At 46.9% G+C, this 63,701-nt stretch overlaps 1 protein-coding gene across 3 annotated transcripts; it reads left to right on the forward strand.

Annotated features, from left to right (window-relative positions):
• Window positions 1-43,431: 43,431 nt before the first annotated feature.
• On the forward strand, window positions 43,432-59,479 carry SUB1 (SUB1 regulator of transcription). Of its 3 annotated transcripts, none has more exons than XM_089312688.1 (5): window positions 43,432-43,571; window positions 46,503-46,575; window positions 51,100-51,222; window positions 57,269-57,377; window positions 59,155-59,479. In XM_089312688.1, the coding sequence occupies exons 2-5, from the start codon at window positions 46,504-46,506 to the stop codon at window positions 59,232-59,234; spliced, it is 384 nt and encodes a 127-aa protein (XP_089168814.1). In that variant the 5' UTR covers window positions 43,432-43,571; window position 46,503; the 3' UTR covers window positions 59,235-59,479. The 3 variants fall into 3 exon arrangements, with proteins under 3 accessions (XP_089168814.1, XP_089168813.1, XP_002714157.3); XM_089312687.1 differs by lacking the exon at window positions 43,432-43,571 and adding an exon at window positions 44,009-44,055; XM_002714111.6 differs by lacking the exon at window positions 43,432-43,571 and adding an exon at window positions 44,009-44,051.
• The last annotated feature ends 4,222 nt before the right edge of the window (window positions 59,480-63,701 follow it).

Genomic DNA, 63,701 nt, shown 5'->3' on the forward strand with positions numbered 1-63,701 from the left:
AAGGGGAGCATTATCCTTGGGACCAAAGCTGTGAGTATTGAATTGGGAAGAACTCGGGAAGAAAACATTTCCAAGGCAAATAATGACTCAACTCAAGCTGCAAACAGCCCCCTTTGCACATCAGAGGGGACCTTTCTGGCGCCTGGCATCTTGCCAGGGAATTAGCTCAAAACAAATCCCTCACGGGGGATACTGGATGGGGGGTTTCAGAAACAGCACGGGAGGGAGGGCGGACAGCGCAACAGCTTACAGGAATTGCCTACTGCCGCGAAGCAGCGTGCAGAAGCTGGAGATGTTACATCAGGAGACCTTGGGGACGTTCTGCTCCGTCCCTTCCAGGGTGCAGGTGAGGAGTCCAGGACGCAGGGCACACAGTGGAGAGCCATGAGTAGAATTCAGGCCTCTTGTGTCTGGGTGCAGAACTCAAGCATCCATCAGCAAATGGGAGGGAGAGATAGAAGCAGCCGCAGTGGGCGGGAGCAGCAGGTGACAGAGTGACAAGATACGTCAGCGCAGGCACAATTTAAAGCAGTGCCATGGCAACCGGGATTTACTCGGTTCTACATCGAACAGAGAACTACAGCCTGCTATTGAAAATGGCCTCCCGCCACCTGGGTGCAATGTCCCAGCCCCCCCCCCACCTCCCCCACCCCCCCGCAGTGAGTGACTCTAAAATGCACCAAGCCCTGAATGAGCAAGACTGGTCCAGCTTCTTTGCCCGGGGTTGGGGGATTTCAGCATCACTCACAGGAGAAGTGAACTCAGCAGCCTTGGGATTCCCCAGCAGGGACAGCGTCTGTGCAGAACGGTGTGGTTTTGCTTCCTTTCAGAGCAAGGGGCAGTTTCAAAGCGTCTTCCCTGAGCACAAAGCTTCCCAAGAGGGAGCCCTGGGTGAGCAGCGGGGTAAGGATGAGGGTGCCACTTTTGTTCCCTTCTTGCATAGCGCAAGTTCTGCTGCTCTCCAAGCCGCCAAAGCCTTGAACCGTGGTGGTAGATCCGGCAGAGGCCTGGAAGGAGTTAAGCTCCATCTGCAGGACTGGTTATTGCCTAGGCCGCGTGGTCCTGAGATGCGGAAGCCGCCTTGATTTTCACGTTCATGCTTATGTAATCTTGCTTGAAACTGAACTGAAACGGAGACCATTTGTTGTCTCCCGTCACATACATGAGCTCTGTTTCTGTCCCCAGGTTTGCGACTGAGAACACTGCAGGCACGGCGTCCAGCTCCCCTGATGAATAGACACAGTCATCGGACCAGCTTCTGACCACTGCGTTCTGATAGGAAATGCAATTTTCTGGAATATACCCTGTTCTTGAGCCCTCCCCTCTTCCTTTGGGCTGGCTCACAATTGTAGTGCTTACAAGTTATCCTGGGCCACAAGGTTGAAGATGACACCCTATGAATGGCATACTTCTATGATTATTTATTAAGATTTATTTATTTATTTGAAAGGCAGAGTGACAGAAAAAGGGAAAGATGGAGAAAGGTTTTTCACCTACTGGTTCACTCACCAAATGGCTGCAACAGCTACGGCTGGGTCAGGCCAAAGCCAGGAGCCAGGAGCTCCAGCTGGGTCTCCCACATGGGAGACAGGGATTCAAACACTTGGGACATCTTCTACTGCCCTCCTAGACACATTTGCAGGAAACTGGATTGGAAGTGGAGCAGCCAAGTCTCAAACCAGTGCATCAGTATGGGTTGCTGGCATTGCAAGTGACAATTTAACACACTGACTCATTCACCAGCCACTTTTTTTTTATGATAATTTTAAAAATATTACTATTTATTTTTATCACAACTGAAAAAGAGAAGTAGGAGGTATCTAATGTTAAGAAGCCCAGTGTGAGTACTGCTTTTGAAGCAGCATGACCCTACTGACCCTCTATTTTTTATCATCTGAACTTCTGATAAAAAGTTCACTATAATATCTATTGTGTAATGAAGAAAAACAACACATTCAGGAAAAAATTGAGATTAACTTATTTTTCTTAAAAGACTCATATCAAGGAATGCCCAAAGTTCAGTTTATGCCACTAAGCGGTTTTACAAGATCAAACCATGTACAGCTCCTTTACCAAATGCATGAATCTCTTTTATTTTATTTTTAAAAGATTTATTTAAAAGGCAGAGCTACAGAGAGGCAGAGGCAGAAAGAAAGAGCGGTCTTCCATCTGCTTGTTCACTCCCAAATGGCTGCAGAGGTCAGAGCTGGGCCAATCTGAAGCCAGGAGCCAGGAGCTTCCTCTAGGTCTCCCACGTGGGTGCAGGAGCCCAAGGACTTGGGCCGTCTTCTACTGCTTTCCCAGGCCATAGCAGAGAGCTGGATCGGAAGTGGAGCTACTGGGACTTGAACTGGCACCCATATGGGATGCTGGCACTGCAGGTGGTGGCTTTACCTGCTACACCACAGCGCTGGCTCCACATGAATCTCTTTTTAAAAAAGCCATTTTACATATAGCTAAACAGTGTCTTCTTGCACAGCAAAGTGCAGAAAGTTTCTCCAGAGAAATAAAAGTTTTCCATTTGTAAAATCTTTCACAGTCTCTCCACCTAGCTTCTTATGATCCAATGCCGGGGGTTTTCAGGTTCCTTATTCACTAGGCATTTCCTGTGCACCTGCTGGTTAATATAGAAATTGTGTGCATCCACATCCGCATCTCTTGATCAAAGCCTACTTACAGTGGGGCAGACACTAACGGTGCTACTTTAGGTCCACCTTTTCTAAACCTTTTAGGACTCATGTGTTTTTATAAGACACCATTAGATGAAGTATTTTGTTATCAAAAACAAAAACAAAAACAAAAACAAAAACAAAAAAAAGCTTAAATTGCACTGGTTAAAGTCCAACAGCTGAACTTCCCTCAGTACTCTATCTGGTACTGCCTGAAAGTGAAGTCACCATTTTGTGTACGCAGATGGTTCCAATCAAAACTCCATCTTTTGAACCCTAATTACATCCATTGTGTTAGAGACTAAATCAGGGATTTGTTCTAAAAGAACAATGTGTGTTTTGCCATTTCCTTTAAATATAAGGACAGAGTATAAGGCTCTATTTCTCTATATTTTTTAATAACCCTTTTGATGGTAACAATTAACCCCAGTACTCTATAACTAATACCTCTACCAAAACCGCCAAAAATCATGTTAAAAGTATGAGTATTATTCAGTATGCTTCAGGCTGCAAGTAACAACAAGGCTTGCTAAAGTAGCTTACAAGCCCAGGAGTTTAGGGGCCAATGTGATGCAGCAAGTTAAGCCTCCATTTTCAATGCCAGTATCACATATTGGTGTGCTTGGCTTTGAGTCCTGGCTATACTCCTTCTGATCCAGCTTCCTGCAAATGCACCTGGGAAGGCAGCAGAAGATGGCCAAGTGCTTGGGCTCGTGCCACCACGTGGGAGACCAGGATGGCGTTCTTGGCTTCTGGCTCCTGGCCTTGGCTTTGTCCAGACCTCGAAATCACAAACATTTTGGGAGTAAATTAGTGGTCGGAAGATTATCTCTCTCTCCATGTCTCTGCCTCTCACACACTCTACCTTTCAAATAAATAAGTAGAAATTAAAAAACAACAACAACAACAACAACAAGAAAATAGGTTTAAGAAGTAATGTCATGGCCGGCGCCGCGGCTCACTGGGCTAATCCTCCACCTAGCGGCGCCGGCACACCAGGTTCTAGTCCGAGTCGGGGCGCCGGATTCTGTCCCGGTTGCCCCTCTTCCAGGCCAGCTCTCTGCTGTGGCCTGGGAAGGCAGTGGAGGATGGCCCAAGTGCTTCAAGTGCTTGGGCCCTGCACCCCATGGGAGACCAGGAGAAGCACCTGGCTCCTGCCATCGGATAGGCGCGGTGCGCCGGCTGCAGTGTGCTGGCCGTGGCGGGCATTGGAGGGTGAACCAACGGCAAAGGAAGACCTTTCTGTCTTTCTCTCACTGTCCACTCTGCCTGTCAAAAAAAAAAAAAAAAAAAGTAATGTCATTTCACAAGGAATCTAGAGGTAGAATGTTCTCAGGTTTGGCTTGTAGCTGGGTTGTTGTATTAATTTCCTATTCCTTCAATGATCAATACCACAAAGTTGGCTAACAACACTTTATTCTCTTACAGTTCTGGGAGCCAGCTGCCTGCCAGTGTCAGTGGGCTCTGGTCAGCCGGCCACATCATTAGGAACTTTTCCTTTTCCTGCTCTGCCAGTGTTTTGGTGACATCTCCCTTCACGGTTTTCTAGTCACTTTGGAGCTCCAAGCATGGCACTCTCACCAAGCCATGTCCAGAGCATGATGGGAAGGGCATTTCCATTCTGTCTCCCCAGGTTTGTTTTGCTGAAGGTTCCAACAGACGCCATGCCATGTCCCATTGGGCAAGGCTGCGTCACCTGACGGTGCTTGGGCTGGAACAAGACTGAGAATTTGGGTTTCTGGCATTTTTAACTTTCTTAGCAGGGGCGGGTGCTGCTGCCAAGAGACAACCACTCCCTCTGGAAGGTCCTGCAGGAGATCCCACGGGCACAAACAGATGCCACCAAAGAGCCCTGGGTTCTGGCAACCATAAAAAGTGCCTGTGAGTGGGCTTTCAAGGCCTTCATCCCACATCAAGTACCTGTCTTGATTACTGCCTGTGGCTGCTGATTCCAGCTTCCTGACACGGCAGACCTCTCCCAGGGGAGAGGTGGAGTGAATTCCTGGCTCCCATCCTCAGCCTGGTTCGCTTCTGGCCATTTTGGGCATTGGTGAACTGGTGAACGGGAGTGAACCAGGGGGTAGGAGCTCTCTCTATGTCTCTCTAGTAATAACAACAATAAGCACATGTGATAAAAATATTTGTGGGCAAGTGTAGTAGTGGTATAGTAGCAATGGGTTAATTCTTTTTTAAAGTTCTGATTGGAGATCTGTAATTTGAATTTGGCCCCAAACATGCCATGTTAAGCTACTTCCAGGAAACCTGTGTGTTACAGGCTGAATTGTGTCCCTCTCAAAATTCAATACTGAGCACCTTAGATTGTGGCCCGATTTGGAGACAGAGTCTTTGCAGAAGTAATCAGGTTGAAATGAGGTTAATAGCGTGGGCTGTGGTCCACTGGGAAACAGGTGAGTATTTGGGGAGAGCACTACGGGAATATGAAGTTGGCCATCTAAAAACCAAGGAGAGAGGCCTGGAACAGACCCTTCCCACACTGCTCTCCGAAGGAACCAATGTACCTGACACCTTGATGTAGGACCTCTCGCCTCCAGAACTATGATACCATACATTTCAGTTGCTTAGGATGCCATATTTGTGGCACTTTGTTACAGTAGCCCTAGAAATCTTACCCTGGGACTGGCACTGGCTTAGTTGGTAAAGCCACCACCTGTGATGCCACCATCCCATGTGGGGACTGGCTACCTCTCTTCTTATGCAGCTCCCTGCTAAAGACCTGGGAACAGAAGTGAAAGATGGCCCAAATTCTTGGGCCCCTGCACCCACATGGCAGACCCGGAGGAAGCTCCAGGCTCCCGGCTTCGGATCGGCCTAGCTCTAGCCGTTGTGGCCATTTGGGGAGTGAAGCAGGGGATGAAAGACCTCTCTCTCTCTCTGCCTCTGCCTCTATGTAACTCTGTCTTTCAAATAAATAAATAAATCTTTTAAAACATTTCTATTTAATTGCCTACTCTGGATGGCAGAAAGGATGTTTGGTGTGTATGTGTGTATGTATCTGTGTGTAATATACCAAACATAATGTCCAACAGCTTTTGTAATGTAATGTGTTTTTTTAAGGGCAATATGTGATAATCAAGCTGACTTTTTATTCACTCAGCTGACATTTGGATCACCCTGTTTGTGCCCAGCCACTCCACCGAGGGCTGCAGTTGCACATACAAACTTCAGAAGGCCCTTGTTGTCAAGGAGATCTGGCGCATTGTGAGAGAAGAGAAATAGCAGAGCATTAATGGTGGCCTGGGATGCTGGCGTGGTGCACAGCGACACTTTATGGAACCCAAGAGCCAGGAAGCTTCAGGAAGAAGAGAAGCAGGAAATGAGCCATCAGCCTCCAGGAATGATGATCGGATCATCTCTCAGTCCCAACTCACAATTTCTTTAAAAAAAAAAAAAGTTTTATTTATTTTTAAAGATCTATTTATTTTGAAAGTCAGAGTTAGAGAGAGAGGGAGAGACACAGAGAGAGAGAGAGAGAGAGATCTTCCATTCGCTGATTCACTCCCCAGATGGCTACAATGGCCAAGGCTGCCAGGCTGAAGACAAAGCCAGGAGCTTTGTCTAGGTTTCCCATGTCGGTGGCAGGGACTCCAACACTTGGGCCATCTTCTGCTGCTTTTCCCAGGCCATTAGCAAGGAGCTGAATCAGAAGTGGAGCAGCCGGGACTGGAACGGGTGCCTATAGGGATGCTGGTTGGCAGGCGGCAGCTTTACTGGCTACGCCACAATACCAGCCACACCAACTCATGGTTTGTACCCTCTGTGCCTTCTCACTCTTCCTCCTTCTCCGCCCACCCTGGAGTCAGTGGACCCTCCTACAGTGTGGAGAGGTCACACTGTCATATACATGCCATAGCCCAAGGAGGAGGGCTGTAAAGTGGGAGGTACCGCCCCGCACTTCTCAGAGATGATGAAAGGGAAGAGGAAGTGGGAGGTGGGCAGAGACGGCGGTTGTGCTATGAGTCACTTGTGTGAGTTGTCTGTACCCACTGTCAGACGGCTGGTTCCACTTCTCTGCCCCTGGAAGAGAGTGAACCAAATCCCTGCTGGGTTTGGAGGAGAGAGGGGCGTCTGCTGCTTTCCCCAGCGAGCACTCGGGCAGGCTGCCAGGGAGGCTCACGGCAGGCACAGGGCCAGCCTCTGTTGTGTTTGTATTAGGGAGGAAAAGTTAACAGACTGGGGGATGTACATGGGATTTTTCTCTTACCCCAACCGGGTCTCTACCTCTGTCCTGGTGCTCACTTCAGGAAGGGGGCTGGGATGCCATTGCCTGCAGCGATAGAAGCTCACTTTAAAAACTCATTTCCATGACTGCTGAAGGAGTAAATACTTTTTGTAGGAATTAATCTTTCTGGCATTGACATTTCAGGTCACAAAGACCCTGAATCTTAGGAAAGCTGAACTTTGTTTTCTTTCTTTCTTTCTTTCTTTCTTTCTTTCTTTCTTTCTTTCTTTCGGACAGGCAGAGTTAGTGAGGGAGAGAGAGAAAGGTCTTCCTTTTTCCATTGGTTCACCCTGATCTGAAGCCAGGAGCCAGGTGCTTCTCCTGGTCTCCCATGCGGGTGCAGGGCCCAAGGACCTGGGCCATCCTCCACTGCACCCCTGGGCCACAGCAGAGAGCTGGACTGGAAGAGGAGCAACCAGCACAGAATCTGGCGCCCCAACTGGGTCTAGAACCTGGGGTGCCAGTGCCGCAGGCGGAGGATTAGCCAAGTGAACTGCGGTGCTGGCCAGAAAAGCTGAACTTTGTTCTTGAGAAGTTTGGAGAGTAGAAATGAGAACACTGTCTTAGTCTGTTTCCTTGTTGCTAGAACATCACACACTGCATAGTTCTCAAAAAAAAAAAAAAAAGATTATTTAGTTATTTTATTTGAAAGGCAGAGAGAGAGAGAGAGAGAGAGAGAGAGAGAGAGAGAAAGCTATCTTCCATCCACTGGCTCACTCCCCAAATGGCTGCCACAGCCAGGTTGTAGCCAGGAGCCAGGAACTCCATCTCAGTCTGTTTAATGGGTGGCAGGGGCCCAGGCATTTGTATCATCTTCTGCAGCCTTCCCAGCCCATTAGCAGGAATCTGATCAGAAGTGGAATGTCCAGGACTCAAACCAGCACCATGATATGGGATGCTGAAGTTGCAAGTAACAGCTTAACCGGCTTATCCACAACACTGGCCCCGACAGACTGGGTAATTTAAAAAATTTTTATGTATTGATGAACTTGAAATGGTTCCCACTGCTGTTCCATTCCTCAAGTGTCCACAATGGCCAGAGCTGTCTAAGACAAAGCCAGGAGCCAGACAATCAATCCAGGGTTCACATGGGAGCATGTGGGAGGCAGGAACCCATCTACCTGAGTAATCACCCGTGCCTCCCAGAGCCTCCAATGGTGGGGAGTTGTTATCAGGAGTTGGAGCTGGAACTCGAACCCAGGCATTCCAATGTGGGGTGCAGGTATCTCGTCTGCTAGGCTACATGTCTACCCCTGGGTAATTTATAAAGAAAATAAATTGCTTTCTTACAGTTCTAGGGACTGAGAAGCCCAAGGTCAAGGGGCCATATTTGGTGACAGATCTTGCTGATGGGACTTTCTGTAGAATACCAAGATGACACGGGGCATCTCATGCAGACAGCAGTCTCCATCTGGAGGGCTTGTGAATCTCCTGTGTGATGGTGGTGGTGGCAGAGGCCCGTTGGATCTCGAGTCCTGTTGCTGTAGGGGCCTGCTTGGACTGTCCCCTGCATACTGACTCATGCAGGCTGCTCCGGCATGCCCCTTTCCACTAACAGTCTTTCCATGCACTTGCCAGGTTTCCTCCCCACCCCTCCCCTCCCCTCCTCCTGTCTAGCAGTCAGCATGCTAGCCAAGTTTAATGAAGAGAGTACAAACCAGGCTGGCATCTCAGCAAGGGACTGAAAGCCCAGTCTGTATTCAGACTGGAGTTTTTATGGATATGGATTTGGGCCTTTTGTTTCTCCTCTTCCTCCCTCTTATGGGATATTGTTGGGTAGAGGATTTTTTGGATGTGGATTTCTGAAATTCCTCCTAGAACTTCGTAATGGACCTAATAGCCCCCTTGATATAGGGTAGGGAAGATTTCCCCTAAGCTGTCCCCCAAACTCCCTTGGAGGGAAGGTTGAGACTGCCCTTTACAAGGCTATAAAGCAGAAGCAATACTTTAGATGTGTAACTGCATGTAAGATATACTATTTGAAAGAGAGAGAGAGAGAGAGAGAGAGAGAGAGAGATCTTCCATCTGCTGGTTCACTTCTCAAATGCCTCCAACAGCCAGGGTTGAGCCAGGCTGAAGCCAGGAGCCAGGAACTCTATCCAAGTCTCCCACGGGGGTGGCAGGGGCCATCATCTGCTGCCTCCCAGTGTGCTAGTGGGAAGCACTAGCACTTGGAAGAGCAGCGTAGATGGGGCTTGAACTGTTACTCTGGTATGGGATGTTAGCTTAGCCCGTTGTACCACAAACCTGCCCCTTCAAGCTGTTATGAGGGCACAGGAATCTCGCTGAAGGCAGCCGCTTTGTCTCTGCACCAATCAGGACCCCGAGCCCCAGGCTGCAGGCCTCAGTGACATTGTCCTTTCACCTGTCCCAGTCAGGGTGCACTGTGCTCTGTCTCTCTCCAGCTCTCTCGCTTTCTTCCATCCTCATACCCCTTCACAACATGGCCTATCTGCTGAAAATGGGCAATGAAAAAAACCAGCTAGTTAAGCATTTAAAATAGTGTTCTGCACATACATCCGTGGCACCTCAGGACATCTGTCTAGAGCTAAACCATTTGGAGCCTCAGCAATCAGAAGTCTCTGTGTATTTGCTAAAAATACAGATTGTAGTGCCCTATCCAGAATCTACTGGGTCAGAATCTTTCCACGCAAGTCTTTTGTGCACCAAAACTTAGAATTACCTCAGCATAGCCTCAAGCCAGTTGTCTACTGGGCTTTGTTATTTATTTTTAAATTTTCACTTTATTTGAAAAAGATATCAGGAGAGAGAGAGATGAGTATCTTTCTCCCTCTCATCTGTTGGTTCACCTCGAACATGCCCTCAATAGCTGGGACTGGGTCAAGCCAAAGGCAGGAGCTGGGAACTTGATCTGGGTCTCCCATGTGGGTGGTAGGGACCCAAGTACTTGAGCCATCATCTACTGACTCCTAGGGTGAACATTAGCAGGAAGCTGGAATCTGAATCAAAATCAGTGCCAGAACTCAAACCAAGGCATTCTGATATGGGATGTGGGTGTCCCAAGTGACGTCTTAACCATGGTGCCAAACCCTTGCCCGTCTGCATGTTTTAATATTAAGTTGTGTTTGTTCTCAAGCTGGTGCAGAGCCCTTCAATGTGCATTCAAGCCATGCAGAGGTCTTGTTAAGTTGGGTGATGGGACCTGAGATTCTGTATGTCTAACTAATGCTCAGGTGATGTTGCCACTGCTGGTTGTAGGGCCACGTCTTTTTTTTTTTTTTCAAGATTTATTTATTTATTTGAAAATCAGAGAGAGAAAGGTCTTCCATCCGCTGGTTCACTACCCAACTGGCTGCAATGGCTGGAGCTGTGCCAATCCAAAGCCAGGATCCAGGATCCTCTTCCTGTTCTCCCATAGGGGTGCAGGGGCCCAAGAACTTGGGCCATCTTTCACTGTTTTCCCAGGCCATAGCAGAGAGCTGGATAGGAAGCAGAGCAGCCAGGTCTTGAACCAGCGCCCATATGGGATGCCAGCACTGCAGGCGGCGGCTTAACCCACTATGCCACAGTGTAGCAAAGTGTTAGTCCTCATGAATATTCTCTGCATACTTATGAGGCTATCTTGAACCTTCTCAAATCCTTGATGCCAGTGGTTTGCTTGCAGGGGCATTTAAGAGGGCTGTACCCTTATGGGTATTGTGTTTGCTTGGCTGGGCTCTGTCTGGTGGCCACACAGACTCAACCTGCCTACCTGCTTTCCCCCTTCCTCCCTTCAACTCCCTCTAGTGCCATCCTCAGCCTGCTACCCCTCTGTGTAAGGGGCCACTCTACTGCCAAGCCCTGGTCTTGCTTACCCTGTGGGCTACTGTGACTGTAGATAAATAATCAGATCTCATTGGAGAATCTTTAAGTTTGCTAGTGTAGCGAAATTCTTCTTCCTCCTGGGGAAAAACATGGAGGTGATACTTGAACAATAATGGAAAATGGGCCGGCGCCCTGGCTCACTAGGCTAATCCTCCACCTGCGGCGCCGGCAACCCAGGTTCTAGTCCCAGTCAGAGCGCTGGATTCTGTCCCGGTTGCTCCTCTTCCAGTCCAGCTCTCTTCTGTGGCCTGGAAAGGCAGTGGAGGATGGCCCAGGTCCTTGGGCCCTGCACCCGCATGGGAGACCAGGAGGAAGCACCTGGCTCCTGGCCAGTTGTGGGGGTGAACCAACGGAAAAAAAAGGAAGACCTTTATCTCTCTCTCTCACTGTCACTAACTCTGCCTCCAAAAAAAAAAAAAAATGGAAAATGAGTCAGGAGTTCTTTCTTTCTCTTTGGGTCTGTCATCTGAGGGGAAAGACATTCTTGGCTCTATTTCTGAGTCTAGCTTCCTGGCGATGTGCACTCTGGGAAGTGGCAGCTGATGGCTCAAACAGCTGGGCCCTTGCCACCTATGGGGTAGATTTGAATGAGTTCTGTGCTCCTGGCGAGTGAACAAGCAGATGGGAACTCTGTCAGTCTGCTTCTCTGTCTTTCAAGGAAGGATGAAAGAGAGAAACGAAGGAAGGAAGAGAAGAGAGAAAAATGATGTGATTCTTATCTCCAGCCTGGAACGCTTCCAGTGCTCAATCTTGCCTGGTTTTAATCCCTGTTAGTGAATAATAAGAAAGCAAATCAAAGGAAATACCGACCTGTGGTGTTCTTCAGCCATGGAGAGTCATCAGCCCGTTTGCAAGGTCTTGTCAACCTAAATAACAAGCACAGAGAGTGGTTCTCTAAAACATTGAGCTCTATGGGGAATAGCACAGCATTGCAACACAGAATACAGGTGCCATGGCAACCACAGGCACATTCAAGGAGGCAAAGGAGACAAGGGTTTTTAAAGATAAAATAAGGAGTCCATGTAAGTTGTTTGCAGGTTAACAGAACGTTGATTATAGGGGCTTATTATAGGAGTTGACGTCAGTTCATTCAGTAGTGGAGACCATGTACCAGACAATGTTCTTCACATCTGGCAAGCCGTCCTTGTGACTCACCCAGCAAGGTGCACTTTGGAAAGTCCTTGGCAAGTTCTTGTTACAGGTGTATGTGCGTAAGAGCTCTCAGAGGTCTTTGTAATAGTTCTTATCGTAGGCATGTATGCTGAGGCCCCTCCCATCTTAGCCTCCGGGTTCTGTTTTGTTTGGATTTGACAAGAGAGACTCCATTTTGTTGTTGACAACTTTCATAGTCTAATAGTTGGTGTGAAGCCAGCAGTGGTCAGTGGACTATGATGGCAATGGATTCAACAAAGGCTCTTGATTGTTCAGTTGCTGACCTGTGGCCAGAGGGTAATCAGAGACACACTGGCACCTACACTAGGATCTGCAGAAACTCCATCAGCATCACCTGGGGAAATTCAATCAAAACGATTCCAAAGCTTACCCTTTGGACAATTTTGGAATTCATTTACTTGTAGGAGAGAGAGAGAGAGAGAGAGAATGAATCTGTGTATGTGTGTGTGTGTGTGTGTGTGCATGCGCTGCTCATCTGTGTTTCACTCCCTATTATGGCCAGGGCTGGGCCAGCTTGAAGCCAGGATCTAGGAACTCAAACGAGGTCTTTGCTGTGGGTAGCAAGGACTAAGTTACTTGAGCCATCATCACCGTGTTCCAGAGTCTGCATTAGCAGGAAGCTGGAGTCAGGAGTGGAGGCAGGGAGTGAACCCAGGTACTCTGCTATGGAATACGAGCATCTTAACCAGTGTCTTAACCCCTAGACCAAATGCCCACACTTCTTTGGACAATTTTTGACATAGTGTCAGGTTTGGGAAGCAATGCCTCAGCACCATGATTTTTCTTTTTTCTTTCTTTTTTTTTTTTTTTTTTTACAGGCAGAGTGGACAGTGAGAGAGGGAGAGACAGAGAGAAAGGTCTTCCTTTTGCCGTTGGTTCACCCTCCAATGGCCGCCACAGCCAGTGCGCTGCGGCCAGTGCGCTGCGACCTGCGCACCGCGCCTATCCGAAGGCAGGAGCCAGGTGCTTCTCCTGGTCTCCCATGGGGTGCAGGGCCCAAGCACTTGGGCCATCCTCCACTGCACTTCCCTGGCCACAGCAGAGAGCTGGCCTGGAAGAGGGGCAACTGGGACAGAATCCGGCGCCCCGACCCGGACTAGAACTCGGTGTGCCGGCGCCGCAAGGCGGAGGATTAGCTTAGTGAGGCGCCGGCCAGCACCATGATTTTTCAAATTTCCATCAGAGAAACTCTCTTTCTATATAAATGCTTATTGAACAACTTCTATATACCCTGTGTTATTCTAAGCTTAGGAAAAACAATGGTGAGTAATATTGACAAGGTCTTCATAGAACCCCAAATATTTTTTTTAAAAAAAAGGATTGATCTTTCTGGAGTATTAAGGACTCTTTGTTTGACAGGATATTCTGTTGCTTGCTGAATTCCTGAGGACCATCAGGTTCTGTGGTTCACAATTTGACAACCTCCGAGGCAGCTTGGAAGCTTGTCCAGGCTTTTCAGTTTCCTCTTGATGAGGTGGAGAGAAGCCCAGAGAACTGACCACACGGATGGCGGAGTGCAGCACTGGATGTGCACCTGGCTCTCACCGCATTTTTGGTGTTGTTGCTTGGGGACAGGTTACTTCTCTTTGGTTGTGGGCAAGTTCAAGGGGACAGCAAGAATGTACCTGGAAACATGTTGCAAGAGGGGTCTGAGGCTCAGATGGGATAATGAGGAGCACAAAATGCAGAAGCCAACAATGGGCCCACTACTGCCACAGCAGTAAGCAGCCACAGATGTGAAGGTTTTTTTTTTTTTTTTTTTTTTTTTTTTCCACATAGAGTCCTCCTATGATCCAACAGTTCTACTCCTAGGTATAAACCCAAGTGAACCAAAAACATATGTCTACACCTGTATACAAAAGTTCACAGCAGGGGTCAGTGTGTGGTACAGTGGGTTAAAACACTGCATGCAGGGCCGGCATCCCATATGGGCACAAGTTCAAGTTCTGGATGCTCCACTTCTGATCCAGTTCCCTGCCAAGGCACCTGGGAAAGCAGCAGAAGATGGCCCAAGTGCTTGGGTCCCTGCTAGCCACGTGTGAAACCAGATGCAGTCCTGGGTATTGCAAATGTTTGGGGAGTGACCCAGCAGATAGATGATAAATCTCTCTCTCTGCCTTTCAAATAAATAAGTCTTTTTTTTTAAAGTTCACTGTAAAATTATTTATAATCACCCCAAAATGGGAACAACACAAATCTCAACTGATGAACAAAACAGAATATATCCATATTGTAGAATATTTTTCAGCCACAAAAGGAATGAAGTCCCCCTTTCATAACATGGATGGACCTTGAAAACCTGATGCTAAATGAAAGAAATTTAACACAAGGACTGCCCGTTGGAATGCTTCCATTTGTAGGAAGTGTCTTAAGGAAGAGAACCCACAGGCGTCGAAGTTACATGACTGGTGTCTAGGAGATGGGAGAAAGAGGAGTGGGAGTGACCGCTAACGGACATGGGATTTGTTTTTGGGTGATAGAAATGATTTGTAGTTAGATGCGGGTGGGGAGATGCACAACCTGTGAGTATATTAAGAGCCACGGAGGTGTACGCCTCAGAAGGGCGGATTTTTCACTCTGTTCTATACTGAAGGAAGAACCCGTCATTTGTGCAGCTGTGTCAGGCTGTGTCTCAGCCCATGGGGAGTGTGTGAATGGTGTAACAAACGGTGTCACTGTGCCCCCGCGGCTCTAGTGGTGAGTTTTAGAAAACATTTAAAGAATAACATCTGCTTTAAACAAACTCCAAAGAATAGAAAAAGAGGGACCACTCTTTGACTCATTTTGAGGCTAGCCATTTTTAAATTTTTTGAAAATGGAAAAAATAGACCACTTTTAACTCATGAAATAAAGACAGATATCCTAAACAAGGTAGTAGTGAACCAAATCCAACAACCTATGAAAGCAGAGTTTGCCTTACAGGCACTACAATATTGGTTAAATGGTTAAAAACCTCAATTGATGTAGTTTTTCAGAAGAAAAATCATTATCAGCTCATATGGATACAGGATTTGATAAACTATCAAATTGTGACTAAAACAAATTCTTGGCAAACCTGGAAAAGGAGGCAACTTAAAAAAAAAGATTTACTTATTTGAAAGGTTTATTTATTTATTTGTAAGGTAGAGCTTGGGGCCGGCACTGTGGCACAGCGGGTTAATGCCCTGGCCTGAAGCGCCAGCATCCCATATGGGCTCTGGTTCTTGTCCTGGCTGTTCCTCTTCAGCTGCGGCGATCTGAAGCCAGGAGCCAGGAGCTTCTTCCGGGTCTCCCACGTGGGTGCAGTGGCCCAAGGACTTGGGCCATCTTCTACTGCTTTCCCAGACATAGCAGAGAGCTGGATTGGAAGAGGAGCTGCTGGGACTTGAACCGGTGCCCATATGGGACGCCGTCACTGCAGGCGGTGGCTTTACCTGGTAGGCCACAGCGCCAGCCCCTGGCCCCAAGATTTATTTGAGGGACAAAGTTACAGACAGAGAGAGAGGGAGAGAGGTCTTCCTTCCACTGATTCACTCCCCATATAGCCACAACAGCTGGAGCTGAACCAATCCAAAGTTAGGAGCCAGGAGCTTCTTCTGGGCCTTCCACGTGGCTGCGGGGGCCCAAGCACCAGGGCCATCCTCCATTGCCCTCCTAGGTGCATCTGCAGACAGCTGGATAGGAAGAGGAGAAGCTGGGGCATGAACTGGCACCAACATGGGACCCTGGAGCCACAGACAGAGGCTCAACCTACTACGCCACAGCCCCAGGAGGCAACTTCTTTAATCTAATGAACAGTATCCACAAAAATCCCAAAACGCATCAGTTGCTAAAACATGAGAAGTGTTCCTTTTAATTCAAAAAGGTAGATTTTTGAGGTGGGTACTGCGGTACAGCGGGTTAAGCTGCCTGCAATGCTGGCATCCAATATGGGTGCCAGTTCATGTCCCACTGCTCTGCTTCCAATCCATCTCCCTGCTGATGGCCTGGGAAAGCAGCAGAAGGTGGACCACGTGGGAGACCACAGCCCTGGCTGGGCCCAGTGCTGCCTTTCTTTAGCAGGCCTGAAAGGACCTACCAGTTTCTCAGAAAAGAGGGCCGGGTCATGAACAAAATTCTCCTGTTACAATCTATATTATTTCCAGGCTACATGAGTTGTTTATGTACCTGTATGCTTCAGCCTTAGTGATGATCTGGAAGTTTCCAAATAGGTGATTTCTTGTGTTGCTTTGTCAGACTCAGTCCTGGAAGCCCAGAGTGGACAGAAGCACTGTAGTGGGTGTGGGCGTGCCCTGCACATCTGTCCCCCTGGTCCCCAGGCGCACAGGCTGATCGGTGGAGCTCTCCAAGTCTTCCAGGCTCCCGTTGGGTGGGTGAGAAAAGCATTTTCAGGGGAAGCTGCTTGAAATTTACATGCTGTGTGAAACTGCGTTGGGGGGACAGAAGGTGTTTTGAAGCTTGAGAAGTTTGGAGCGTGGATGAGAACGAATGCCTGCCAGGGCCTCATGGCTCAAGTCTCTGGCTCATCACGGCCGTCAGGTTTCCTCCCGGGCGTGGTTCTAACCGCGTGCCACATGACAGAATGTGTTACTGTGGCTTCCGCGCTGCGGCTGGAGCCTTGCTGCTGCACATTTGGGATTATCATCTTGGGTTTTTCAAACCGCTTTTAAAAAGGAAAACCTGGGGAAGTTCGCTGTTAGCATTTTGCCAGGAGGCTGCTGGGCAGCTGTTTGTGCTTGCTGCTGATTGTTTTTGTACAGGATCAGCGAGCAGCACGCAATTACGTCATTAGCGTGGCAAGCAGGAAACCCAGTTCCCTGTCAGCACTTCTGGGGGAATGGAGGTTCTGCCGCCGGTGCTAGCGCTCTGAACACACAGTGGGTAGATAATCCGGTGGCTCCAGGAAAATGGTCCTCTGGTCACCTGCCAGAACCTGCAGCTTCTTCCGAGCCACTCTGGGCAGGCTCTCAGCCAGCGAACCCCAAACGTTCCTGGGGCTCGAGACAGGGCCACTGAGTCTGTATTTGAGCCTCTTGCTGCCCAGACTCCTGACTCAAATCCCTCTCGGCAACCCCCTCCCCCCACTTCTGCTAGCCATGACCCTGAACTAAAGCAATCCCAATGATCTGGAAGTAATTAGAAACTTCTTCAGTCACTGCTAAATGACAGCTTATGGAAGTATAATTCACATACTTTAAAAGTCACCTTTTTATTTTTTATTTTTTAAGATTTATTTAGGGGGCCAGTAGCTGCTGCCTGTGATGCTGGCATCCCATATGGGTGCCGGTGCGAGTCCTGGCCGCTCCACTTCCGATCCAGCTCCCTGCTAATGCGCCTGGGAAAGCAGTGGAGGAAGGCCCAAGTGCTTGGCCCCCTGCACCCAGGTGGGGGATCCAGAAGAAGCTCCTGGCTCCTCGCTCCAGATCGGCTCAGCTCCAGTCATTGAGGCCGTCTGGGGAGTGAACCGGCAGATGGAAGATCTCTCTGTCTCTCCTTATCTCTCTCTCTCTCTAACTCTGCCTTTCAATAAGTAAAATAAGTAAACTTATAAAAACTAAATAATATGTATTTAGTTATTTGAAAGGCAGAGTTAGAGAGAGGCAGAGACAGAGACAGAGATCTTCCACCTACTGGTTCACTCCCCAAGTGGCTGTGACAGCTGGGCTGGGCTGGGCTGGGCCAGGTGGAAGTCAGGAGGGTCTCCTGAGTCTCTCTCATGGGTTGGGCAGAGGCACTTGAGCCATCCTTTGCTGCCTTCCCAAGCACATCAGCAGGATGATGGATTGGAAGTGGAGCAGCTGGCAGGTGAGCTGGTGCCCGTATGGGATGCCAGCATTGCAGGCTGCAGTTTAAGCCACTATGCCAGGACACCAGTCCCGAAAGTCACCCTTTTAGAGTATGCAATTTGGTGATGTTTTTAGTGTATTCACAAAGTTGATATCACTACTATCTAGTTGTTTTTTTTTTAAAGATTTATTTATTTATTTGAAAGGCAGAGTTACAGAGAGGCAAGGCAGACAGAGGGAGAGAGAGAGTGAGTTACACACAGAGAGAAGGAGAGGCAGAGAGAGAGAGGGGGGTCTTCTATCTGCTGGTTCACTCCCCAGTTGGCCGCTACAGCTGGAGCTAGGCTGATCTGAAGCCAGGAGCCTGGAGCGTTTTCTCTGAAGTGGGTGCAGGGGCCCAAGAACTTGGGCCGTCTTCCAGTGCTTTCCCAGGCCGCAGCAGAGAGCTGGATTGAAAGTGGGGCAGCCGGCACTTGAACAGGTGCCCATGTGGGATGCTGGAGCTGCTGACAGTGGCTTTACCTGCTATGCCACAGCACCGGCCCCAACTGAAGTAGTATCTAGTTTTAAAATCTTTTTATCATCTCGAAGAGAGCCTTGGTGTCATGCCCTGTTCTCTAGCTTCCCTAGGCCCTGACGACTGTGAATGTACTTTTCCTATGGATTTGCCTGGTCTGGACATTTCATGTAAACAGACTCATAGAACAGTTGTTTTTTTGTGTTTGACTTATTTCACTTAGTCTAATGTTTTCAGAATTATTTCTTGGGCTAGCACATCTCAAACATGTATTCATTCTCCTTTAAAAATACAAAAAAAAAAAAAAAACTGTGCCTGGTGCTGTGGCATAGCAGGTAAAGACACTGCCTTCAGTGCCCGTATCTCACATGGGCACTGGTTCAAGTCCTGGCTGCTCCTCCTCCAATCCAATTCTCTACTATGGCCTGGGAAAGCAGTAGAAGATGGCTCAAGTCCTTGGGCCCCTGCACCCACGTAGGTCGAGACCCAGAAGAAGCTCCTGGCTCCTGGCTTCGGATCAGCCCAGCTCCGGCTGTGGCAGCCATTTGGGGAGTGAATCAGCAGATGGACGACTTCTCTCTCTCTTTTTCTCTCTCTCTCCCTTGCCTATCTGTAACTCTGCCTTTCAAATAAATAAATAAATAAATAAATCTTTTTTAAAAAACTGTACCAAATGCATATAACATAAAACTGAGCCCCTCCTCCTGCTTTTTTAAGTGCCCAGGTCAGTATGGTTAAGTACATTCACAAGGTTGTTCAACCAATCTCTAGAACTCTTTCCATCTTGTGAAACTGAAACTCTCTGCTCATTAAACAACTCCTGGTTCCTCCTTTGCCCTGGCCGCTGGTAACCACCATTCTACTTTCTGTCTCTATTAATCTGTTTTAGGTCCCTTATATAAGTGAACTCATACAATATTTGTCCGTTTATGACTGGCTTATTTCCTTTAGCATAATGTCTACTAGGTTCACCCATATTGTAGCATGTATCAGAATTTCCTTTCAAGACTGAATAATATATATATATATATTGCCAGGCAGAGTTAGACAGTGAGAAAGAGAGAGAGACAGAGAGAGAATTATAGACAGTGAGAGGGAGACAGGGAGAAAGGTCTTCCTTCTGTTGGTTCACTCCCCTAATGGCCGCCACGGCTGGCGCTGCGACCATCTGAAGCCAGGAGCTGGGTACTTCCTCCCGGCCTCCCATGTGGGTGCAGGTACCCAAGCACCTGGGCCATCCTCCGCTGCCCTCCTGGGCCACAGCAGAGAGCTGGACTGGAAGAGGAGCAACCAGGACTAGAACCAGGGGTGCCAGCGTCGCAGGTGGAGGATTAGCCAAGTGAGCCAAGGCGCCGGCCAAGACTGAGTAATATTCTATTACATGTGTAATAACATGTTCTGTTTCTCCATTCATCCAGTGATAGACATTTGGATTATTCCACTTTTTGGCTTCTGTGAATAATTCTGCTGTGAACAAGAGTGAGCAAATATCTTTTGAAATTCTAGCCTTCCGTGCCTTTGGGTAGAGACTCAGAAGTAGGATGGATGCTGGATCATATGGCAGTTCCATTTTGAATTTTTGAAGGAACTGCCTTACTGTTTTCCATAGCAGTTGCCCCATTTTCCATTCTTGCCAACACCTGGTTTCTCCCAGGTGTCTTTTTTTTTTTTTTTTTTTTTTTTTTTTTTGACAGGCAGAGTGGACAGTGAGAGAGAGAGAGACAGAGAGAAAGGTCTTCCTTTGCCGTTGGTTCACCCTCCAATGGCCGCCGCGGCTGGCGTGCTGCGGCCGGCGCACCGCGCTGATCCGATGGCAGGAGCCAGGAGCCAGGTGCTTTTCCTGGTCTCCCATGGGGTGCAGGGCCCAAGCACCTGGGCCATCCTCCACTGCACTCCCTGGCCACAGCAGAGAGCTGGCCTGGAAGAGGGGCAACCGGGACAGAATCCGGCGCCCCGACCGGGACCAGAACCCGGTGTGCCGGCGCCGCTAGGCGGAGGATTAGCCTAGTGAGCCGCGGCGCCGGCCTCTCCCAGGTATCTTGAACACTTGTTGCTTTCTGGGTTTATCTACAATGGTTAAAATAATAGCCATCCTCATGAATGGGCCAGCCCCTTGCTGCAGTCTCACAGTCCGTACTTGAAAAGTCGACTTTCATGTGAACTTCAGCAACTGTTACTCACCAGGTGCCAAGCACGGTGCTAAGTGTGTTTTCTCCCACGTAGTCCTTTCTGTAGCCCCTGGAGGTAGACGGGATTGTCACCCTGTCCCAGGGGAGGACACCGGGCAACTTAGTGCTGTGCCAAATGTTGCCAGGCCAGCGTTGCAGCCTCACTGTCTGCCTCCGTCTCTCTGAAGCCTGTGTTCGCTCAAGCAATCATAGTGGGATTAGCCTGACCTTACAGACTGGACATGCTGGCTTGGCCATTTTCCCCCACTATTGAGAGCTAACTGGATAGGATGAAGAATTCTCCTGGACCCCCTTCATGCTCCATTGCTGTTTTTACAGAGGAGGGAAAAAGACCCAAGTTTCTGGCTTGTGTCTTAACCAAGGTCATAGACAGACAGGTGGCTGAACACTGGCCCTGTTGCCAAGTCTGGTTCTCCTTTATTCTAGGGGTGTTTTGTTGGCACTTATACAGTTGCCTCCCTACCCGCCACCCCCACCTTATCTGTGGCTTCACTTACCCACGGCCAACTGCAGCCTGAAAGTACTGAATAAGAAATTCCTGAAATAAGCTGCATTTTTAAAAAGATTTTATTTATTTATTTGAGAGGTAGAGTTACAGACAGCGAGAGGGAGAGACAGAGAGAAAGGTCTTCCTTCCGTTGGTTCACTTCCCAGATGGCCACAACGACCGGAGCTGTGCCGATCTGTAGCCAGGAGCCAGGAGCTTCCTTCCAGTCTCCCATGGGGGTGCAGGGGCCCAAGGATTTAGGCCATCTTCCACTGCTTTCCCAGGCCATAGCAGAGAGCTGGATTAGAAGAGGAGCAGTCGGGACTTGAACCAGTGCTCATATGGGATGCCGGCACTGCAGATGGCAGCTTTACCCGCTAGGCCGCAGCGCTGGCCCGTTTGTGAACAGTTTGTTTCTTGCCCACCCCACTCCCCCCCAAAAAAAGTTCATAACCAGAAGGGAACCAGAACGAAGGGAACCAGAATATGTCACTCGCAAATACGCCCCTTGGACATACAAGCTAATTTTGAGCTAAAGGCAATTAAGAAGCAGAAAATGGAGGAAAACTCTCTTTTCTGTCCTTTGCTGGAGATAGCTCCACAGTCTTCTTGCCCAAACAGGGCCCCTGAGAAACCTGCAAGCAAACCCGACTCCATTAGTTTCCTACCACATATTTACCTTCCCCGATTTCCCTGAAGTGCTTTCCTCTGTCTTATCATTTCCCCAGCAATGTATTGTCCTTTGCTGACATCGCTCTGGAAGTCAGAGTTCCAAGCCACTGCCTGGAGACGCTTTTCATTGGCGTTTCTTTTACATGATGAGTACCGTTGATACACTTGTTTATTTTTCTCTCGCTAATCTTATACATTTTTTTAAAATTTATTTTTATTTTATTTGAATAGCAGAGAGATGGGGGGGGGAGAGAGATAAAGAGATAGACACAGATTTTCTATCTGCGGTTTTATTCCCCAAATGCCTGCAATAGCTAGGCCTGTGCCAGGCTGAAACTGGGAGCCCAGCACTTAATCCAGGTCTTCCTTGTGGGTGGCAGAGACCTAAGTGCCTGGGGCATCATCTTCTGACTCCCCAGAGTGTGCTTTAGCAGGAAGCTAGATTGGAAGTGGAGCTGGGACTCAAACCAGCAACTCTGATATGGGAGGTAGCGGTCCCAAGTGACATTTTTTTTTTTTTTTGACAGGCAGAGTGGACAGTGAGAGAGAGAGACAGAGAGAAAGGTCTTCCTTTGCCGTTGGTTCACCCTCCAGTGGCCGCCGCGGCTGGTGCGCTGTAGCTGGCGCACCGTGCTGATCCGATGGCAGGAGCCAGGTACTTCTCCTGGTCTCCCATGGGGTGCAGGGCCCAAGCACTTGGGCCATCCTGCACTGTACTCCCTGGCCACAGCAGAGAGCTGGCCTGGAAGAGGGGCAACCGGGACAGAATCTGGCGCCCCGACCGGGACTAGAACCCAGTGTGCTGGCGCCGCAAGGCGGAGGATTAGCCTAGTGAGCTGCGGCGCCGGCCTCCAAGTGACATTTTAACAACTGCACCAAGGCTGCACCCTGACCACCAACATTTTTACCGTGTCCATAGTTTTTCCTTTCCCAGAATATCTGGTTTCATTCTTACTGCAGAAAAGTAAAGATCTGTAATGCTTAAGCCATGTTGGTGAGAATTCTCTCAGCGAAATACATCTTAGCCCAATCATTCCCCAATTGGATTTCCAGTTCCCTGAGGCAGAGGTACTATATTTAATGAGTTTGTATCTCTCATAATGCCATGGATGACTTTCTTTCTTTTTTAAGATTTATTTTATTTATTTGAAAGTCAGAGTTAGAGAGAGGGAAAGGGAGAAACAGAGTGAGATTTTCCATCCCTTCTCTCTGTCTCTCCCTCTTACTTCTGTAACCTAACCTCTCACATAAATAAAATCTTTTTTAAAAAGTGACTAGAAATTAAAAATTTTTTTCTTTAAGTTATACAACTTTCATGTATTTCAGATATACAGATTTAAGAACACAGTGATACTTCCCGCCCTATGAGGTAGGCTTTTAGGATGACTGTGATCAGTTTTACGTGTCAAATTGGTGAAATACCAGATTCGATCTTGAGTCAGAGCAGATTATCTTCCATATTATAGGAGCTGTCACCACTCAGTTGAAGGCTTTCTGAGAAAAGACTGGGGTCTTTCAAAGACCAGAGGATTCTGCCTCCAGAATTCCTTGGACTGAGGCTGTAGCATCATGGCCTTCCTAGTTCTCAAACCTGCTGTCCTGTCTTGAAAATTTCAGACTGGCCAACCCCTACAATCATGGGAGCAAATCCCTTAAAATCGATCTGGGTCTCTTTTTTTTCTTTCTTTCCATCCTCTCCCCCCACAACACACACGCACGCGTGCACACACACACACACACACAGACACACACTACATTGATTGGTTCTGTTTCTTGAGAGAATCCCGACTACTACAAGTACCCTAAAATGCAAACATGGATGGCTATTGTGCTCCTTATAATTTAGTGCTGGGTGGATATTTACAGCTGCTCAGAGTAGCTTAGCCCTCAGACCCAAACTCTGGAGGGCCAAGGCTATAGAAAAAACCAGCAGGAGGCCTGGAAGGAAACACAATGCACACTGACAGCCCTGTTTAAGCAGCACCAGGAATCTTCGCAGCAGCCTGCCCTTAAAGGGCCTTTTTCTTTTTAATGGTGTTCTTCTCCCCAGCAGAGCTTTCTGTCTATTCATCCTGCTGCTGCTGTTTGCTTTTCTCACTCTTGCGGGGAATGTGCAAGACAGCAGCACAACCCCCCCCCCCCCCCCCCCCGCCCCGCCCCGACAGCCCCAGGCTTGTTCCTGGGGAAACAGTCAAGGAAACGGTGACAGGGTTTGGGAATTAATGGTCCGGCCCTGCTCCAGCCCAGAGCTAATCACTGAGCCAGCTGTACTGGAGGCAGCAAGGGAGGGGCCCAGAGGATGCCGAGAGGCCTGGCTTGGAGCAATCAAAAATTGATGCTTACTGGGAGGAGAGAGCGGTGCAACAGCATGGCAGCTGCAGGCAGAAGCAGCAGGGGAGAGGCTGGGGCTGGAGGAGGGGGAGCAGGTAGGGAGTGGCTGGCCTGGGCTTCTCAGCAGCTCCATTATCCTGAAAGCCACAGCCAGGACAGGGGGACCCCAGCGAGGGGTGTCCCCATAGGCTTTCTCTGTGAGCACAACTAACCACACAGAAAGATGACCTCAGCTGTTTGTCTTACATGAAAGAAGAATTTCCACGCAGACAAGGCAGAGAGAAAGGCAAGATTTATTTAAGTCACAAACCTCCTGCCGACTCGGCCTGCAGGGGGTCTCCCAGAGGCTGGTGGAAGTGGAGGTTTTTTTTATAAGCACAGTTTTGGGGAAAAACTAATGAACAGCTAACAATCAGTTAGAAGGCAGGGACAAAACCCATAAAAAGGCCAGCTTTGTAATCTTATTTGCCCTGTCCAGCTTGCTCATAAAACAAAAGGGTGGAATAGCTAGCTTCTGCCTTTACAGTAAAGGGTAGAATCACCACTCTGTTGCTATTCTCATGATAAAACCGGGAGCTCCCAAGGAGTAGGATAGGCACTTTGGTCTTTTTTGGGGACGTGCAGTGGGATTTGTGTACCTTGATTTTAATAACTTTTGGGGAGAAACAAGCATTTTGCACCATTTCAGATTTTTTTAAAAGATTTATTTATTTATTTGAAAGAGTTACTCAGAGAGAGGAGAGGCAGAGAGAGGTCTTCCATCCAATGGATCACTCCCCAATTGGCCACAACGGTCGGAGCTGCACCAATCTGAAGCCAGGAGCCAGGAGCTTCTTCTGGGTCTCCCATGCGGGTGCAGGGGCCCAAGAACTTGGGGGCCATTTTCTATTGCTTTCCCATGCCATAGCAGAGAGCTGGGTCAGAATTGGAGTAGCCGGGTCTCGAACCGGCGCCCATATGGGATGCCAGTGCTTCAGGCCAGGGAGTTAACCCACTGCACCACAGTGCCGGCCCCTCAAAGAGATTTTCCTGGGGGCCCATGCTGCCGCAGTAAAGCCACCACCTGCAGTGGCAGAATCCCATATGGGTGCCAGTTCGAATCCTGGCTGCTCCACTTCTGATCCAGGTCTCTGCTATGGCCTGGGAAAGCAGTGGGAGATGGTCCAAGTCCTTGGGGCCCTGCACCTGAGTGGGCGATCCGGAAGAAGCTCCTGGCTCCTGGCTTCAGATGGGCCCAGCTCTGGCCGTTGTGGCCATCTGGGGAGTGAACCAGCAGATGGAAGACTTCTGCCTCTGTCTCTCTGTAATTCTGCCTTTTAAATAAATAATTTAAAAAGAAAGATTCTCCTTTCCTTATTTCCACCAGGACCAACTCAACCACCTATGAACCCTTCTGACTCCTCACAGTACCCTGCATTTTCTCCCTGGTGTCAGCCACAGTTAAGGACCCGCTATCTCTGTGACTGTCATGAATGCCAGGTGCACAAGAAATGACACTGACCACCTTGTGAGTATCCATCTAGGGGATGTGTGTCAGAGCACTTACGTGAGATTCCTATTGTCTTTGGTATCTAGAGAAAGTAAGTCCCAGAGCTTGCTTGCTATCAATCTTTCCATCCATCCATCCGTCCATCCATCTAGTATATGACATTTTTTCTTTTTTTTACATAAAAGCACAACCACATGTCACGTAACAACACACAGCAAATATGCTGGTGCTTTCCATAAGATTATATGGCAGTAAAGTTGTGGCAATCTTGGCATGGATACACTCTATGATGTTCACACAATGATGAAGAAGCCACTTAATGAAGTATTTCCCAGAATGCTTCCCAGTTGTTAAGCAATATATGACAGTATATGCATAATGTTCAGCATTTTAAAAAATTATCACCATAGGCCGGCGCCGCGGCTCACTAGGCTAATCCTCCACCTTGCAGCGCCAGCACACTGGGTTCTAGTCCCGGTCGGGGCGCCGGATTCTGTCCCGGTTGCCCCTCTTCCAGGCCAGCTCTCTGCTGTGGCCAGGGAGTGCAGTGGAGGATGGCCCAAGTGCTTGGGCCCTGCACCCCATGGGAGACCAGGAAAAGCACCTGGCTCCTGGCTCCTGCCATCGGATCAGCGCGGTGCGCCGGCTGCAGCGGCCATTGGAGGGTGAACCAACGGCAAAAGGAAGACCTTTCTCTGTCTCTCTCTCTCAAGGTCCACTCTGCCTGTCAAAAAAAAAAATTAAAAAAAAAGTTTAAAAAAATTATCACCTATCTGAAGCTCTCTGTCAAGATTCCCTGGACAACAGATTTAAAAAGAATATTCCTGTAGCTGTTGGCATGAGTTTCAGACAAGAAGGGTGGGTGAGGGCATACGTGCTTGTGGATCTTTGGAGATGGAGGGGTGGGTGGAATTTTGGGGGTCTCTGGAAGGCTAGCAGGACCCCATCTCCCCTTCTATTAAGTCAGAGCTTCTCCATGACGTATAAAGCACAGTTGTAACACTTTCGTGGCTATTGTTCTAGGGTGACTGGAATGATGGCTTACTGTTCTGTGATGTGTCCTCATGAAGCATTCCTCTCTTCTCATGCTGGATTCACAGGTTGGCCGAAGCACTGCCAGTTCCCAGACTCTCTAGTTGTCTGCCAAGGACTATTTTGCCCCCAGGAGACATTTGACAATATTTTGGAGACATGGTTTTGGTTGTCACAGCTGGGGGAGCGGTGTGCCCCAGAATCTGGTGGCTAGAAGCCAAGCGGGCACCTGAACATCTAACAGTGCAGAGCCAAGGCCTTTCCCCACCCCCAACAGAGAATTACCTTACACAGAATGCAGCGGAGTCAAGAGCAGATCAGTCATCAGTGCTTCACACAGCGCCCTTGCCCCATCCTTGCGGGGGACACGAGTCCAGTGTAGCTATCAAGTATCGCTGGCTGCTTTGCCTACTCTTCCGCGTGTTGGCGCCCTTCTCCCTTCTCTCTGGGACAGCTTCATCTGGAGAAGCTAATCGCTTTTTTTTTTTTTTTTAATTTTTTGGCAGGCAGAGTGGACAGTGAGAGAGAGAGACAGAGAGAAAGGTCTTCCTTTGCCGTTGGTTCACCCTCCAATGGCTGCCGCGGCCGGAGCGCTGCGGCCGGCACACCGCGCTGATCCGATGGCAGGAGCCAGGTACTTTTCCTGGTCTCCCATGGGGTGCAGGGCCCAAGCACTTGGGCCATCCTCCACTGCACTCCCTGGCCACAGCAGAGAGCTGGCCTGGAAGAGGGGCAACCGGGACAGAATCCGGCGCCCCGACCGGGACTAGAACCCGGTGTGCCGGCGCCGCAAGGCGGAGGATTAGCCTAGTGAGCTGCGGCGCCGGCCCAAACTAATCGCTTTTAAAGCAATGCGAGCAAACACTGCTGTTTAGATGGTGATAGCTTGAATCCTTGCTTTTCTTGCCCTTTCATTTTGTTTTACCACCAAACCAGCCAGGGAGTCATGCACAGGTGGTCCACAGGTTCCAAGTTCTTCTGGGATGTGAATGGCTGGGCCTCCCAGGTGCCTCTTTTATTGAGGTTGGGTCCTACTGGGCAGAAGCTTCCTTTTATGTCTTAGGGCATCTGATGGCTTGAAAGTAAGTAGAAGCAAATGGCAGGAGACGTTCAGCTGTTCTTTGAAGGCTCCCATGGGCAAATGAGTACTTTGCTTCATCAAAATCGTCTAGACTTAGAAATTAAGATGTCTGCAAAGGGTTATAATAGGAGCAGTTGATAAATTACACAGCTTCAAATGCCTTTCTTCATGTTGTCAGGGTTTGGTGCATTTCTCCAGGCCTGCACAAGGCTTGCCCAGAACTGGACTGGATAACAGAACGGGAGGTGACTAGACTGCAAAATTTGAAGCATTAGGAGGCACTCATTCTCAGTATGTTGCAAGTTCAAGGTCAGTGAAGGCGGCAGAAGCACCCCAGGTACCTGGTTTACTTTCCCCAAATCTTAGCCCTTAGCTTCTTCAGCCTTCCCTGGGGGCTGCCTTGTGTGTCTGAGGACACAGGAGGGTACACAAGGCTTAGAAGACACCCCTAGGGTCAAGAGTAGTGTTGAATCTCCTTTTGTGCAGCTTTGGAGGTAAATCCTAACGGGGTCTCTTGGTCTCCAGTTCTTTCCTCCGTCTCTGACTCAGCCTAATTATAGTCTAGCGTTATGTTACTTGTTCCCGGGACGTTCCCAGAAAGATAATTCAGATTGTGTTCACTCCTCTTTCTGATGAATCAAACACTAAAATCCAGTCTTACCTTCCGCATCCCCATGGTTCTCAGTTAGTACCTTATTCAGGGTGCCTGACAATGTGCTCATTCTCTTCCTTCTTACACTTGTTAATTTCCAGCTTACTATTGTGGAAGGTTAAAATACTAGTCACCCAGGTATCCCTAGCCCAAGAGGCGCTGAACCAAGAGGATGGTTGGACGAGAGGAAGGAGTCAGGAGCCAAAGCGTGCTGGCAGCCTCCAGACGTTAGAAAAGGAAGGAATCAGATTCTTCCTTACCGTCCCCAGAAAGGATTGGCCCTGCCAACACCCAGATTTTGGTTCAGTGAAGTAAGTTTCAGACTCTGGCCTCTGTGACTGTAAAACCAGAAATTGGTGTTGTTTTAAGCTACTGACTTTGTGGTGGTGTTTTTGCAACAGCCTGAGGAAGCTAACACATTATCCTTGTGCTAAAGTAAGTAGTGCATAGAATTTTCTAGATCATACCTTCCATGAAGTAAAACATAGCTTGGGCTTAGGAAAGACTATCAGCTCTGGAGCAATGAACCCTGGGTTCAAATCCTAGCTGCTCCCTGAAGTAAACCTTTGCTAATATTTGTCTGATCAGCCAATTAAAACTTTTTTTTTTTTAATTTGAAAGGCATAGTGAGAGAGAGAGAGAGCTTGACTGAGATTTTTCCATCTGCTGGTTCACTCCCCAAATGTCCGCGACAGCTGGGATTAGGCCAGGCAGAATCCAGGAGCCAGGAGCTCCATCCCTGTCTCCCATGCTGGTGGCAGAAACCCAAGTACTTGAGCCATACCTGCTGCCTCTCAGGGTGTACTCAAGCAGGAGGCTGAATCAGAAGTAGAGCTGGGGGCCGACAATGTGGGGTAGGAGGTTAAGCCTCCACCTGAGGTGCCAGCATCCCCAAAGGGTGCCAGTTTGAGTCCTGGCTGCTCCACTTCCGATCGAGCTCTCTGCTATGGCCTGGGAAAGCAGTAGAGGATGGCCCAAGTCCTTGGGCCCCTGCACCCACATGAGAGACCAGGAAGAAGCTCCTGGCTCCTGGCTTTGGATCAGTGCAGCGCCGGCCACTGTGGCCATCTGGGGAATGGGCCAACGGATAGAAGATATTTTGTTGTCTCTGTCTCTTTTTGTCTATAACTCTGCTTCTCCAATATAAATAAATTTAAAAGGTGAAGAAGAAGAAGAAGAGGAGGAGGAGGAGGAGAAGAAGAAGAAATAGTAGTAGAAATAGTAGTAGAACCAGAACTCAATCCCAGGCACTCCAATATGGGATGCAGGGGTCCTACGTGGCAGCTGAACCAGCTGTGCTGCAACGCCCACCCTGCCCCAGGCTTTTAACCTTCTTCCTGTAGGAGGTAGAATGTGTTAGCTGCCTTCCTAGCATTCATTCTCTGTTTTGCACTGTGAGCAGCCTTCTAATTCTGTCCAGGGTGACACATGTGACCATCTTCTAAATGATCACATTTCACCGTCTCCTTTGAAGCTCCAAGCAGCCAGGGACACAGTGCTTGCCAAGCAGTCGTTCTGGGGAGGGGCCACAGGACAAGCTCTTTACAAGGTGGCTGATCTGACCGGGAAGCACTTTTTTCTTTGACTTATCTGGAATTGTGGAGCTGGTCTTCCAGCCCCGGTCTGCCTGTCTCCATCAGTCGTGACAGCTGTGTAACTTCATGGATATAATAAAAACCACAAAATGGTATGCTCTAAAAGAGAGACTTTTATGGTATATGAATTCACTCTCAGTTCTTAAAAAAAAAAAAAAAAGACAACACAGAGTGTCTAGTATATGACAGAGATTCTGTGTTGGGTGCTGTGGGTCAGACTTGTGCCTATCCTCTTATTTGATCTTTATAAACCACTTCACTAGGGGTATCTTCCACCACCTTCCCAGACCCATTAGCAGGAAGCGGATTGGAACAGAGCAGCTGGGACTTGGACTAGCACTCTGACATGCTATGCTGGTGTTGCAAGCAGCTGTTTAAATCACATAAGAGGGATGGTATTTGGCTTAAAAGGTTAACACACTAGTTGGAATACCTACATATCCTATTGGGATGCCTGAGTTGAAGTCCTGGCTAATACACACCCTGGAGGCAGTAGATGATAGCTCAAGAAGTCAGGTTCCTGCCACCCATCTAGGAAGACTGGGATTGAGTTACCAATTCCTGGCTTCAGTCTGGCTCACCTCAGCCATTGTGGGCATCTGGGGAGTGAACTAGCAAATGGGAGTGCTCTCTTTGTCCTTTTCTCTCTATGACTCTTTCTCTCTGCCTCTCTACTAAATAAACAGTTTTTAAAATTGAAAGATAGATAAAAATGACCAGGAGAGCTATTATAGTGCTGTGAGGCTGTGGGGATGCCCACCTCGGGGCGAGAACTCCCTAAGGGGATTGGCGGGTAGCGCTCCAACCACATCCTTCTCACAGAAGTCATCTTCTTCCTCTCCTCCGACAGTCACTGCAGCCCTCACACAGCGGAAGTAGCTGAGGGAGAACCTGAGCTAGTGGCTAGGAGGGTGCCTCGAAAGCTCTTCAACTGTGCTGCTCTTCTGACTGCAGAACTTTTTATAAATAGCCCTCTGTCAAAGAAGGGCAAGTCAAAGTGAAAACAGCCTGGTTCTTCTTAGCTAAGCATGCCTGCTTTCCACACCTGTCTTACCGGATAGGGTGTGTCAAGGTGTGTGGGGGGGTGGACTTTGCTTGATTCCATTCCGAGTCACAGCTGTAGAAACAGATACATTTTTTTTTCTTTTTGCCTATTTTACATCCTTAAAGAAAGTTTCTCTTGGAAAACAACCCAATTCAGTATTGACGTTTCTCTGCACGGTTTGATGGTTTCAAAAAGCTAATCGCTGTGCTGTGCTTATTTTGGGGACAGTCCATCGCTCTCGTGTTTGAAACAGCTCAGTTGTCTTTTGCACCTGCAGGGGCTACAACGATGCTGCTCAGGCTCGGGTCCTACATAAGAAGTGTAAACTGCTGTGAATTCAGAAGAAGCAAGAAACACCATGGAGGGCATTGAAATGTTTCCGTAAATTTTAATGATTGATGTCTGTGCATGAACAAATACAAGAAGGAAACATTTAAATATGGAGGTGACCAATGCAAATAAAGATGTATGGACCAAACAACGACACAAAAGCAGAAATAAAAATAGTTTGTTGTGAGTTCAGTGGGCTCCAATAGTTGTCTGGGAGCCCATGGATTAGCTAGCCTGACTCTGATGGGAATGGGAAATTGAGTCCCACAGGGGTAAAGTGACTTGTCCTCACCCTGCTATGGCTGATGTCACTGCTCTCTCCAGATTCAGCTCTTCTGCATCCTTTTCATTCCTCTGTACAGCTTCCATATATCAGTTCTCGGAGAGTCTAAATAACACGGAATCTGAGTTGAATTCAGCTGATTTGTTACTTTTACTTGACTCATGGAGTGTGGATCAGTCTTGAATAGGAAGAAGCAAAACCCCTGCTTAAAAGTATGGTATGGGGCCAGCGCTGTGGTGCAGTGGCTTAAAGCCTTGGCCTGAGGCGCCGGCATCCCATATCGGCGCCAGTTCTTGTCCCGACTGCTCTTTTTCTGATCCAGCTCTCTGCTATGGCTTGGGATAGCGGTAGAAGATGGCCTAAGTCCTTGAGCCCTTGCACCTGTGTGGGAGACCCAGAAGAAGCTCCTGGCTCCTGGCTTCGGATCGGTGCAGCTCCAGCTGTTGCAGCCATCTGGGGAGTGGACCAGTGGATGGAAGACCTCTTTCTTTCTGTCTCTACCTCTCTCTGTAACTCTGTCTTTCAAATGAATAAAATATTTTTTTTTTTAAAAAAAAAGCATGGTATGTGGGTTGTGCTTAGTATTTGGGGAGCGAACAACTGGGATCAAACTCCAGCGCTGTAACTTACCAGCATCACAGTGCTGGTCTTCTCCTGTCCTAGGCCTGCTGCAACACATTACCTCAAGCTGGGGGGCTGAAAATAAGAGAGATGTATTCTCCCATAGTCTGGAGGCTCCAGGTCCAAAGTCAAGGCCTCAGCAGGGCCACTGAAGATTCAATGTCGTGGAAAGACCATAGTTCAGTAAGTGACAAAATGGAATTTATGATCTTTTCCTAAGGCTCTTAGTTTAGTTTTTTTTTTTTTTTTTTTTTTGATGGTTCAAACTTGAATATTCTACATAGCAATCCTGAACTTGAGTTGTGACAAATTGGATTATAATTAGATTTCTCGGTGCAGTCATCACCCAGCCCTGAGGTCTCTGGCCAAGTAGCTTTGTAGGCAGATTGAGTTTTGTTCTAGAACAAGGCTGTTCTTTCACTTCCCTTAACCAACAGGCTGATTCAACCAAGACTGTCCTTGCTAGGGGCATGTTGATCGATTGGCTAGCCTAGCACTGGGCCCCAGTAACAGAGGGGAATGCTTAGAGTGGATTCTCATACTGGTTTCATTGACTATCACAAATATAGCAACATAGTATGCATTTTAAGTATTGGGCACTGCTAGAAAGTTTAGCTAAGTAATGAAACACATAGCCTGTCCCTGTAGTAGTCCCACTGAGAGGTCATTTATTTGTTCAAACACTGATCCCACATTTTCCCTCAGTATTTTTTCTCTAGGTGTAACCAAGACCAATTAGTGATCCATATAAAGATATCATTTATACATGCCTTACTTATTCCTATTATTCTTATATCCATGGTCATGGATCTTACTGTTTTTTGCTTTTTTTTTTTTTTTTTTTTTTGACAGGCAGAGTGGACAGTGAGAGAGAGAGACAGAGAGAAAGGTCTTCCTTTGCCGTTGGTTCACCCTCCAATGGCCGCCGCGGCCGGCGCGCTGCGGCCGGCGCACCGCGCTGATCCGATGGCAGGAGCCAGGAGCCAGGTGCTTTTCCTGGTCTCCCATGGGGTGCAGGGCCCAAGCACCTGGGCCATCCTCCACTGCACTCCTGGGCCACAGCAGAGAGCTGGCCTGGAAGAGGGGCAACCGGGACAGAATCCGGCGCCCCGACCGGGACTAGAACCCGGTGTGCCGGCGCCGCTAGGCGGAGGATTAGCCTAGTGAGCCGCAGCGCCGGCCCTGTTTTTTGCTTTTAACAGATAGAATTGACCTCAAAAGCTAACAATTTCTTGTCACTAGGAACATATAAAAAGTGATGTCTGAAGTTCTGACAGTCATTTTCTCTCTCCTTTTTTTTTAAGATTGTATTTTATTTATTTGAAAGAGTGACAGAGATAGAGGGGGGAGAGAGAGAGAGAGAGAGAGAGAGAGAGAGAGAGATCTTCCATCTACTGATTTACTCCCCAAATGGCCACAACAGCTTGGGCTGGATCAGGCCAAGGCCAGGAGCCAGGGAGCTTCATCCAGGTCTGGCATGTGGGTACAGGGGCCCAAGTTCTTGGGCCATCTTCTGCTACCTTCCCAGGCCATTAGCAGGCAGCTGGATCAAAAGTGGAGCAGCCAAGACTTGTACAGCTCCCATATGGAATGTTGGTATTGCAGGCGGCAGCTTTACCCATTATGCCACAAAGAGGAATTATTTTTTAAAATAATTTATTTATTTACTGTTCTTTGTTTTTGTTTTCAAAGAGGGATTCTTTTTATTATTTAATAAATGTGAATTTACGAAGTACAACTTTTGTATTGTTGTGGCTTCCCCCCCAACCTCCCTCCCTCCCGCGGCCCTACCCTCTCCCACTCCCTCTCTCATCCCGCCCTTCATCGAGTTTCATTTTCAATCACCTTCATATACAGAAGATCAACATAGTATACACTAAGCAAGGATTTCAACAGGCTGCACTCACACAACCGCACAAGGTATAGGGTATTGTTCGACTAGTAGTGTTGTCTTTAAGTTTCATAGTAAAACACATTAAGGACAGAGATCCTACATGGGGAGCCTGTACTCAGTGACTCCCGTTGTTGATTTAACAATTGGCACTCTTATTTATGATGTCAGCAATCACCTGAGGCCCTTGCCATGAGCTGTCTAGGCTATGGAAGCCCCTTGAGTTCACCAACTCTGAACTTGTTTAGTCAAGGCAGTATCACAGTGGAGGTTCCTTCCTCCCTTCAGAGAAAGGCGCCTCCCTCCTTGATGGCCTGTTCCTTCTGCTGGGGTCTTGTTCACCAGGATCTTTCATTTAGGTTGTTTTTGCCACCATGTTATGGCTTTCCATGCCTGTGAGACTCCAAAGAGGATTTCTAAAAGTTAACTTTGGCCAGTGTCAGAGTCATCACAATGATTATATAGCCATTAAGAAGATGACTTTTGAAGGAGAAAATACTCATTTAGATGTATGTATAGCATATTTACTAGAAAGTAATTATAGTATTTTATAGTACATTAAGTCAGGAATAGCTAGTAAGAGGAGTTATGCTATTAATCTACTAAAATAGTATTTGTATATGTATGTATGTATTTGCTATTTTAAAATGCATTCTTCTATAAAAGGTGACATAGCATTTCAAATGAAAGTTGGATCTATGAATAGCTGTAGTACCAGGTTCAGAAAAGTCACCATAGGGTAAAAACGCTCAGCAGCTTGTATTTAAATGGCTTCCTATTAAATACATGCCTGTTATTCAGCACGTGTGACCTTATGCATACGTCATGGTTATTTATAACTACTCAAGTGGGAAGGCGTATTAAAGTTTTGGAATTACAAATTTACTTTTTATTTTCTTTCTTTTTTTTTTTTTAAAGATTTGTTTATTTATTTGAAAGGCGGAGTTACAGAGAGGCAGAGAGAGAAAGAGAGAGGTCTTTCATCCACTGGTTCACTCCCCAGTTGGCTGCAATGACCGGAGATGAACCAATCTGAAGCCAGGAGTCAGGAGCTTTCTCTGGGTCTCCCACATGGGTGCAGGGGCCCAAGGACTTGGGCCATCTCCAGCTGCTTTCCCAGGCCACAGCAGAGAGCTGGATCGGAAGTAGAACAGCTGGAACTCAAACTGGTGCCCATTTGGGATGCTGGCACTGCAGGCAGTGGCTTTACGCACTGCAGCACAGCGCTGGCCCAACTTTTCCATATTGTACTCTGAAAGTTAATTTCTGAGAGCATACAGAAATATGAGAACCTGGAGTAACTTGTTTGGTAAAATAAAATTGTAGTGAGTGGATTTATTGGGAACAAATGTATTCCTTTCTTCTCCCTCTGTCTCCGCATTGAATCGTCCACTCTGGGATCCAGATGACCAGCGTTGCCTGTAGCTGTTGGCAGGGAATCTCACTCCCCTGGGTTTTGATTGCTGTTGAATCTGATTCAGTTATGTCCCTTGGCGGGCAGACCTGCTAATGCCAGGAGAAGGGGAACATATGGCACGCGCCAGTTCCTTCCTTCTCTGTCCCTAGGCCTAACTCTCCAGGGTCTCAGCAGGGAAGGAAACAAAGGAAATCACTTTTCTCATCTTCTTGAATGCCTGTGAAGCAAAGCTTTTCCCCTGCGACTTATTCTCCCTTTAGTGGTCTGAGGGATACAGCGCATGCCCTGTGGATATAGATGCTGCCTGTATACACTCTTCTTGGGGAGAGGGGTACTGCCCCATCTTAGTTTGGACTGCTATCAAAAACACCTCAGTCTGGGCTGCTTAAATAGGAAGCAGTGATTTCTCACGTTCCAGAGGGCATGGAGTCCAAGATCAAAGTGCCTGCAAATCTGGTGAGGGTGAACGCCCTAGTCTGCAGATGGCAATCTTCTTGTATGGAGGAGAGAGGGAGAGGGAGGGGGAGGGGGAGGGAAGAGAAGGGGGAGGGGAGGAGGAGAGGAAGAGGGAGAGGGAGAGAGGGAGAGGGAGGGGGTGGGGGAGGGGAAGGAGGAGAGGGAGGGGGAGGGGAAGGAGGAGAGGGAGGGGGAGAGGGAGAGGGAGGGAGGAAAGAGAAGGGGGAGGGGAGGAGGAGAGGAAGAGGGTAAGGGAGAGAGGGAGGAGGAGAGGGAGGGGGAGAGGGAGGGGAAGGTGGAAAGGGAGAGGGAGGGGGAGAGGGACAAGAAAGAGGTCTTCCATCCACTGGTTCACTCCCCGAATGGCTGCAACAGCCAGAGCTGTGCAGATCCGAAGCCAGGACCTGGGAGCCTCTTCTGGGTCTCCTACGTGGGTGCAGGGGTCAGAAGTGGGATCAGAAGTGCAGCAGCTGGGTCTCAAACCCGTGCCCATATGGGATGCCAGCACTGCAGATGGTGGCCTTACCCACTATGTCACAGTGCTGGCCCCTCCTGTCTCTTTTTATAAGAACATTAATCCCATTCATGAGGCCCCCCCCCCATCATGATCTAATCACCTCCCAAAGGCCCCCACCTCCTAATACTATCATATGGGAAGACAGGATTTCAATATATGAATTGTGGGGAGACATGAACATTCAATCCGTAACAACCCCCATCACGTGGTACAAGAGAGTACCCTTCCACCTTTTAGAATCACTGCCTTGGAGGATGCTCAGGGTTCCTTCTCCTTTATTTTGACTTTTTTGAGTGGCCCAGATGACCTTCTCAGCCTTCCCATGATCTCTAGACATTCAGAGCTGGCTTGTCCTTTCATACCCAAATAGAATTGTTGGTGCTGCCATTCCACGGGCCACGCAACCTCCAGCATTCTTTCTAAGTTCTTCCAAACTTTGCTGGATGGAGTCATGTTCTTGTTTTTTTCCTTTCTCCTTTTTTTTTCTGGGGGTGGGGTGGGGTAAGTTCTGTTCTTCAAGTCCTTCCAGGCTGTGATTTTCTTCCCTGTTTTAGCCTGGATGCTAATCCAGAGGCCATTGGCCTCCCTCTGCACCTACTGTGTCCCTGGAACAAAACACTGCTCCTCTCTGTTTATTTCTTGTTTCCTCCTCTCTGTTTGCTACTGTTTAATGGTTGTCATTCTGTGTAGCGGCAGAAGCTTAATCTTAATCAATTCCAGGTCAGACTCATGATTCCTCCCATGCCCTCTTCCTCCTCTCCTAAATTCTGGACAAGAGTGGCATGAACTTTGACTAAGTCAGAGGAGCGGCAGGATTGGCAACCTGTCTAGGCTATTCTCTCCATTTGTCAGTGCTGCTGTTCACTGAAGAGCTCATCTTGTCTGGTTCTTGTTCTTCTCACTGCTTCTCTGTGGTATTTGTTGAGATGCCCATGTTCTGCCCACTCTATGCAGCTCGTGGCTGGTGGGCTCTCTTTGTCCTGACTGCAAGGCCCTCAGATCCGCTGTCAATGATATGCCTGTGTCACTCGTGGCCGGAGAGGAAGACATTCCCTGAGTCATGCAGCACCCTGGGCATCCAGGACTGCCTTACACCTGCTCTGACACTGCACAGACAAATGTACCCACGCCCTGTAGTTACAGAGGACCCCGAGAACTTCCCCACTGGAAAGCAAGGCACGAGTTTGCTTTGCTCTGACACCCCCAAGCCCTCTAGGTCGTTCCCTCCCCAGGGCTGGTCTGGGCACAGGAGCAGAGCTATTTCTCCATCACTAAGGAGGAGCTTGTCTTCTTTCTCTTCTGACCATTTCCTTCCACAGCGTCAAGAATTTCTAGAGGGTGATGTGGTGAGGATGAAGGAACTGGTATTGACTAATATATATTACTGCAAATCAATAATTTATGCCTGGAATGTGGATAGTTGTTAGTCAAAACTCATGAGACTGAGAGATCCTTGAAATAAAAGGGTTTATTGAGCTATCACAGATGCTAGCCAGAAAAGGGCGAGGTCTTGGGACAAGTTCCTACAATGACCAGCAACAAGGCTAGATGGCAGTTGGAAATACATTTGCTGGACCTATAAGCCAAGAACATTTAACAAAAATGGGGGGAGTGGTGGTTTGGGGAGGGAAAGAGAGAGAGAGAAAGAGAGAGAGAGAGCGAGAGATAACTTCCAGCCATTACTTGAATCCCCTAATGGTTGCAATGGCCACGACTGGGCTAGGCTGAAGCCAAGGCCAGGAACTCAACCCAGGTCTCCCAAGTGAGTTTGCATGGACCCAACTACTTCAGTTATCACCTGCTCCCTCTCATGGTACACATTAGCAGGAAGCTGGAATTGAGAGTGAAGCCAAGAGTTGAATTCAGACACTCCAACAAGGGATGTGGGTGTCTTAACCAATAGGCCAAATGGCCGCCCATCAAGAGCATTTTTGCAGTGAACATTCAAGGAAAGAAATCCTAAGTTTTTAACATTGAATCTACATGGACAATAGAGCAGAGGATGGGATAACACTAAATGGGGAAGGTTTGGGGATGGGAGGATAGTTCATAAGAAGGACTTGTTGCTTCTGGAGTGCTTCTGGAGTTGCTTCTGGCTGGGGTTAGCAGGGTCAATGGCACCTGTGGTTCCAGTATAGGTTTTGACATTCAGGAATGTGCAGTCCTCTTCTGTTGGTTTGACCCTCAGCGTTTAACTCATTAACTCCCTTATCTTGTTCCTCCTCTATCCTCTGGCTCTTGTAATTAAATTTAGGACATCTCAAAAATTTTCTCTTACCATGGAATTGAGCCCCATTTTCACATATGAATTTTGAGAACACCGAAACTACATATTTGAAACAGCAAAAGAAAAGAAGAAAGTCAAAAACTAAAGAATGCGTCACATGTTTTTCCTATTGGATGCTATAGCTGAGAAGATGGGCAACGGTAGATAGGGCAATGGTTAGAAAGCAGGAAGTAACAGAGACAAGAGCCACCTTGGGTACTTTTCAGTCACAATCTGCCACCTGAGCAAGTCTTTTTCCAGAGTGTGGAAGACGGAGGCAGGGGAGCCTATCACAGTGCAGCGCATCCAGGGACCAGTGGATGAGCTCCCCAGCCACACCCAGCCTTGCAGCTCCCTGGCTGGCCCCTTCTTAAACTCACTTCTCATTCCTGCTCCCCAATCCCTGCTCCCTGGGGTACCTAAAGATTCTCCACATTCAGCACATTTATTTGGCTTCTTTTTGTGTCACCTTCCTCAGGCCTGCAGTAGAGGGTGGGTGTCTTCCCCATCTAGAGATACCTCCTCTGAGTTTTCCTGTAAAGGGAGTCACACCCCAGCCTGCTCCACACAAATGCATGTGAATTCTGTCTCCCTCTTAGTTGAAAACAACTACAGCCCTATTTTTAAGTAAGTGTCTTCCTTCCTCTTTCAACCAAGTGTAAAAAATTATTCTTATTTCTCTGAATTACATGTACTTCTATTTAATAGACAGCACTTAGGACCAAGGATTTGCTGAGTTTCACAAAGTAACACACCCAAGAAAATTGGGCCAACTAAATTTGCATGCAAAGCACCAGGTTGCTGTTTCTAAAAATGCGTACCTCCTTCACAGTTCTCCACCTCTGAGGCTCTGAGAACTAAAACCCGAATCTATAGCAGGTGCACTGCTCAGGTCTCTCAGACACAGAATGTGAATGAAAACTTTTGTGAACAGGGAGAAGGGTAGCGACGCACTAATGGCCCTGGGTTTGCCCTGAAGGTCAAGTGGCTTCTTTAGGAGGTCATCGAGGGGTGCAGTCTCCCAAGACAGCAAGATGGCAGTGTCTATTTTCAAGGCCGCTTTTATTTCATGGTGATTAAGAGTTTCTAAAAAATGTTTTAAGAAATTAATTTTTTTGGTACTTAATCTTTAATAAGTCAAGTAGTGCCTGGAGGAAGAAGGTGCTGGCCAGGGATGCGTTCACATTGAGTGCTCAGATTTGACTCAGCTGCCTGTATTCTTTGCCTCTCCCCCCTCATTACACATTGTACCTCTCCCCTCCAACTCGCCCAGAGAATGTGAAACTCTCTGTGCTATGATGGTGGAGTGGGTGGGCTCTGCAGTAATTGCTGCATATGTAGACTCAACCCATTGCCCTCCTCAGCCTTCTGCAACATTTGCAATTCTGAGCTTCTACAAGTTTCTATCCTCTGCTTTGCAAAGCCCTTACCTTATTGCTGACTGCTTTTCCTCTTCTTATTTCAGGATTCTGTACTACATATGTCCTTTGGTGTGGCAGCCACAAGTATGAGCCTTTTGATCTCCTGCTTTAAACAATGCTCTTGATAGAGGGCCTGTTGATCACTGCTGAGCACTCTTCTTCTTTTTAAAGATTTATTTATTTTTTGGAAGTCAGAGTTACAGGGAGAGGGAGAGGGAGAAGGAGAGAGAGAGAGAGAGAGAAAGCTATCTCTTATCTGCTGCAATGGCCAGTTGGACTGATCCAAAGCCAGGAGCCAGAAGCTTCTTCCAGCTTTCCCACATGGGTGCGGGGCCCAAGCACTTGGGCCATCTTCCTCTGCTTTCCCAGGTGCATTAGCAGGGAGCTGGATTGGAAATGGAGCAGCTAGAACTGGAACCAGCATCCATATGGGATGCTGGCACTGCAGGCGGCTTTACCTGCTATGCCATAGGGCAGGCTCTTGAGCACTGTTCTTATCAGGTGCTGCTCTGCCTCTTGGCATAATGTCCTCCCCTGCCTGTCAGCATGGTGTTCTCTCTTGCTGTCTATGAAGACCCAAGAGTTTACTTTTTCTTTCTTTAGAGATAGAGCGCACTCCCACCCACTGGTTCATACTCAAATGCCCACAATTTCTGGGACTGGGCTGAATTGAGCCAGAAACTGGGTAGCAGGAATCCCATGTAGGGCAGGAATCCAAGCAGCTGCACCATTACCTCCCAGGGTCTTCATTCGCAGGAAGCTGGAGTCAGGAGCTAGAAAGGGCATCAGACCAGATACTCCAGGAGTTTATTCTTGGTGGATGCTGGGAGCCTGCACACTTCCACAGCTGTGCCAAGAAGGAAGGTAGGCTCTTTATCCTGTGTTTAATGTAGACAAGTGGATCTCAAAGCCAGAGTGGCTTGGATCCCAGTGGTTTTGAGTTTGGAAGACTAGATCATCTTTTATTCCTAATGCTTACTTTGGACCCAGAGAACTCAGCTGGGCTCTCAGATTGGAGAAGTCAATCAAATGGGAAATGACCTTTGGGAAGTTCCTTATCGCAGGCTACAGGGATGTTGGCTCTTTCTGTTGTGGATAAGTGGTAGGGAAAGTTGTCAGCGCTGCTCTAAACCATTCCCTTCTCCAGCCAGCACGCAGCTTTCCATGGCTTCCAGGTTCCAGCAGCCTAGTGAGCCTTGAGTTATGCCAGTATGGAAGTCCGACCAGACACCCACACAGCAAGCTCGCCACAGCAGCCCGGAGTGCTTCTGTCCCCCAGGACACTTTGGTCATGTGGCCCTTTGTCGCTCCCCCTCTTCGTGGAGGAACGACACAGGACCCTGCGCTGTTCTTTTGTCTGCTTGGCCCTCCCCGGGTTTGCTGCTGGTTCTTCCCGGGTTGGCTACCGTCCCTTCCACCTCCGTGGAAGGGCGGTTCCCCCTAGCCACTTTCCCCACTTCCGCGGGGGAGCGGCACACCTCTGGCCGGCTCTCTCGGGGGCTGCTCAGATGTTCCTCAGGTGTTCCTGGTGCATGTTGTCTCTCTCCTCCTTTATAGTCCTCTTCCACCAATCCCAACTCTGCTACCCACACGCCGAGTACGCTGCTCTCCTCCAATCAGGAGCAGGTCCTGCTGTTTATTGGTTGAACTGGAGGCAGCTGAGTAGAAGCTGTTTCCTCCTCTCCCAGCGCCATATTGTGGGAAAGCAGATGCGTAGAATAAGTCTTAATTCCAGTAACTTAGTCTAGTCCGAGTTGCTCCGAGTTGCTCCCCACCGCCCTTGTGTCCATGTGGGTGGTTCTCTAATTGCTTTTGGGTACATGCTCCAGGCTACCAAGCTACCAAGCTGAACCAGTGGTTACTGAGTATGTTACATCTTTTTAAATAATTTAACTTCATTTTTAACTTTCTCATTGAGGTATAGCTTATATACTATAAATTCACAAATCCTCAGATTTTACATCTATATACAGCCATGTAACTATCACCCAGACCAAGATAATTTCAGTAGCAGATTCTTTTTTTTTTTTTTCCTTTTTCCTTATTTAACAGGTAGAGTTGCAGACTGTGAAAGAGACAGAAAGGTCTTCCTTTTTCCATTGGCTCACCCTTCAAATGGCCGCTACTGCCGGAGCTACCCCAATCTGGAGCCAGGAGCCGGGTGCCTTTTCCTGGTCTCCCATGCAGGTGCTGGGGCCCAAGTACTTGAGCCATCCTCCACTGCCCTCCCGGGCCACAGCAGAGAGCTGGACTGGAAGAGGAGCAACTGGGACTAGAACCTGGCACCCATATGGGATGCTGGCTCCACAGGTGGAGGATTAGCCAAGTGAGCCATGGTGCCGGCCCCAAGTAGCAGATTCTTACTTGTCCCCAAGTGATGTCCTTCAGGGTATTCTGACCTACATGTTCCATAATTTCTTTTGCCTGTATTTGAAGTTCATATAAAACAATATACATTGTTTTATTTAAAAAACTGGTCATCAGAGTGGTACTGCATGAAGTAAGAGGGGGATAAAACTTTTCCATTTTTCCTTAGTTGGTAGCAGTGTGAATAGGCTAGTGCATAAATCACTTCCTGTGTAACTCCAGGCAACTTTTAAATTTTTTAAAGAGATTTATTTTATTTATTTGAAAGGCAGAGTGAGAGAGAGAGAGAGAGAGAGAGAGAGAGAGAGACGTCTTCTATCCACTGGTTCACTCCTGCAACTGCTGGAGCTGGGCCAGACCAAAGCCAGGAGCCTCTTGCAGGTCTCCCACGCGGGTGCAGGGGCCCAAGCACCTGGTGCATCATTGGCTGCCTTTCCAGGAACATCAGCAGGAAGTTGGATGGGAAGCGGGGCAGCCAGGACTTGTATCTGTGTTCTGATTTGGGATGTCGGAGTCGTCCTAAGAGGTGGCTTAACTTGCGGGACCACAATATGCCCTGAAAACTTATTCGTTTTAAAAACGATTTATTTAGGGCCCACTCTTGTGACAGAGCGGGTAAAGCTGCCACCTGCAATGCTGGCATCCCATATGGGTGCTGGTTCCTGTCTCGGGGGCTCCACTTCAGATCCAGCTCCCAGCTAATGGCCTGGGAAAAGCAGCAGAGTATGGCCCACGTGTTTAGGCCCCTGCATCCACGTGGGAGACTTGAATGAAGCTGCCATCTGGGGAGATACCCAGTGGTTGGAAATCTTTGTCTCTCTTTGTTTCTGCCTCTTCCCATCTCTATAACTCTGGATTTTCAAATGAGTAAATTAAGCTGCCTTTTTTTTTTTTTTTTTTTAAAGATCGATTTCCAACCACTTGTTCACTCCCCAAGTGGCCTAAAAATGGCCAACATAGGCCAGGCAGAAGCCAGGAGCCAGGGACTTCCTGGTCTCCCACCTGGACCATCTTTTGCTGCCTTCCCAGGCACATGAGCAGGAAGCTGGAGCTGAGACACCAGTGGAGCTGCAGGCAGCGGCTTACCCGACTGTGCCCCACCTCAACCCCCTTCTCACTCAGCGGTTGCTTGGTAAATCCTGGTTGAATAAATAGGCATTCAGCAAATACCCTATTCACCTGGTTCCCGCTTATGGTGCGGATCTTGCTGTGAACTTACGCCTCAGGACTTCCATTTAGGGTAAGTGCTGGTGGCCAGAACTTCTGCAAAGGCTCCTTGCACTCTCCAGAACCAAAGGCTGACACTTTGGCTTCCTTCTTGCAGATAGGAGCCACGGCAGGGAGACAGGGTTAGGGTGGGGTGGGAGGAGCATCACTTTTGGGAAAACTGGTCAGAATGTTGATCTTTTCAGTACGCCCTCCCAATTCAATAGAACACACATTGAAGCAGTGGAAAGCTCAGTGCTTTCATGGGCCTCCGCATTCCCTCAAAGGTATCACCCAACCTTTGTGGCACCTCTTTTGAGAGACCATTCTGGAAGAGAGGCGGTCCCTTTAAGGCCCTGGAAAGGGTCTCGGTGTCGGTTTCCGCGAGGAGGCCACGCCCCGTCACGTGTGCACGGCTCCAGCAGGGCAGGGCTAGAGGCTCTTGGCTGTCGTCACTTCCGCTTCTCTGTCAGTCGCGAGCGAGTAGCAGAGTGTTCGGCCGCAGGGACGGAGCGTGAGTATGCGAGCCCCCCGCCCCCAACCCTTGGTGCCCCGACCCGGCCTACCCCCAACCTTGGACGGCGAGCCGCGAGCAGCCCGCCGCCCTCCGCGTCCCTGCCGGCGGTGGGAAATGGCGGTTCCGCCTGACCTCCCCCCTCCCCGCCTCGGCGTCCGTGAGCCCCCTCCTCCGTCGCCGACCCCCTGCCCGACGCGCCGAGAGCCCCTTCGCGCCCGAGGCCTGCTCCAGCGATGGGAGCAGAGGCGGCGGGCGTGGCGGCTCCGGGCTTCAGGGCGCGGCCGGGCGGGGGCGGGGAGTCGCGGGGAGGGTCCCGCGGACGCCCCCGGGACAATGCGGCTGCGGCCGGGCCCCCGACGGGGACGCGCGTGGGGCCTGTGGCTTGCCCCGTCCTCCTTGCGGCCCCGACCCCTCGCTGGTGTGTGTTGAGGGGTTCACGGGGGGGAGGGGGAGAGCGGCGGCGTCGGAAGGGGGTCGGCGGGGGAGAGGAAGGCAGGGTGGCGGCGCGAGGGGGCAGAGAGCGAGCGCTTCGAGAGGAGAAAATGGCGCTTGGTGCAAGTCCCTCCTCTCCTCACGCCGTCTCCTCCGCACTTCGCTGCCTCCCACGCCCCCTCCGACCGAACCTGTCTCCCCTCGCCCGGGCGGCCGCCAGTCCCGGCTTCTAGCAGCTTCCTGGCAGGAGCGAGTCCCTCCCCCGCCTTGGCGCTTTCCACGCCGGTGTGGCACCGAGTCCCTGTGCCCTTCTGTCCTAGTTCATTTTCACCTCGTTTTTCTTGATCCTCCCTGAGCCGGCAGGCAAGGACCAAGGGTCCTCCCCCCACTTCTCGTTTAAATTGCGTTTTGTGTGTATTCTGTGAGAACGTTCTTAATGAATTGCCTGTCCCACCATTTTTTGGAACAGTAAAGCCGCTCATTACATTAAAAAAAAAAAAAAGTGTATTACTGAAAGTTCGAAGAACTGGGCTTAGTTGCCGTTACCTTGTTGTTACCTTATTTAGATTAAATAGGAGGTGGGAGTTTGAAATGATCTTAGGCCTCCAGGCAGCTATTACTAAACGGTGATAGTTGGGCTAGACCATTTTAAAGTGAAAAATATATGTTCGACTTGATTACCTTTTCAAAAAAGGCATTTTGGCAGTTAAAGTAGCAGCTGGCGTAAAAAAAAAAAAGATCTAAATTTGTTTTGTAGACTAGGTTGTAAAAATGGAGCAGTAAAAGGAAAAAAAAAAAATGTACCAGCTGTGCTTTGGATGTCGCTGTTCCTCTCTGAATTTACTCTTCTGGTCTTCAAGCAGTTGCCGGTTAAAATCAACATGGCTGAGTTGGGCTGATTTGGGCTTTTTGAATTTCATGGCCAGGATTGGGATGGCCCACTTCTTTTACCTTGACCTCTTATTGTGGAACACGTTCAATGCCAGGGCCTGCACAAGTTTAGTCTAGAGAGCTGGATTTTGATTTTTTTTTTCTAAAAGGAAACTGAAGCCTTTCCCCCTTCCAGACATTCAGAGTTTGTCTTTATTAGGCCCTTAGTGGCATACAGAAATTAATAGGACCCATTCTCTTCTGAGATGGGGAAAGCAAAAGCTAAATTGAGAATTGGCACTTTAGCACCTGGTATTGAGTGCCTTGCAAAGGCGGGCTCACGGGCCTGGAGTTTCTTACAACTGGGGCTGAGGTTTATTGATAGTGCTCTCCTTCCCCTCGGCAGTAAAGTCCAGTTGCAAGTAAAGTACTGGGCTGTGAACCTCTCTGGGGAGGAACTGGGAAACTGGATGGTACCAGTCGCTCTCATAAATAGATTCTTCATGATTTAAAATGATATTCAGGAGTAGAAAATAAGTGTAAAATGGACTGAATCACTCTGAGTTAATATGTAACATTGTGAACTCTGAAATAATACCTGTTATTTTGATGATATGGCCAAAAAGTCAAAATTAACATAAGAAATAGGAGGAAAAGTCATTATGACAAAGTTAATTAGATACCGCATCAGCATTGTATAGCTATTCCCCCTGTTGTACGAATAAATTCCCTGCAGTGAATAATTCTACATTAGTTTCTGCTGTCATTAGAACTATGAAGCACCACTGAGTGAGATTGTTTGTGTTTCTTTGGGTTTTAACAGTAAATGTTAGCAGCTGCTTTCTTACGATCACCCTACCCATAAACTGCTAACCCCACTAAAGTGAAGTATAAAAAGATCCATGGGCTTTGAGGTGGGAATGTGAGTGTGAATGTTCTCTTTCCTCACTGGTTCACAATATTTTACTGTTATTTGCAACTTAGGAGAGTGTAGATTTAAAGCTTGTGCTCAGCAGAATGATCTGTGTATCACAAAGTGGTAGAATGAACCGTACGGTGTGTCGATGAGTTTTAAATGGGAGGAAGAGCGTAGTTGAGGTAATGGGGCAACTTGTAAATTATTTACACAATGCATTTTTCTTTTAGAATGCCTAAGTCAAAGGAACTTGTTTCTTCAAGCTCATCTGGCAGTGATTCTGACAGTGAAGTTGACAAAAAGGTGAGTATTACTACACTCATTTTTGTCGTACTTGACCCATCAATGTTGCCCACATCTAATCCTGAGGAACAGTGAAAGGCATGCCCGAGTATTTATTTATTTATTTATTTATTTGACAGGCAGAATTAGAAAGGTCTTCCTTTTCTGTTGGTTCACCCCCCAGATGGCCTCTATGGCCGGCGCACTGCGCTGATAAGAAGCCAGGTGCCTCCTCCTGGTCTCCCATGTGGGTGCAGGGCCCAAGGACCTGGGCCATCCTCCACTGCACTCCTGGGCCACAGCAGAGAGCTGGCCTGGAAGAGGAGCAACCAGGACAGAATCCGGCACCCTGACCGGAACTAGAACCCGGGGTGCCGGTGCCGCAGGCAGATGATTAGCCTAGTGAGCCAAAGCACCGGCCCGGCATGCCTGAGTATTAACAGAATCTGGGATGGCAGTGCTTCTGAAAGTGGCTGGCCCTCAGATAGATGTGCTTAGGGTGCTCATGGCACAGCCACACTCACAGGCTCTCCGTTAGCTTTAAATCTGTTGAGAACCCTTAGGACCCCCTAAGTGGCAGAACCACTGCTTTAGACTCTAAGGAAATTGGATTCTAATTAGATCCAGAGTTCCTCGTTGCCATTACTTAGAAATCTGCCTCATCTGCCGGGCTGCTAGTAGTGTTTGGGCTAAATTACCTGAGGTTTTGAATTTGAGTACCAATTTTGAAAGCCGCCTTACAAGTGGTGTCTGTTCCTGCACACAAGGATTACTGAATTTAGACTTGATACATCTTGATATTTTTGCTTTGATCTGTCACTTTGAGTTAAACTAACACCTAGGAAAGCCAATTTGAAATAACTTACTTAGAATAAGCTTTTTGTGTATTAGAAGACAACAGTGCTATAAACTCTTCATTCCGCTTAATCGAGCATCTCAGTGGAGCATAACTGAGCGTCTCATGTGTGGTCAGGACTTCCTTTCACAAACAGCTGTCGCTTATCATGTGTGGGTTTACATGTATCCTAGAAGTAGAATAAATTGGTTGTATGCTTTCTAGTTAAGGTATCTCCTTTCTGAGAAGCAAGTAATTGGCTGTAGAGATCTGTAGTTTTTAAAAAAGATTTATTTATTTGAAAGGCAGAGTTACAGTGAGGCAGAGGTGGAGAGAGAGAAAGAGGTTATCCATCTACTGGTTCATTCCCCAAATGGTCACAACAGCTGGAGCTGGGCTGATCTGAAGGCAGGAGCTTCTTCCGAGTCTCCCATGTGGGTGCAGTGGCCCAAGCACTTGGGCCATCTTCCACTGCTTTCTTAGGCCATAGCAGAGAGCTGGATCGGAAGTGGAGCAGCCAGGTCTAAAACTGGGGCTCATATGGGATGGCAGCTAGCAGGTGGAGGCTTAGCCTACTACGCCACAGGGCCTGATCTGTGGTTTCTGAAAGTTTATCCTAAAGCAGCAGGCCCTCTATCTTCTTTCTTTCTTTTTTTTTTTTTTTTTTTTTTTTTTTTGCTACCAAACTTTAGTTAGCAGTGTTAACTGGAAGAAAAGAATGCTTACGGGAGGGTTGGGAAGTTGGGACCAGTAAGTATAAAGACAGTGTCATCTGGAAGCTTGCTAAAAGACTTAAGAGAGCACATGTAGTTGCACAACTGAAGAATTCTTCATTTTTTTCTTTGCACCTGGTATAGCATTTGAATGCATTCATGGAATACATTCATATTGAACTTTTATGTGCCAGGCATGCGCCAGTCCACAGGGAATACTTGGATATTGATTTATAGAATAATTGCTTTTTACTCACTGAGCTAAGTTTTGCTGTTTGTCCCAAATAGTTATTCCTAAAATACATCTTATGGTTTTCATCCCATGTTTTGCATATATATATATATTTGTGTGTAATGTTTTACCTAGCTTCATCTAATTTAGTACACTAAGTTAGTAACATTAAAATATTCATACTTTCTCCTCTAAGAAGGAGCATGACTGCCCTCTACTGTTTGGGTTGGGAAGTCTCATGGTTTTATGCACTCCAGAGAATGAGGCTGTATTAGAATAGTGCTTTCACACTGTTGTGACTTGGAATGCTAGTCAGACAGATTGCTGTGTGTCTTTAGTGAGTTTTTGTGATGGGGAAGTTTCTTGATTTGTTGATTTCCTGTACAGAGTAGCTTTCTTCAGTGTTGCCTAATCATAAATTCCTTAAGCCATTTTAAATGCCTTTTGGAATATTCATGTCCTAGAAATGTAGTAAGTTGATCGTAGGTTGCCTGACTAGTGTGTCTGCTTTGTAAAATGTAAGTCATTGACTCACTTCAGTAGACCTGTGGATCCAAAATTTATTCAAAAGCAGCAGTGCTCTTTTTTCTTTCTCTTGTAAAGAAATCTTAAGTGGGGGTGGGGGGACAGCATTTGTCACAGTGATTAATTAAGACACTACTGGGATGCCCACTTTCCATATCAGAGTGCCTGGTGGGAGTCCTGGCTCCACTTCCAGTTGATTTCGGCTTCCAGCTAATGCATACCCTGGGAGGCAGCAGGTGATGACTAAAGTACTTGAATCCCTGCCTTACATGTAAGGGACCTGGATTGAGTACTGATTCCTGGTTTTGGCTTGGTCTAGCCTGGGCTTTTGCAGCTTTTGGGGGAGTGAATCAGCAGGTGGAGCAAGTAAATTTAAAAGAGCCTGCATCGTGGCACAGTGAGTCTGCAATGCCAGCATTCTGTATCGGAGCACTGGTTCAAGGTCCCTGGCTGCTCAGCTTCTGATCAGGCTCTGTTAGCGAGCCTGGGAAAGTGATGGAAGATGGTCCAAGTGCTTGAGCCCCTGTCACCCATGTAGTAGCCACTTACAGAGCTCTGGGCTCTTGGCTTTGGCTCAGAACAGCTCGGGCTCTTGTGGCCATTTGGGGAGTGAACCATCAAATGAAGATCAATCCCTCCCTCCCTCTCTCGCCCCCCCCCCCCCCCCATAAATCTATCAGCTTTTTAAAAATATTTTTATTTGAAAGGTAGTGTTACAGAGAGAGCTAGAGGCAGAGAGAGAGAGATTAATCTTTAATCCACTGGTTTATTCCCCAAATGGCCATAACAGTCAGGACTGGGCCAGGCTGAAGCCAGGAGTTTCATTTGGGTCTCCTATTGTGGGTGCAGAGGCCCAAGCACTTGGGGCATTTTCTGCTGCTTTCTCAGGTGCATTAGGAGGGAGCTGGATGGGAACTGGAGCAGCCAGTCCTCGAACTAGCCCCCATAGTGGGTACTGGTGCTGCAGGTAGTGGCTTAACCCTCTGTGCCACAGCGCCAGCCCCAATAAATCTTTAAAAAATTAAAATACAAAAAAAGCAATGGAGCCTTTTTGGAATCAATTTTTTTTTTTTTTAAAAAAGATTTATTTATTTGAAAGGTAGAGTGACAGAGAGGCAGAGAGAGCTTCCATTTGGTGGTTTACTCCCCAAATGGCTGCAGCAGCTAGAACTGGCTCACATGGGTGCAGGGGCCCAAAGATTTGGGCCGTCTTCCCACTGCTGTCCTAGGTGTATTAGAGGGAGCTGCATTGGAAATGGAGCAGCTGGGACCTGCACTGGCACTCATTTGAAATGTGTTTTATCCTTAGTTATGTGTGCACATCTCTTTTAAAGATTTATTTATTTATTTGAAAGAGTTGCACAGAGAAAAGGAGAGGCAGAGAGAGAGAAGTCTTCCACCTTCTGGTTCACTCCTCAGTTGGCTGCAATGGCTGGAGCTGGGCCAATCTGAAGCCAGGAGGCAGAAGCGCCTTCAGGTCTCCCATGTGGGTTCAGGGGCCCAAGCACTTGGGCCATCTTCTACTGCTTTCCCAGGCCACAGCAGAGAGCTGGATTGGAAGTGGAGCAGCTGGGAATTGAACCGGCACCCATATGGGCTTTACCCATGATGCCACAGCGCTGGCCCCTGTGTGCACATTTTTTAAGAGTTAGTGAGGGGCGCCGGATTCTGTCCTGGTTGCCCCTCTTCCAGGCCAGCTCGCTGCTGTGGCCCGGGAGTGCAGTGGAGGATGGCCCAAGTGCTTGGGCCCTGCACCCCATGGGAGACCAGGGGAAGCACCTGGCTCCTGGCTTCGGATCAGTGTGGTGCGCCGGCCGCAGCGGCCATTGGAGGGTGAACCAACGGCAAAGGAAGACCTTTCTCTGTCTCTCTCTCTCACTGTCCACTCTGCCTGTCGAAAAGAAAAGAAAAGAAAAGAAAAAAGAGTTAGTGAGTGAGCTTCCATCCTCTGGTTCACTCCCTAGATGGCGATGGTGGGTGGCACTGGGCCAGGCTGAAGCCAGGAACCTGGAGCTTCATCTTATTGTCTCATGTGGGTGATTGGGCCCCAAACACTTGGACCACCTTCTGATGCTTTTCCAAGGCACATTAACAAAGACCTGAATGGGAAGTGGAGCAGCTGGGACATGAACCGGTGCCCATATGGGATTCTGGCATTGCAGATGGCAGCTTTATCTGCTGAGCTACAATGTTGGCTTCATGTGCATGTTTTAACCATGTTCTTGCTTTTTTCTTTAAAGTTAAAGAGGAAAAAGCAAATTACTTCAGAAAAACCTGTGAAGAAGCAAAAGACTGGTGAGACCTCAAGAGCTCTGTCGTCTCCCAAACAGAGCAGCAGCAGCAGAGATGATAACATGTTTCAGGTAAAGTTAGTTGTTTTCTTAGAGCCAGAGGATTACCTGGCTTGATCTGAGGAGTATTGAAAGTACTTTTATCTGATATCAGTGATAAGTTTGTGTTTTGTAATCCTCTAGTTACTAAAATATGAAGCAAGTTAGTAGAAGTTAAAGTTATATGATGCTGGACTGTTGTTACAATCTAAAAGCCTATTGGTTTGCTGAATTTAAAACAATGCAAATTTGAATGCTATATTCAAATGATTCAGGACTAGATGTTCAGACAGCAGTTTGGTGGAGGTGGGTGGGATGTTGGGCTATGAGATAGGATAGGCTGTTACTTTAGGGGAAGCAGTAATATGACCTGCCTAATTTTGGGCTGATAAGAAACAGAAAATGGGAAGGGGGTTGAGAGATTTAATGAAATCATCTAAAGACGGTGAGTGTGGCTTCTGGTTTCTTGACCTTGTTTCAAGGAGACCTTAGTGTCACTAGAAGGTGGCTTTACGAGGGTAGAGGCATTAGGGATCAGTGGATCCTGATGAGATTGTAGGCTTTATTTGTGTGGTGATAGATTAGATTGTTTTCCCAAAAAAGAAACAGATGCCTATAAAGATACTGGTGTGGAAGAATGGACTAGAGAAATTAAGCAGGAAGTGAAGTGTGAACTTGATTGTACATGAGATGAAATGAATGGAGCGTTTCCTGTGGTACCTAGACTTGTCTGGGAAGTGTTCCTGTGGGACCATTAGCATGATTGACGGAAGTCTTCAGCTGTAGTCAGAAGAAGAAAGGGGCAGATGAAGGTATGTGTTAGGTGATGGAGGACGGAAGGGAAAAGGGTCGTAGGTCAAGACAAAATGGTGAAAGAAAATGTGAACAGCAGTAGGATCTAGAAAAGGATAAGTTTCAAAGAGGCATAAAGTATTAGTTGAAGATGAAAGGTAGTACAGAATGAAACTACATTTATTTTATTGGAAAGTGAGGCCAGCTTGTGTAGAGTGAACTTTGAAAAGGCCATGGGGAAGAATGGAATTATAAGATGTTTATCTTGGTGCAAAAACTTGAAATGCGTAGCTTTTTTCATAATGTGGTTTTTCCATGTGCTTTTTGAATATTCCTTTTATTTATTTATTTTTCAACATCTGATGGCCTTGAAGGGCAGAATGCCAGAATTAAGGTGGAATAGCAAATGGAAGTTGGGTTTTTTATTTTTTTATTTTTTGACAGGCAGAGTGGACAGTGAGAGAAAGAGACAGAGAGAAAGGTCTTCCTTTGCCGTTGGTTCACCCTCCAAGGGCCGCCGCGGCCGGTGCACCGCGCTGATCCGATGGTAGGAACCAGGTACTTCTCCTGGTCTCCCATGGGGTGCAGGGCCCAAGGACTTGGGCCATCCTCCACTGCACTCCCGGGCCACAGCAGAGAGCTGGCCTGGAAGAGGGGCACCCAGGACAGAATCTGGCGCCCCGACCGGGACTAGAACCCGGTGTGCTGGTGCCGCAAGGCGGAGGATTAGCCTAGTGAGCTGTGGCGCCAGCCGAAGTTGGTATTTTTACTCTTGCTTTTTTATTTGCTTTGTTTTGCTAATGGCTTTAAATCCTCTGAATTTTGCTTGTATAATTTAGAGGAACTAGGGACAGACTTGGTTAATTTGATGGAAACAAATAAATATATGTAAGGAAAATCTATGAAAGAGTCCTCATTGCTTTGCTTACTATATTTTGTCTTTTTCTCTGGCTCTGTCAGATTTTTTGTTGCAGTTATGAACCAAGTAGATGCAGTGTAGTTTCATGGAATTTATGGAAGCAGAAATCACACAAATATATAATTGTGACAAGGGCTGAGAAGTTTTAACAAGATGGATCATTATGACAGAGTAGCTGTTCTGGGAATCTCTTCCCAAAGAAGTGGCATTTATAGCTTCAGACTTGGAGGAGGAGCCAGCCATGCCAAGTGTATGGGTGAGGGAGGTACTTTGAAGTAGAGAGATTTGTGTCATGGGCTCGCTTGTGTTAATAGCTTCAAGTGGGAAATAGCGTGAATAGTGTAGGTATTACAAAGCTGTTGGTTGGAGCCCCAGAAGTCTGCTGAGTCGAGGTGGGAATGCCGTTGGGTGAGGGGAGAGCAGCTCTTTTGGGGCCTTGCTGTTGGGAGACCATGTTTATCAGTTTGTGGTTTTCCTAAGCACAGTGGGAAGCTATTATAAAGGCAGAATGAAATTTAAAATCAGCAAGAGGATATTTTTTCCTTTCATGGGCTTTCTTCCCATGTAGAATGACTGGCTGCTGTGGAACATTTTTATTATGTTTATAAGTATTTTCAGGGCAAATATCTGCGGCTTTTCTCTGCTGAGTACTGTTCTTTGGAGGCCTGCATCTATGGCATTATAACATATTGTATCTTACTCATTTCATTCCCTAATTCTGTAGGTTAAGAACTAGGAATCTCAGATTCTGTTCTGTTCTATTAAGAGTAGTTTGGAGAAAACCAAATCTGTTTTTAGGGGAATAGTTTTCTCATCTCTTCCTCCAAAAAATGATTTTTTTAGTTCTTTTTAATATTACTTTCATCTACTTGAAAGGCAGAAGGGAGAGCAAGAAAAGGGCAAGGTCACTCCCCAAATGCCAGCAACAGCCAAGCCCAGAAAAGGCCAAAGCCAGGAGCTTGAACTCCATCCAGGTCTCCCACATGGGTGGCAGGAACCCAAGTACCTAAGCCATCATCTGCTTCTAAAATGCATGAGCAGGAGTGCTAGAGCAGAAGGGAGGAGCCAGGACTCAAACTGGGACTCCAGATGTTATGCAGGTATCCCAAGGAGCCATTTCACTGGCTGCTCTGCACGTGCCCATCCCCAGCTTCAGTTCTTAAAGCCCTCATTTGGAGTCATTCCTAAGCCTCCTTGGGTAATTTGACACTTCACTTTTTTTTTTTTTTTTTGATTTATTTATTTGAAAGGAAGAGTTAGGGAGAGATGAGAGATCTTTCATCCACTCGTTTGCTCCCAAATGCCACAACAGCTAGGGCTGCACCAGACTGAAGCCAGGAGCCAGGTGCTTCTTCCTCCTGATCCTTGTGGGTCCTCCGCTGCCTCCCCAGGCACATTAGCAGGGAGCTGGATCAGAAGTAAGCAGCTGGTACTCAACCGGTGCCTGTATGGAATGCTGGCATCCCAGGTGGTGGCTGGGAGGAATGTAGACTTTATTTTCAAAGTGGCTTTCATAGATCTAACCGTGTAGGCATTCTAAGAGAAGTATTTTTGTTATTTTGGCATTTTCCTTAAAATGATTTTTTATTTTTTATTTTTTAATTTATTAGGTAGAGTTACACAGTGATAGAGATAGATAGAAAGGTCTTCCTTCCATTGGTTCATTCCCCAAATGGCTACTACGGCTGGTGCTGCACCGATCCGAAGCCAGGAGCCAGGTGCTTCTTCCTGGTCTCTCAGGTGGGTGCAGGGGCCCAAGCACTTAGCCCATCCTCCACTGCCCTCCCAGGCCATGGAAGAGTGCTGGACTGGAAGAGGAGCAACCAGGACTAGAACCCGGTGTCCATATGGGATGCCAGCGCTGCAGGCGGAGGATTAGCCATGTGAGCCACGGTGCCAGCCCGAAATGATTTTTTTTTTTTTTTTTAAGATTTATTTGAAAGAGTTACACAGAGAGAGAAGGAGAGGCAGAGAGAGTCTTCAGTCTGCTGGTTCACTCCCCAGATGACCACAATGGCCAGAGCTGCTGATCCAAAGCTAGGAGCCAGGAACTTCTTCCAGGTCTCCCGCGTGGGTGCAGGGCCCAAGGACCTGGGCCATTCTCCACTGCTTTCCCAGGCCATTAGCAGAGAGCTGGATTGGGAGTGGTGTAGCCGGGACTTGAACCAGCATCTGCTGGTGCTGCAGGCTGGGGCTTTAACCCACTGCGCCACAGCACTGGTCCTGGTTGGTTATACTAGATTTTAAGTAGCTTAGAGTACATTAGAGTACATTGATTATGTAATATTAAAAGAGGCCTTCATTTTTTTACTTAAAATGACCAAGAATATGCTTTGAAGACAGCTCGTACAGTGCAGAACTTTTGCTAGATCATCAGATGTTAGAATCTTTGAGGACCTAGGTTATAACTCTGTCAAAACCAAATAAATTTAGGAACTGAATAGACGGGAAGTATTGGCTAGTAGCTATAAGACAGGATTTTTAAAAAGACTTTATTTATTTGAAAGGCAGAGTAACAGTGAAAGAGAAGTAAATGAACTATTTTCTGTCTGCTGGTTCACTCCCTGTTGCTTGTGATAGGACTGGGGCAGGCCAAAGCCAGGAGCCTGGGACTCCATCCAGGTCTCCCCCATGGGTAGTTAGGGACCCAAGCACTGGGGCCATCATATGCTGCTGCTCAGATGCGTTATCATGAAAGTGAATGGAAGTGGAGGAGCTGGGACTTGAACTGGCATTCCCTAAAGGATGTGGGCATTCCAGGGGGCAGCTTAGTCTGCTGTACCACAGTGCCTGCTCTAGGATTGTTTTTGTTCAAACTGAAAAATCTCTCTCTCTCTGTAACTGCCTTTCAAGTAAATAAATTTAAAAAAATTATTTGTTTAATTTGAGAGAGCAAGCGAGAGAGAATGAATATGAGCACTCTGCTGGGTCATTCCTGAGAGCCCTAAACAGCTCAGCCAGGAATGTGGAACTTAATCTGGGTCCCACATTATTGGCAGGGACCACGTAGAGTTGCAGTACTTGAACATCGTTTGCTGCCTCTTGGGGTGCGCATTAACAGGAAGCTGGAATCGGGAGTAGAGCCAGGACTTGAACCGAACCCAGGTGCTCCAGTATGGTATGCACTTTTTCATTCTTCAGTGGATGGACATTTGTGGTGTTTTCTCTTGGCTATTGTGAATAATGGTCCTCTAAACATGGCTGTTCAGTATTCCTTGGAGATTGTGCTGTCTAGGTATTTTTCGACATGCAGTCATGCACCACATAACAATGTTTTGGTTAGCAGACTATTGACATGAAGATAGTCCTATAAGGTTATATCACCTAGTGACATTGTAGCCAGCTTAGTTTATGTAAGTTCTTGTACACTATGATCCCATGATGAAATAAACTAGCAAGTTATTCATTTCTGAGAAACTGCCTTAGATTCTGTAGGTGATGTGTGACTGCATGCCCAAAAGTGGGAATCCTAGATCACATGGTAGTTCTTTTTTCTTTTTTAAAATATTTATTTATTTATTTTGAAAGGCAGAATAGAGAGAGGAGAGAGACAGAATCTTCCATCTTGCGGGTTCATTCCCCAAATGGCTGCAACGGCTGGAGCTGGGCTGATCCAGAGCCAGGAGCTAGGAGCTTCTTCCAGGTCTCCCACATCGGTTCAGGGACCCAAGGACTTGGGCTGTCTTCCACTGCTTTCCCAGGCCATTAGCAGGGCGCTGGATCAGAAGTGGAGCAGCCAGGATTCAGCTGGTACCCACATGGGATGCTGGCACTACAGGCAGCGGCTTTACCCACTGTACCACAAAGCCGGCCTATGTAGTTCTTTTTTCTAGTTTTTGAGGAACTGCCGTACTATTTTCCATGCTAGTTGTATTTTTTTTTTTAACTGATGATGTTTGTAAATGTAAAAATGAAAGTGTGAGGTACTTTATATTTTAAGATTTATTTATTTACTTGAGAGGCAGAATTAACAGGCGGAGGGAAAGAGAGAAGTCTTCCACACTGGTTTACTCCTCAAATGGCCTCAACAGCCAGAGCTGGGCTTATCTGAAGCCAGGAGCTTCCTTGGGGGTCTCTTACATGAGTGCCAGGACCCAAGCACTTGGGCCATCTTCTGCTTTCTGAAGCCATCAGCAGGGAGCTGGATGGAAAGTGGAGCAGCTGGGACTTGAACTGGCGCAAATATGGGGTGCTGGAACTGCGGGCAGATGCCTAATCTATGCCACAGCTCCAGCCTCAAGGTGTTTATATTTTTGATACTGAAAAATCATTTTCATGGTTATAAGTAGATTGAGCATGCAGCATGTTGGTGAATATAAATGCACAACGGTGAAAGGAACAACTTTTTATGTTTTTGCTTCTTTTCAGATTGGGAAAATGAGGTACGTCAGTGTTCGGGACTTCAAAGGGAAAGTTCTAATTGATATTCGAGAGTACTGGATGGATCCAGAAGGTGAAATGAAACCAGGGAGAAAAGGTGAGGTTGCTTTCTTGAATTAGATTCTAAAGCTGAGACTTAATTAAAATCTACCTTACTTGAAATTGTTGGCAGGGACATGGGGTAGGGAAGAACCTTGTGCATCTGATTATCTTTTATTATAAATGATACTTAACTTTTTTTTAATGAGATGCCTCAAAAGATAAGATTAAAACCAAGAAAACACATCCCCATTATCACTCCTAACTGGTTATTAATTTGCTTGAGTGTACATTTCTTTGTAAAGTTATAGCAGTTTTCAGATGCACTATCTGGGAAGTTGGAAAATCAGGAATAGAAGGTTCTGTTCATACTGTTTCCTATAGATGAAACTCAAAAACCTGTTCTTTAGGAGAGTATCCTTCAAGTGAGTCTCTGGCCTCCTTCCCTTTGGGCTTCATTCAGTCCCAAGCCTGAATATTCACAAATACCTAGAGAACATTTTTTTAAAAAGATTTATTTATTTTATTATTTAAATGGCAGAGTTAGAGGGAAAGAGATTCCATTTGCTGGTTTACTCCACAGATGGTTACAACAGCCTGTGCTGGGCTCCATCCAAGTCTCCCACATGGATGACAGGGGCCCAGGCATTCTGGCTGTCCTTCCTCACTTCCCAGGTCTGTGAGCAGGGAGCTGGATGGGACTTGAACTGGTGCTCACATGAGATGCTGGCATTGCAGGCAGTGGCCTAACCAGCTGTGCCAAAACGCTGGCCCCTGGACAGCATGTTTGAGCCAACCTGATTTTGTGTGTTTGGTTAGTTGCTTCAGCTCTAGATTAGTCCTTTGCTGATGAAAAAAATGTCTCCCTATTTAGTTTTATTCTGTCTTCCTATCAGTTTGAAAGCTATTACTGTTTGCTTCATGCAGTTTCCAGGTTTACTAAACTGAATCTTTGTGTGTGTTCCTACCCTTCTGCGTTTTCTTGTTGAGTTCACTTTTGGCTTGACCATTAATATTGTTCCAGAGTGGCCAGTGGGAGGTTTTTTTGTTTTTCAAAACATTTACTGAAACAATTTGGTTAACTTTAAAACCCTTCTCAGGTTGTCTTGATGAATTCATTCTCCTTTTCAACTTCATGGCCACCCAGCAGTTTTCTGTAAAATATGTTAATTCGAATGTTTACTGATGTGTTGGGTGATGGGCTAAGTTCTTTAATCACATTGCCTGATTTACTAATGTATACAACATGTTGATGTGTAAGTACCATTTTATATAAGAAACCGAGGCTCAGAAGGTAGTGTGAAAAAAATTTAAGGTCCTTCAGTTAGTGATCGTGAGGCTGGGATTTGAACCCTGACAGCATGACTGTAGAATGTACTTTCACCCACTACATTCTAAGAAGTCCTCTATGTCCAAGCTGGAATGAGCGCTTCTGAAAGGCCTCAGTGCATTTACTGTAAATGCCTGTGGAATGGAAAGTTAGGGCAGACAGGGGGACTGATTGGATATGACAAATCTGTGCCCAACCACCACTTTGCCTGCTGCTTGGCGGGTCTTTCTGGAATGTATCTTCAAGTTGACATTTTGTTCTCATTGATTGTAATTAGCATTATGCAGGATGTACTGTGGGAGGTAAAGCTAGATGCAAGCTTGATCTGCTTGGGGAATTCTGATGAATCTAGTATAACAAATGTGAGGGATTTGACTGTTAAATATTATAGCATTGTGCCATTCAAAATGTTATTTTGATAAAATGGTATTTTAGTTGGAAATATAAAAATTCTCAAGAAAGCTTGAGTAGATTTTCAAGTTGAATCTTCAAACTTTTCTTTCAGGCATTTCTTTAAATCCAGAGCAGTGGAGCCAGCTGAAGGAACAGATCTCTGACATTGATGATGCAGTAAGAAAACTGTAAACCTGAGCCATACGATACCTGTGACGTCTTAGTTGTTTTACTCTGTCTTTTTACATTGGCTTTTGTTTTCTAAATGTTGTTTTCCAAGCTGTTGTATATTTGGATTGCAGAACACTTTGTAAGACAAATACTTTTTTTTTATGTGCATTATTAAAAATGTTCTGAGTGAAGCTAATTGTCAACTTTATTAAAGATCGCTTTGTGCCCACCTAGTGTAAAATAAAATCAAGTAATCACAATCTTAACTGTGGTGGCCTTTTTTGATCAGACATTTGGTACTATTTAAGGCCAAAAGGAACAGTTTTATAGACCTTTTAGTTTTAACTCAGCTTTTACATTAACAAGGATACTTTGTTCAGTTTTTAAACTTTTGATTTGTGGAATCTGTACTTTATCTTCTTTTCCAATGAAATGTCTAGATTTGTTTTGACTTTCTACCCCAATGATACTTCACTTCCATTTTTCTCCTTTATTCCATTTTCCTTTAATAACAACTCTCTTCATGTTCAGTTTTTATTTTTCTCTTTGATGTTCTTGACTATATTTTGCTGATTTGGAAAGTCAGTGAAATTGTCAAAAATATTATCTCAGTAAGGTACTTAATTAAAATATATGAGGACTACAATCACTAAATCTACTGTATTAAATATTAGCAGATACTTGGTAACAGGGCTTGTATGAGAACGTCGAATAAGTGTATGTCATTACCCATAGCGCTGTATGTAGTATCTTACTGCTTAGTCTGCAGAAAATATTGACTTAGATGTCAGGTTTGCTTTCACCTAGTTAATGTTTGCCGTGGGATGATGTCTGTAAAATCAGATACTGTTAAATAGACTAGGATTTAATAAAAATTGTGAAAGCTTACTGCCCTAACATTTTATTTTCTAACATTTAGTATGGATTATGTGTATGTAGCCAGAGATGGCACTGAGCTTTGCTGTCAGGGTAGGTGATGAGGTCAGTTGTTAGGGGAAAGAGCATTTAAAGCCTATACTTGGATTTTTGGTCTTTGTTTCAGCAGACTTGGTTATTTTAGACTTGCTGAGTTTTGGCAGACAGTTGTAAGTGGTTTTCATTTAGCTGTATTGATGAAACACTACAGATTGAGGCACAGATGTCAGGGGCTTTGCGCAATAAATGGGGCATGGTGTGCCTTAGGAGAAGAATGTAAAGGCAACAGTAACTGAAAGTAAAGGAGGTGGCAGTGAAGAGGAAGAATTCTCAAACCAGATGTTAGATATGTGTTATTTTGAGATTTTGATAACATTGATGGAACGTAATTCTAGATAGAACAGTAAAACTTAGGTTTAAACACACGGAAAACGTTGTTGACAGATTATTTATGGTAGCAAATCTCAAATGGTTACTGCCATCAACTAAGGGCTGCCGTATCAGAGGGTTGACCTGTTTTGCTACCAGGTTTGAGTCCTTTGTCTGAAGCATTGTGGTGTAGAATTACCAAGGACTTCAGTTTGAAACCATCTGCCAGCCCACACAGAATTATTTTTTTTTTTGTGATAGTTTTTTAAAAAAATTCAGTTAACCTTTTTATTGTATCTAGCAGTAACTGGTAGTTACAAATTGGTGAAAATAAAGACATCCTTGTTCTGGAAGTTTAGCCTTCATCAAATAATAGGTACCAAAGTGTTCAAAATACTGTACATATTTTAGATGAATGATTCTTGATTGATAATCCCCTCCCCCTCTTATTTGGGAATATGTGTGTGTCCTATAAACTTAATTGAAAGATTTGTAAATGAGCTCTTATTTTTGGCACACAGAATGGGTTGGTAGAACACAGAATTTTGATTTTGATGTGGATGGAGAGGGAATAATGGGTAACTTACCTAGGTTTATATGAATTTAGGGGAGTATACATTTTGAAACAATCTGCTAATAACAGATGGTGCTGAAATCTATTTCCTAGGATTTTTCTAGCTGTTTAGCACTATATTATAAAACCTTCATATAAGGAATGTTTCTCTGGCACAGTTGTGTAAGTTAACTGCTAAGTTCATGTAAATACACTATTGGATATGCAGTATATCAAAATTCATAATCTGTAGGAAAGGGAGAGAGCTGGGTTAAAAGAAGAGACTAACTTGTACAGGAAAGAGAACATAGAGTACTTTGGTTTTCTGTTGAAACTTTATATGTCCTTGCTAAGATTTCTCCCAGCAAGAAGGGTGGTCGTTCTCAAGCATGGGTGTTTATTTTGCAGTGTCTAAGTGAATTCAGTTGATGTCAGTATTCAGGCTTTGTCCTTAATATATTCAGTAGCAGGGCTTTCTCATGGGTTTTTCCCCTCACTGGTTTTTAAAATATAAATGGCATTGACCAACGATAAAAACTCTGTAATGTAATTTGATTCTCTTTTCGTTTGCTGTATAAATGCCTAAGAAATTCTTCTGAAGAATTTGCCTGCCTCATTAGCTATTCAAGAAGGTGTGATGATATAAAATGGTTAGAAACAAAGTGTAGAGGGGAAAAATGAAAGACAATTACGTCATCCTGACTTAGCTATTGAGAAAAGAGAAAAATTGGGTATTAAAAGTTTGAAATTTTAAAGTACTAATATCTCTTGAAATTGTGATTTACTTTTTATGGAAATAATACAGTGAAACACTTTTTTTTTTTTAAAGACATGTTTTCAAGATAAACTCTAGGGTAAACATGCACAACACAGTCACAATATGTTATTCCGTCATTGTGGAATGCCTGTATGCTTTGTTGGTACATCTTCCATGGAGATGTCATTGACTATAGTACTCAACCTGTGAATATTTTAAATGTTGAAATAAAAATAAGAAATATGCCCTCTGTGTTATCCCACTTTGACCAACCTGAGGTTGAATGGATGGCTTATCTGGTGAATGAGTTCTGCTAACAAACAGAATGCTTTCTGTGTGAATGCTTCGGAGTATGAGTTAGGCTTAGAGTATTACATCTTCTGAGGCCCTCGGGACTGGGGCCATGGGGCTGTGTTTTTCCATCTGCCGCACTCTACAAGGGCTTTGCGGTCTGATTTCTTGGTGTACGCAACTGTATAGTGCACTCCTTTGAGTATTTTCAAACTTAAAGTCTCATTTTTGTCCTCATTATTTTTGCTTAGTTATATATTGAGGACTCCTTCAAATTTCTGTTAATGAACTTACAAGAGATTCATGGAAAGCTGCTTTATGACTTAATTCCACTTTCAACTATAAATTTGCTTTCAGTAAAAAAATGTACTCAAATTCAGTCATGGTGGGGTTTGGCACAGCAGTTAAGACACTGCTTGGGGCACCCACGTCCATATTGGACGGATTGTCGTGGTTTGAGTCCTGGCTCGGCTTGCACCTTCCTGCTAATGTACCCCCTAAAAGGTGGCAGACGATGGCTCTAGGACTTGGTTCCCTGCCACCCTTGTGAGATACTCATTGACTTCCCAGTTCCTGACTGATGTGGAGGGATTTGGGGAGAGAACATTGAAGATCTAGCAGAATTAAAATCCAGAAGGAAGAAAAGCTGCTTGGGTTATACAGTATGGGTCAAAGGAGAGAGCTGGATTGGAAGAGGAGCAGCCAGGACTGGAACCGGCGCCCATATTGGGTGCTGGCCCCACAGAGCAGGCCCCTACCAACCTCTCTTTAAGGTCCCTTGGACTGGCTGTGTTCCTTACATAAAGGTAACCTCTGATTCTCTCTGACCCTGTGTGTTCACCTCACTATCCCTGTGGTGTTCCTGTTGTTTGTTGAAATGGTCTCTTGTTAGAGTCTCCAGGAATACAGAACCAGTAGGATAGATGGATGGAAAGAGATGTATGATGGGACTGATTAGGGAAATTGACTCATACAGTAATGGAATGGAACAGTCACAAGAAACACTGAGTGCAAGCTGGAGAACCAAGGCAATCAAGGTGGCGTGGCTCTCTCCAAGTTCAAAGGCCTTGCAACCAGGCCCAAAGCCTGAGACCTGGACTCTGGGGTGGGGGACAAAGGCTGGAGAGCCTGAGTGTGTTGAGCCCCAGGAGAGAAAACATTACTTCACTTTTCTCTGCCTTTTCATTAAGCTGATTGGGTGGTGCTAGCCCGTCTTGGGAGAAGGTGGATCTTCCTTATTCAGCTCACTGCTTCAAATCTCTTCTGGAAGTACCCTCACAGAAATACCCAGCAATAATGCTTTCCTGGCTACCTGAGTACCCTTCATCCAGTCAAGTTGATACCTAAAGTTAAGCATCACACCCTCTTCAAGCTGGTGTTGAGCGTGACTTTTTCCTGCACAACTGCCACAGTACTAGGTACCAGAAATGACTCTAGGAACTGCCCCTCAAAATTGCATTCAGAATTAGGAGACATGTATATTTATTTATTTGAGTTAGAGGAAAGGTTTATTGTCTGGTGGGGGAAGCCTGATGGGCTGAGGGGAGAGGTTGAAAGGGTGAGAGAGGAAAGAGAGAGACGCATGTTCAGGAACAGGTCCTCT

The sequence above is a fragment of the Oryctolagus cuniculus genome, chromosome 14 (assembly GCF_051225735.1).
Source record: "Oryctolagus cuniculus isolate XC-2025 breed Fujian yellow rabbit chromosome 14, ASM5122573v1, whole genome shotgun sequence".
Classification (NCBI taxonomy): domain Eukaryota; kingdom Metazoa; phylum Chordata; class Mammalia; order Lagomorpha; family Leporidae; genus Oryctolagus; species Oryctolagus cuniculus.

Bases quoted from the DNA above. Each gene is read 5' to 3' on its own strand.
- SUB1 (XM_089312688.1), top strand. From the start codon at position 46,504: ATGCCTAAGTCAAAGGAACTTGTTTCTTCAAGCTCATCTGGCAGTGAT. The intron at 51,223-57,268 runs GTAAAGTTAGTT...GCTTCTTTTCAG, and splicing joins GAGATGATAACATGTTTCAG to ATTGGGAAAATGAGGTACGT. The intron at 57,378-59,154 runs GTGAGGTTGCTT...CTTTTCTTTCAG, and splicing joins AATGAAACCAGGGAGAAAAG to GCATTTCTTTAAATCCAGAG.